This window comes from Salvelinus fontinalis, chromosome 9 (genome assembly GCF_029448725.1).
Source record: "Salvelinus fontinalis isolate EN_2023a chromosome 9, ASM2944872v1, whole genome shotgun sequence".
In the NCBI taxonomy this organism is placed as follows: domain Eukaryota; kingdom Metazoa; phylum Chordata; class Actinopteri; order Salmoniformes; family Salmonidae; genus Salvelinus; species Salvelinus fontinalis.
This window is the reverse complement of record NC_074673.1, coordinates 49,247,230-49,308,177: the sequence shown is the minus strand read 5'-3', so window position 1 is coordinate 49,308,177 and position 60,948 is coordinate 49,247,230. Positions and strand designations below refer to the sequence as shown.

Here is a 60,948-nt window from a genome sequence, read left to right as displayed (position 1 = left end):
CCCCAGAGTTTCCAGTTGTCTTGAAAGCTCCAAAAATCCAGAGAATGCCTGATTTTGATAACAAATTTTGATGACAAAATCTGCTCACGAAGGACCGCCGCGCCACTGTCCTGTTCAAGTGAGCACAGCACAAGGTATCATGACACAAGGCGAGACCCAGATGCAGACACAGGAGGCAGATGGTTGGAGTCTTACAATATTTATTAATCCAATAGGGGAAGGCAAGAGAATGGTCGTGGACAGGCAAAAGGGTCAAAACTAGTTCAGAGTCCAAAAGGTACTAAAGGGCAGGCAGCATCAAGGTCAGGCCAGGCAGGATGATCAGGCAGGTGGGAAAGAAGTCCAGAGTCAGGCAGGCGTCAAAACCAGGAGGTCTATCAAAAGAGAATAGACAAAGGAGTACGGGAAAAACACACTGGTTAACATAACTAACATACGAGACGAACTGGCACAGAGAGACAGGAAACACAGGGATAAATACACTGGGGAAAACAAGCGACACCTGGAGGGGGTGGAGACAATAATGAGGACAGGTGAAACAGATCAGGGTGTGACACAAGGTGAGTCCAAAAATGCATTGTATGCTGCTGCATAAATGATGTAATATGCCAGGGAGATGTGTATACTGTAGCTAAGAAAGTAATACTAATGTTGTGTAGTAAGCTGTTAGTAGCCCCTGTTCATCGTCCAAATAATTTGGTCCCTTTTCCCCTCATAACTTAGCCTACTGTTCTGACTTGGTGGTGCACATGTAGCCTATAGCCTGTTTAAGAGAAATGTCATCATCAAATATTGTAAGAGCTTTCATTGTCTGCTTCTATGCCCCCAATCATTTATCATACTGTTCTGACTTGGTCTACAGGGAGAATACTGTAAGAACGGCCCATGTTCTGAATTCTGTCACTGTACATTTCAAAAGTGCCGAACAAATAGTTATATTGACTACGTCCGTCCTAGCTCGCTCATTAATGTCTTAATCGAAATTACGGATTGCCTCTTATCCACTCGTCGTCCCCTTATGACACAGTTTGTACATCTCAATTATCAGTAGAAACCAAAATTTGTTTAAGCAAGTCAGCCATATCAGCGATGTTCTTTTAAAAGGCAGTAAATTAGGCTTAATGAACTGTTTCACTGCCAGACAACACTCTGTTGATAGCCAGGTGTAGCAGTGGTAAGGTGTTGGGACTGCTGTTTGGACTCTGCTGTTGAGACAGCTTTATGTAGGGCCTAACAGTTTGTGGGCACCGTTTGTCACCGTTATAGTGCAATTAATATATTGTTTAGTGTTGTGTTGTGGCTTTGCTGGCATGTATCAAAAAATGTACAGTTGAAGTCGGAAGTTTACATTCACCTTAGCCAAATACATTTAAACTCAGTTTTTCACAATTCCTGACATTTAATCCAAGTAAAAAATTCCCTGTCTTAGGTCAGTTAAGATCACCACTTTATTTTAAGAATGGGAAATGTCATAATAATAGTAGAGAGAATTATTTCTTTCAGCTTTTATTTATTTCATCACATTCCCTGTGGGTCAGAAGTTTACATACACTCATCTAGTATTTGGTAGCATTGCCTTTAAATTGTTTAACTTAGGTCAAATGATTTGGGTAGCCTTCCAAAAGCTTCCCACAATAAGTTGGGTGAATTTTGGCCCATTCCTCCTGACAGAATTGGTGTAACTGAGTCAGGTTTGTAGGCCTCCTTGCTCGCACAGGCTTTTTCAGTTCTGCCCACACAATTTCTATAAGATTGAGGTCAGGGCTTTGTGATGGCCACTCCAATACCTTGACTTTGTTGTCCTTAAGCCTTTTGACACAACTGTGGAAGTATGCTTGGGGTCATTGTTCATTTGGAAGACCCATTTGCGACCAAGCTTTAACTTCCTGACTGATGTCTTGAGATGTTGCTTCAATATATCCACCTAATTTTCAATTCCTCATGGTGCCATCTATTTTGTGAAGTGCACCAGTCCCTCCTGCAGCAAAGCACCCCCACAACATGATGCTGCCACTCCCGTGCTTCACAGTTGGGATGGTGTTCATCTGCTTGCAAGCTCCCCCTTTTTCCTCCAAACATAACGATGGTCATTATGCCCAAATAGTTATATTTTTGTTTCATCAGACCAGAGGATATTTCTCCAAAAAGTATGATCTTTGTCCCCATGTGCAGTTGCAAACCGTAGTCTGGCTTTTTTATGGTGGTTTTGGAGCAGTGGCTTCTTCCTTGCTGAGCGGCCTTTCAGGTTATGTCGATATAGGACTCGTTTTACTGTGGATATAGATACTTTTGTACCTGTTTCCTCCAGCATCTTCACAAGATCCTTTGCTGTTGTTCTGGGATTGATTTGCACTTTTGGCACCAAAGTACATTCATCTCTAGGAGACAGAACGCCTCTCCTTCCTAAGCGGTATGATGGCTGCGTAGTCCCATGGTGTTTATACTTGCGTACTATTGTGTGTACAGATGAACGTGGTACCTTCAGGCGTTTGGAAATTGCTCCCAAGTATGAACCAGACTTGTGGAGGTCTACAATTTTTTGTCTGAGGTCTTGGCTGATATCTTTTGAGTTTCCCATGATGTCAAGCAAAAAGGCACTGAGTTTGAAGGTAGGCCTTGAAATACATCCACAGGTACACCTCCAATTAACTAAAATTATGTCAACTAGCCTATCAGAAGCTTCTAAAGCCATGACATCTTTTTTTTAAATATTCCAAGCTTTAAAGGCACGGTCAACTTAGCGTATGTAAACTTCTGACCCACTGGAATTGTGATACAGTGAATTATAAGTGAAATAATCTGTCTGTAAACAATTGTTGGAAAAATTACTTGTGTCATGCACAAAGTAGATGTCCTAACCGACTTGCCAAAACTATAGTTTGTTAACAAGAAATTTGTGGAGTGGTTGAAAAACGAGTTTTAATGACTCCAACCTAAGTCTATGTAAAATTCCGACTTCAACTGTATATAGTTTGCACCACCAATATTTACATGCTAAAATCACCTTTGCTGTTACTCAAGTATGACAATTGGGTACCTTTTCCACCACTGGAAAGTGGTAAAATATGTCAGAATAAAGTATACCTGTTTTAGCCACATTACTCAAAGAATTTGTATAAAATATTATCAATAAGGGTGGCAGCTGAACTGGTCACTCTTGTGGGCTGGTAGATGAGGGCATATGCCTCAACTAACGGTGGGTCCCCCGCAGGACAGTTGAGCTAACGTAGGCTAATGCGATTAGCATGAGGTTGTAAGTAGAACATTTCCCAGGACATAGACATATCTAATATTGGCTTAAATTCTTGCTAACCTACCTGCACTGTCCAATTTACAGTAGCTATTACAATGAAAGAATACCATGCTATTGTTTGAGGAGAGTGCAGAGTTATGAACTTGAAAAGTTATTAATAAACCAATTAGGCACATTTGGGCAGTCTTTATACAACATTTTGAAGAGAAATGCAATGGTTCATTGGATCAGTCTTAAACATTGTATATACACTGCTGCCATCTAGTGGCCAAAATCTAAATTGCGCCAGGGCTGGAATAATATATTATGGCCTTTCTCTTGCATTTCAAAGATGATGGTACAAAAAAAATTGCAAAAAAACAAATGTTTTTTTTCTTTGTATTATCTTTTACCAGATATAATGTGTTATTTTCTCCTACATTCATTTCACATTTCTACAAACGTCAAAGTGTTTCCTTTCAAATGGTATCAATAATATGCATATCCTTGCTTCAGGTCCTGAGCTACAGGTAGTTAGAGTTGGGTGTGTGATTTTAGGTGAAAATTTTTTTAAAGGGGCGGATCCTTAAGAGGTTTTTAAATAGCTGGAGTAAAAAAAAGTTGTATTTTTTTTAAATTACTGCACTTTTGGAGCTAGGAACAGAGGCGTTTCGCTACACCAACATAGCAATACAATTTGATTTGATTTTGAATTGATAAAAAGTCAGAAGTCAGTGAGTGGTTCTCACTTTTAAATAAATGTATGTTGGAGTTACCCAGCTACACGAGTCCTTGTCCACTAAACGATGCCTAGTCCAGTTACTAATGTTTTGTTATAACGGCCATTACTCAAGCGAATGCATTTTAACAAGCCATCTGGCGTTCCATAGTAAAAGATTGTCTCCGCCTCTTTGCTTACATTCTTCAACGTGCCATAGCAACGAAAGACGAGCCCCCTGTTCCCGCGCAATGTTCCCATCCTTATAACGCCAGCAGAGTGCAAACCCGATGAAACGTCAGCCGTTTATGCAAATCAGGTTGATTGAAGAAAATCAGAAAATGGAGGCGTGGATGGAGCGCACGCGCACTGAGTCCACAACTACCAAGTCCCATACACAGCGAGCTAGACATCAACAAGAGAGAACGGTATCTGATCCTGTGGAATTGTGAGAGTAGTTAGGCTACATTGTAACGACGCGTGTTAAAGGTTATTACTTTGTATCAGCTACGTTCGACTTGCATTTAAGGTAAGAATTGTGTTGGCTATTGTTCAGGTCTAGGCTTCTCAAAATGTGCAACATTTTTGTGTCAGTTTGCTCGGCTATTGTAGGCTTCAAAACAAGCAAGCTCCGAGTTGTTTTGGCCACTTGAAGGCGAACAATTAACAGATTTTTCACAGTCCGAGAAACATTATTGGCCTATAAGCCTATTTATTAGTTTTTAACCTTTTATTTATATATATACCGAATTTAATAGGTTCGTTTAAATGGGAATTAAACGATTGCAGAAATATGCCTGTTTGTTGACTTCTGATGGTGAACTAAATAAACCCAGTCTACAACATATCAAAAATGAGTGAACAGCAGATTTAGGCCTACGCATTTTATCCTCTTTATTTCGAGTTATATGGTGTCTTCCCGATTAACACATTTTTAGTTGTGATTCTTAATAGGTTGATTCCTAGCCTCCGAGTACACTTAGTTTGCAATGTTGAAATGTGCATGTTCCGCTATTTATTTGACTGCTTACTGACGTAAGTAATACTCCATCATGCCTGCCTTCCTACCGGAGATGGTGCGCTTTCAACACGCGGGCGATTGCTCTTGTGTCAACACGGATGCGTCTATCACAAAACAAGTAGTAGCCTAACCAAATGATAGCGACGAACAAAAAATGATAGCAAGATTAAACCATAATTTTAAAATAATTGATGTAGACCTACGTTGTCACTGTTAAAAACCTAAGCTTTGAACTTCGTGCGCATTTGGTGTTTGGAGTTGCACTGGCCAGTGACGCGACGTCGCCTGAATAACGATGTGTAGCCTAAAGATCACATTACACGACTATTCCAAAACAAAATTGTCTCGTTTTAGAGAGGACTATGTTATTTTTATGTAAAAAGTTTGATAATGCGGTTGTGTCAATGACATAATCGAGTTTATTGACTCAGACGGTGGGTTGAAAGGTTCAGTTAAAATGGGTGCGCATGAGGCTGCTCTTGTACCATGCTTCCTCGTGTAAGTGGGCGGGGAACCTATCGATTTACAGTAGTCTTTCTTCGGTGCTAAGGTTATTTTTCATCATGACCGACTAATTTCGTTTTTAAACATAGGCCGTTTTTAATGAAACGATGTTAGTCGGTTTTTACAACTTTAAAATTCTAAATATTTAGCACATCAAAAGCTCCATTCCTCCCACACACACACCCCCTTTCCTCCTCCCACACACACACCTCCGGGCCTCCTCCTCCACACACACACCCCCTGTCCCCCGCCCTCACACACACCCCCTCTCCGCCTTTGAAGTCTGTTGCCATGTAGAGTTACGTCACGTACTGTATTATCCTGCTACTGTCTGGTTGTGCCACTGCACTGTCAAGAGACCCGAAGGACTGCTACTTATATGGCAAAACAAGTAGACTGTAGGGGGCGCGGCTCACGGTTTTGCCGCATGATTATTTTGAAGGCTTCCACGCATCGTGATAGGGTTTGCATGGCAACATAATATATACTTTTCCTTTAAATGCAAATGAGAAATAACTCGTTCTTCCAAATTTTCTTCACATTTATTGCACCACGAGGTATTCACACAAGCAGCAGGTCAGATAAACTTAGCTTAAGCCTTGGTTATTTCATTTACTGCGTCTGTCTTTTAGCATCAAATCAGAGTTTACAATTTTGTCCTAGCTAAGGATATGTAATATTTGGCCATATAGCTGCGGCAGCTATGCAATGCAAATCTCCGAAGACGATAAGAGCGCGGCCGTAGGGTGACATTATCTGTATGACACGCAGACAGACAGCTGACCTATATTCGCTCCTTTTGGGTCAGGGCATGGCAGATGCTCACTTTCATCTGCTGCGAGTTATTTAAAAAATATATATATATTTAACGCGCGAGACTTCTGAAAAGTATTGTATGTCTATCAACCATTATTACAATAGTTAGTCTATATGGATTGGGGGAAATATTGAAATTGTAACCTGTTGTTCCGCTGGTTGGTACATAGGTTGAATCTTTTGCAAATAAATCACTTTTGAACAAAATTGACCATAACCATATCTTATTATAGGCCATTCTCTTTCATAATGATTTGTACCATTTTTTAAAATATATATTAAACTGCAAATGCCTTTGCTGTTTTGTGTTTTTGAAAACAGATGTTTGGCTTTCACAAGCCAAAGATGTACCGGAGTTTAGACGGCTGTTGCATCTGCCGCGCCAAGTCCTCCAGCTCGCGCTTCACCGACAGCAAGCGGTACGAGAATGACTTCACGAGCTGTTTCGGGTAAGCAAGCATTTCTGACAGTTACCGCGCCCTTATAGCAGATTTCGACATCTATGCATTCTTGCAAAAGTAGAATGACTGCAGGCGTTGTAAAACATAAAACAATTAACTGAGCAGTCAATCAAATATCACACGTTGAGTGCTCTTTCCATAGCACTCAGTGCATAATTATACATGGGGCCTGTGCAGCAAATCGGTGGACTGCTGCCTCCCAAACACACTCGGAAAATTAACAAAATATTATTATCCCTAATGAGTGGACAGCTACATGTGAATTACTGTATAATGGTCAGAAATTGTGTTCCTCCTGGTAAGCTAAATGTAATGTCATTATGAACATCCATAATATTTACATTGTTCACATTATCCTGCTTAACCCATATTTTACATGTTTTCCCCACATGTAGATTATGTGGAACTCGGTCTGGAGAAATCTGCAATGCCTGTGTACTCCTGGTGAAACGATGTAAGAAACTCCCAGTGGGGTCTAAGAAAAACTGGAATCACGTAAGCTCCACATTTTTTGTCTATATCTGCTCCTCACTACTCACCTGCCTGTTGGAAATGGTTAAGAAGAAAACAATTTGATGGGAGCGCCTCTCCACTTCTCTCTTCACTTTGCCTCTCTTCAATTTTCTTTTCTTCTATCCTATCCTAGGTGGTTGATGCCCGAGGAGGCCCCAGCCTAAAGATTTCCTCCAGGCCAAAGAAACGGAAGTCCCTCTCCAAGAGAGCCATGCCAATCCAGATCAGCCGACTGCAGAAAGAGCTAAAGAGGAACAGTAAGTCCTGTTCACAGTGCCCCATAAACATATTAAGGTTTGACCACTTTTAGGTCCGTTTACCTAATTCAGTAATAGATCAATGCAACCGTAAGACCCAATCTCAGTGCTTTTCAGATGTTGAGGCACTGAGTCAGACAATATTTTTTTCATTTCACAAGTATCTTTATAACGTAGCCTAAATATCTACATAATCCGGAAGGGTGAGATTCAAACATTGTGCGACATGACCAATCTGAACATACTCCTTCTTCAGTCTACCCAATGATGTACACTACAGTATAGCCTTCTACATCTATGGTTCTACCCGTCCCCGTCCCCCCTCCAGACTCTGATGCCCACAGCACCACGTCCAGTGCCTCCCCGGCCCATTCTCCCAGCTACAGCAACCCTTCAGATGAGGGCTCCGACACAGAGCTCTCCCCAGGCTCCAGCCGCTCCCCTGTCTTCTCCTTCCTGGACCTCACCTACTGGAAGAGGTAAGGCCGCAGTCCCCTCCAATCAAAACACTGTCTGTAATATCCAGCCTGGAAGTGTCCTTGTTCATCTTCACCAGATGCTTTGGTACTCAGATAAGAGAGAAATGGAACAAAAGGAAACAGGAGCCATCTAAGACTTTATTTATTTTATATGCAAATATGCATTTGTCGCTGTAACAATAATTGACCATATCTTGTATGGTTGCATAAACTGTATTACATGAATAATCTCATGTTCCTTTGCTCCTCCTCCAGGCAGAAGGTGTGTTGTGGGATAATCTACAAGGGCCGCTTTGGGGAGGTGCTCATCGACCCTCACCTCTTCAAGCCCTGCTGCCGCAAGAAACGGCAACAGCAGCGGCAGGAGCTGGAGGAGGAGGAGGAAGAAGAGGAGGAGGTTGTGGAAGAGGTAGAAGTGGCGGAGGAGGTGGTGGTGAGGAAGGAAGATGAGGTGGAGAAAGAGGAGGTGAGGTCAAACAGCCAGGAGAGCTCAGAGAGTCCTCAGCTACAGGTCATCATGACAACATCTCAGACCAAAGGGGAGGTTGAGGAGGAAGACTGGGGATATTGCACCACAGTGTGAGCATCTTTGAGGAAGCCTACGGAGTGCTTCTGGTTTACAAGCTCTTACAAGAATAAGTTACCGCTGATTGCCTTTAGTCAGCGAGCAGCTGAATCCCGTCATTTTGTTTGTTTTGTAACTTATAGACTGACTGAGGCATATGGACTATTTTTTTCCCAATTCATCTGATCTTGTATTGTCCTGGGTTCGTCTTCATTAGGCTTGGGCATGCAACGGAAAATGTTTGAAAACGTTTTGCAACGGAAAATGAGCATTTTATTATTGGGCAAGTCCATGTAGTCCACTCCGTGTTGCAAATCCATTTTCTTCCGTTTGGTGCCTTATGAACACAACCCAGATGTTCGGACACCTCTTGGTGTTTTTCTCCTTGACATAAAATGCTGTAGTTTTGACTGATCGGCAGAATACCTTAATTAACAGGTAACAGCCGTACAGTAGCACCTGTATTATCGTGAAACAAATTCACATTCACACTATATTTATCTATTCTGTAAATATGGGCCTGTATGGATTTCTACATGGGCCACCGTCGAGAGCCTGTTCACAGCACCAACAGCCAATACACCAGCCTTAATTTAGTGAGGGAAGGCAGTGCTAGTGTTTTGTCAGTTTTGGTACTTAGGGATGATATTAAGGGAAAATGTTAAAATTGAAACTTCATATTCATCATCTCCAGCACCACACCAACATCCGTGTGTAAACAGCGTTTCTTTCTTTTGTGTACTCAAAAAGATGCACACCAGAAAATATCATATTATGGATGATGTCATCTGGATTTTAGCAGACGCTTTTATATGTATATTATTATTATGTGGTTAGCTTATACGTAAAATACCTATCCAGGTGTTGTAAGATCTGGCAGGTGTCAACAATGCCTGGGCAGAGGAACGCGACCAATTTCAAAAGTGTTTCCCGAATGATGTCCTCATCTTTTGTTACTACAAAATATAGAAATGGGCTGTTTTTATATATAGTATGTTGATGTTTGGGTGGTGGAGATGATGAATATGAAGTTGAAAATGGTGAAATGTCCCTTTTTTAAGGCAATAGTTAGTGCTAGATAGGTAGTTTGAGTTTTCTCCTGCTTATTATGTTAACGTTTGCAATGGAGGCCTAAGGTTATAAAAATGAAGTAAAGCAACACTAGTGTGCTTTGCATAAATGCCGAAGAAATAACCCATCTCATCCAAAAGATCTTTAGATCAGATGCATGAGTCAAATAAGCTATTTCATGGCCTTAAAAGCATATTACTCTTATTTTCAATCTTGCTCTTATTTTCCAGACCCAATGCCCCAAAGTATTTTTTATTTCTATATTATATATAAAAAATGTCTTCACCATATTATAAATCAGCAAATACAATAGTAACCTGTAGATTGTGAACTATTCCTCCTAGAGGCCGAGCTGGATACCTTTTTGTTTATTACTGTCAATAATGGGACATGATTATGTCATTACCACACACATAGTGGATCTACTGCAACAACTTCGACCTACAATGCAATGAAATAACCCACATCAGCACAACTCGATCTGTCCCTCCTGTTGTCAAAAACAGTGTTTTTTTTGTTATTCTGTGGAATTGTTATTTTCTTTTATTTTATATTCTATTTTTATTTTGTCTGCAGGACTTCCGTATAATTTAAACTTCATGATACATATGTCAATTCTATTGATCGTTATTTAGGCATTTTATACTTTTGAGGACTTACTATCATGTTCAAAACTTAGAATTCATCATTCCTTGGTTAGTTAAGCAACTACGATATACTAGCCTACATTATCAAACAAAAACCAAAGCACACTTAAATTCATTCAATTTCAAATGCAAAATAGGTTAAAAAGGACACTAAAATCAGTTTTTAATTATCCATACTATCGGGAAGATTGTATGTATATGGACATATTTCAATGGGGGTTGAGGGCTTTCTAATTAAATGTTTGTTATTTATTTCATATTGACTCGGTACTGGTACTTCCTGTGTACTGTTATAGCTATGTTATTTTCTACTTCCTATACAGCTATGTTTATTTTATTTGTTGTTCACTGTATTTATTCCTCGTCACTATTTAATTTTTTTCTTATATTTTATCTCTGCATTGTTGGAAAAGGACCCATAAATAAGCATTCCACTGTTCGTTTGCACATGTTGTATGTGACTAATAAACTTCGATTTGTATTTGCGCATTTTCCCCATGTGACTATTCTGAAGCTGGTTTCTCACTATGTAATAACTTAGATTTCACATTTAAAGTTGGTTAGTTCTGTGATATGGTTAGCATTTCATGTAGTTCTTAAAAAGCAATCAGTCTAGTCTGAAATTCACAATTAACAGTATTTGTGAATTTTTGGGAACAATACTCATTTTTATTTGATCAACATTAATGTGTAGTAATTTATTCTGTAATATACTGTTCAAGAATTTGATTGGACCTGTTTCTTTGTATCAGGTATCCAGCCTGTTGAACTATGAATTTCAGTGATTTGAGGTAGCCTTATATTCCAATTTTACTTTCCTCATCTTTGCCCTGTAATGTTGCATATGACCTGCAAGTCGAATCTTCGCTTTAGTGCTTCATGCATGTATTGTAGCTATGCAATTGCATTTATTTACCAAGTTAGATCTAGACAAAGCAATGTTTTGTGTTTTATACATGATGTACTTTTTTTGTACTAGTCTTTCAATAAAAGTAAATTGTGATTTTGAGTCAATCTTCTGTTTTGCTAACAACCTTGGACTTTTATCCTGTGCCACCCTATGGGACTCCTGGCCGGTTGTGACACAGCCTGGGATCAACCCCGGGTCTGTAGTTAGGCACTGCATCGACTCGGGAGGCTAAGTGAAGAGTCTTTGTATGGAGTTCAATAGCTCGATTTTCATGTGACTATTTTCAAATTTAGTTTTTTGCAGGTGATTTGTGTGTGACGTAGTGCACATAAATAACTTTTGCTGTAAAATTCCAATATAGGCTACCGAATTGTTTTTAAATACTAGTTAAAAGGGCTTCAATCTTTTCAATTCTACTGATGGTGTGGTCACAAATATATTGAGTTGTGTAGCAAATGTGCCCACTCCACCCAACAATTGAAGATATAGCCTACATGGGATTATGGACAAATAAAAATAAATGGCAGCCAAGAATCGATCATGTCACCAGAATATGATCCTCTATTTATTGGAAAGGTGCATCAAGCTCATCACAATGCACTTTCACCACCCTATGAAGTTCATAACTTATTTCATCAGTAGCCTAATAAACTTCATGCTTTCCCGAGTTGTAGCAAAATATACAGTTGAAGTCGAAAGTTTACATACACTTAGGTTGGAGTCATTAAAACTCCTTTTCAACCACTCCACAAATTTCTTGTTAACAAACTATAGTTTTGGCAAGTCGGTTAGGACATCTACTGTGTGCATGACACAAGTAATTTTTCCAACAATTGTTTACAGATTATTTCATTTATAATTCACTGTATCACAATTCCAGTGGGTCAGACGTTTCCAATCACTAAGTTGACTGTGCCTTTAAACAGCATGGAAAATTCCATAAAATTATGTCATGGCTTTAGAAGCTTCTGATAGGCTAACTGAGTCATTTGGAGGTGTACCTGTGAATGTATTTCAAGGCCTACCTTCAAACTCAGTGCCTCTTCCGATGCAGTGCCTCTTTGCTTGACATCATGAGAAAATCAAAAGAAATAAGCCAAGACCTCAGAAAAAAAATTTGGAGACCACAAGTCTGGTTCATCCTTGGGAGCAATTTCCAAACGCCTGAAGGTACCCCGTTCATCTATACAAGCAATAGTACGCAAGTATAAACACCATGGGACCACGCAGCCGTCATACCACGCAGGAATCCGCGTTCATAGCGCGTTCTGTCTCCTAGAGATGAATGAACAGCAAAGGACCTTGTGAAGATGCTGGAGGAAACAGGTACAGAAATATCTATATCCACAGTAAAACGAGTCCTATATCGACATAACCCGAAAGGCCGCCCAACAAGGAAGAAGCCACTGCTCCAAAACCGCCATAAAAAAACAGACTACGGTTTGCAACTGCACATGGGGACAAAGATCGTACTTTTTGGGGAAATTTCTTCTGGTCTGATGAAACAAAAATAGAACTGTTTGGCCATAATGACCATCGTTATGTTTGGAGGAAAAATGGGGAGGCTTGCAAGCCGATGAACACCATCCCAACCGTGAAGCACGGCGGTGGCAGCATCATGTTGTGGGGGTGCTTTGCTGCAAGAGGGACTGGTGCACTTCACAAAATGGATGGCATCATGAGGGAGGAAAATTATGTGGATATATTATAGCAACATCTCAGGACATCAGTCAGAAAGTTAAAGCTTGGTTGCAAATGAGTCTTACAAATGGACAATGACCCCAAGCATACTTCTACAGTTGTGTCAAAATGGCTTAAGGACAACAAAGTCAAGGTATGGGAGTGGCCATCACAAAGCCCTGACCTCAATCCTATCCTAAAAAGCGTTTCTAGGTTTCTTTCTAGTTTCTGGCCTTTCTAGGGAGTTTCCTAGCCACTGTGCGTCTATGACAGCATTGCTTGCTGTTTGGAGTTTTAGGCTGGGTTTCTGTACAGCACTTTGTGACATCAGCTGATGTAAGAAGGGCTTTATAAATACATTTGATTGATGTAAACTTTGAAAGAAATAAAAGCTGAAATAAATCATTCTCTCTACTATTATTGTGACATTTCACATTCTTAAAATAAAGTGGTTATCCTAACTGACCTAAGACAGGGAATTTTTACTTGGATTAAATGTCAGGAATTGTGAAAAACTGAGTTTATATGTATTTGGCTAAGGTGTATGTAAACTCCCGACTTTAACTGTAGATATGATGGGCACAACTTTCACTGGGGACAGGGTGGTCATGTCCCACACACATTGAGAGATTGCATTTTTGCCACCCCCAGTTATATTATTGGACTGTGATACAAAAAGCTGCATTGTGATACAAAAAGCGGCTTTTAGGACCACGCGGACGCCTCAGCTGTTGGCTATGCTGTTTGGAGTGCTCTGAGGCTGGATTTAAGACCATGTGGACACCACAGAGCGGGCTGACGGGCTGTGTGAAACAATGCTTCTGGAAGGCTGGCTGGACCAGCATGGGAGAGTTTAGCATAGTTCAGTGTGTATGTGTGTGCGCTCTTTCACCGAGTTGTAAAAGCAAGCAGAGTAGAAACTGGCTACTATTTAGTTGACTGATGTAGGTAACTGCTGTTTAATGTAACAGAAAAAAACATAACTATGTTTATTCGCAGTGCTGAGATAGTATTGTAACCGACATGTAACGTTAGCTAATGTTTTATCCCCTCTCGGCTGAGATGAATGAATACCACAGCCAGGTCAGCTCTAGCCTCTAGTTATCTGTCAGATAGTGATATTTGTAGCCTTTGTTTTGTTCCGGAAGTAAATGAACTTGGCTAGCTTTCGCCAGTAGATGTACAGTTAGAGAGAGACCTTGCCAAAAGTAATAAACAGCTCTATCATTTCAGGCTTCACATACACCATGACATTAAAGCCTGCAACGTTAGACCTGTTTATTACTGTGTCAGTGTGAAAAGTTGAGAATTAGCTAGGGAAACTGACAGATCAATAACATTTCATTGCCATACTGCCTAATAAAACTCACATTGCACTGAAAAACATCACAATATTAATATTAAATCGTTTGTTTGATGGTTTCAACGTTTGATTCTGGTTTAGTGTGATTGAGGCAAAAAGAAAAGCGAACATTAACAAACTTTTGGCCAGCTATCTGTCTAACTTTAGATCAACTGGCGAAACCTAGCCAAGTTAATTTACTTCTGAAACGAGACAAAACAAAGGCTACAAAACATTTCCATTCAAACAAAATCTGTTAGACAGTAATAATAGCCACCTCATATTTCTATCTGACAGATAACTAAAGGCTAGAATTGATCTCAATCAGGTTCATGGCAATATGTATTTAGATGTTCTTGAATTAGTGAATTTGAAAAGATTGTGTTAACAGACTTTTAGCCTTTTTTGTTATTTCTTTCAATCAAACCATATATTCTGCCTAGAGGGGTGCTCTGTTGAGTTTTGACGCATGAGAAAATACATGTGACTAGCCTATTCAGCTTCATCCACTAACCATCCTAAAATCTCATTAGAAATTAAGTGTTTTTGGTGTAGCAGTAATGTTATAGCCCTACTATTTTATGTTATTATATTTGGTTATGTAACATGCAAATTAATCATTTGCGAGACATTGATTCTTTGATCTAACTTTACTAAACGAGCACCATTGTTAGAATGGATAATCTATTTGTAATAATACTAATAATAAGTGATGAGTATGACTCTTAAAGGCTTAGGCAACAGATCTGGATGAAATTTCGTTGTAAGCGAAAGGACTGAAAGAATGTTTTTACCGAAAGGTGCTGAAAGGACAGAGCCAGGATTGCGCAATGACGTTAATGAAAGAAGTTTACCCAAATTGTGATGCTGAAGAATAGTTGAAGGATAGCTCTGCCAATCGGCCAGTTCAGGATCATACAACAATAATTTGCAGTAGGCCTATAGCCTAATAGGCTTACAACTAGGCTATATGGTATAGCAATTTGTAGGTAAATACAAATAACCATATAGCCTAATGTCATTGCACTGTTTGCAAGGAGAGCTTAATTGCAAGTAGGCATTTCCTTGTATTGTGTAGCTTACAAGCTGTATCATAAATTTGATTTGATTTGACTAGGTTGAACATGTGGGCACAATATACCTTATGTATAGCAGCCTAAGGTAGGTAAATGGTGGTAGGTAAAAAATCAATACAAAAACAAATCACTGTGTCTGCCTAAAACTCCATGGACCCCTCTTGTGCAGTGGAACCCAGAACGATACGTGGAACCCAGAACGATATGTGACCACTTGCTTAAAGATGACGCCGTTTTACAGAGGACACCTAAACCAGTGGCCACTTCTCTGTTTTATTTTATTCTGGAATATGGTATATTGTGCCCTATTATTATAAAAACCAAAGTCTATCAGAATTCCAGTCATTACAGTAAATGTTATTCCACTTGATCTTCAAGAATAGGACTTGGAAATATGGAAGTACAGATTAGCCAAATTGTTACACCTGAGCATGACCCCAAAACTAAGGACTTATTAGCTAGCCCTACTCTGTTGTTCATGATTTTGTTGTCATGGAGGACTGATTGGGCTCATTGATTCGAGTTGAAAAATAAATGCTGCACTCATGGAATGGCATGCTTTGAGCAGTACTGAAAAGTGCTATTTACATGTGAAAAATGAATGCCATATGCTGTTAACCTTTTTGTTGGTGACACTTTGAAATCTTAATAATACTCAGCTGTTTAAAGGGCAAATCCACAGATGAAACAATAACAAACCGACACCCCGCCTCTGTTTTAGGAAAAAACTGAGGGATGGGCCTGGAGAAATGTAACCACTCTCAGATTAATAGACAGAGCTATGGAGGCAAGGACTGACCATCCATGATATAAAAAATTATTGATAAATCCAAAAACGGATGTAGCAACTACTGATTGCCCCTTTAAGTCTATCAAAAGTGTGCAAGTGTGAGCATGTGTCCCTTAGGCTTATGTGTTTTTTTTATCAGCATGAATTAGATTGAGCAATAAAAGCCCCACTTTTATTCCATGGGTTTGGATCCGCACTATGCAGATGTAGCAAGAGCGCATTTTTCACTGGCTGTCCACTGGTTTCCAAAACAATGATTGATAGGCAGTTTAAACGTCTTGAATTCAACCATTATTGGGTTCAAATACACATTTAGATTTGTGAACAGCCATCCACAACAACCACAATCCGTAAGGCGCAAATAGCTAAATGAGAGAGCATCAGTGTGATTCACATCAATGCGCAATGTAGATATCAATAATAAGTGATATCTGTATCGCCGTAGACTACACAACTGCTGTCATCCTTACATCCAAGCGTTTATTCAAATTGGTAATCTTTGGATGACGACAGCAGTCCCACCATTGGAAGACATTTCTTGGACTGTAGCCTACCAAAGCCTATTCTTGCTCTTTTCCTGCGATCCATCAAACACATTTGGTGTGTCATCATGGTAGTCTCTGATTTGTGGTCAGACTCGCTCAGGTGGAACAAATTTAAACTTGCGCCTTTTTTCAATGCTGATTTGAATGTCATTGAGAAAACAGAAAATTGTCAAATATTTTTTTAACTTTTCTGAATTTAAAAGTAATCCTCGAAGTAATCTATTTTTTCAAAGTATCTGTAATCTGTTTAGAATATTTTTGCAAGTAATGTAAAGACTACAGTTACCGTTAACGTATTACATGTAAAAAAAATAATAATAATACAAAAAAAACGGTAATTACACGTAATCCGTTACCCCCCAACCCTGCCTAGAGTTCTAAAAAAGGTAAAAATAATTATAATAACTACTTTTGGTTTGCTGTGATTGGCATAAAGCCACCGGAAATGACAGTTTTCCTTTCCTTTGTCATCTGATCAACATTTCCACAACACGGAAGTGCGGTGCAGCGTTCAGTTTCTCCAGAAATAAATGTTTCTCTTTGCCACAGACTGCTAAATTACATCTAGCTCCAGTTATGAAAGTGAATGTCAGTAGCTTAATGTAAGAGTGTATATTGCCATTCAAGTGTTAAAGAAAATTCACGGATATAACGAGTTTGGGACATATCTAATCGTAAGTATGTTAGTCTAGCCTGCTTACCGTTACCAAATATTTGTATAACTAAACTTGTTCTCGGTGACGTTACGTGTACTGTCTATAGTCTAGTCCGTCATAGTTAGGTAACGTTAGTATGCTAGCCAGCTAGCTTTAGCACACTGAACAATAATATAAACGCAACGTTCGTGAGCTGAAATAAAAGATCCCACACATTTTCCATACGCACAAAAACGTCTCTCTCAAATTGTGAACAACTTTGTCACTCAAATGTGCAATTTTGTCACACAACACATGCCACAGCTGACTCACGTTTTGAGGGTGCGTGCAATTGGCATATGGTGGCGGTGGGGTTATGGTATGGGCAGGTATAAGCTATGGACAACAAACACCATTGCATTTTATCGATGGAAATTTGCACAGACATAGTGACGAGAATGCACTGCCCCATGTTGCAAGGATTTCTACACAATTCCTGGAAGATGAAAATGTCCCACTTCTTTAAAGGCCTACATACTCACCAGACATATCACCCATTGAGCATGTTTGGATGTTCTGGATCGATGTGTACGACAGTGTGTTCCAGTTCCCGCCAATATCCATCAACTTTGCACAGCCATTGAAGAGGAGTGGGACAACATTCCACTGTCCACAATCAACACCCTGATCAACTCTATGTGAAGGAGATGTGTCACACTGCATGAGACAAATGGTGGCCACACCAGATACTGACTGGTTTTCTGATCCACACCCATACCTTTTTTTAAGACATCTGTGACCAACCGATGTATATCTGTATTCCCACTCATGTGAAATCCATAGATTAGGGCATGATTCATTTTATTTTAATTGAGTGATTTCCTTATATGAACTGTAACTCAGTAAAATCTTTAATTGTTGCATTTATATTTTTGTTCAGTGTTGTTAAGCAAACTAACCGAACGCATAATAAGCCTTGTATCTTGCTAGTGCTAACAAGGTAACTGCTTCATAGCATTTCTTGACTATGATAGGCCTGCTCCCTAGCAGGCTCATATTTGTTAGCTATTTGTTGCACTTTGTAATGCAAACGCCTAGCTGTTTGACATTCATGTATTCACAGTGTTAATGGTGTATGTTTTCCAAATGCTTTCCATTAATCATCAGCACCATGGAACCCACAGCTTCTGGAATGTTCTGTAACAGAATGCTTAGCATGGTAAACTCTGAGGATGTCAACGCCATTATCCAAGCCCAGAGGCACATGTGAGTAACAGTACGGAATGCTGCACGGAGAACATCCTATATCTGCTGGGAGCATTGCTATTTCTCACACAGAGCAATGTTTCCCAACTTCAGCGCACATTTTTGTTATTGCTCCGAACAAACATACCTCATTCAACTCGTGTGCTTGTCCAGGGCTACAATAAAAAGTTGTACTGTTGGGGCTATTTGAGGACTGGAGTTGGGAAACACTAACATAGAGAGCAGACTAGCTGGCTGCATGGGGTCTTGATGGATGGCCTTGCACTCACTGTGATATGTTACAAATACAGCACAACATTGGTTCATTTTGGGTCAATCAGATCTGAGGTGATTTCTTTACACCAACAAAACAGTCTAGACCTACTCATTTCCTTGACACTCAATCCTGTTAGTCAGCTTGTGCAGACTGTGGCAAAACATGCACAGCTTTGCCAAAGACTAACACAAATGGGACACACTATTATTTTCATATTATCCATATAATAGAGCCTATTTTATCTTGCTCGTCACATTGGCTCCTCTCCCAGGCTGGACCGCTTTGAGAAGACCAATGAGATGCTGATCAACTTCAATGGACTTTCCAATGTACGGCTGCAGCAGATGAACGAACACTTCCTGCTTCACACGCGCACCCTGGTGGAGATGAAGAAGGACTTGGACAGCATCTTTAGGAGAATCAGGTGATGGACCCATCCTAATACTACCCCCATTGTCTTCTGACAGATGGCGTCATTCTGACATGACACGCCGTCACACTATCTGACGTAAGACAATGAGGCTACCCTTATACCCTACATACAAAAACATCCCCAAGCCTTACCCCGAAATCCTTTCTGTAGTTCTGACACGGGTTGGATAAGTGTAAGCAATATGGTAATGTCTCCACCCAGCCTATCAGGGGACAAGATGGGAACTACTTTCATACCTATCAAATTTTCAGATCTATGCAAAGTGTTTAGGGGAAGTGGCAAGGGGTTGTTTAATAACTATTTTCTTGGTGGATTGTATACTTCCTCCAAGTACATATTATACTAACTACAAATGGAAACTTTCATCTGACTGTGACGATCAGTCACATACTGTCTCTTGTCCAATTTTCACTCTAGCTCGTGCTTTCTTTCTGTCTTGTGAACATAATCCACATATTCATGGTTTTATCTGTCCACGCAGGACTTTAAAGGTTAAGATCGCCAAGCAGTACCCAGAGGCCTTCAGCAGTGAGTTTGACATTTTACAGTCATGACGGCAACATTGGCAGACAGACAAGTTGTTTACTGTAAATAGTTGCACATTCAGGCATTTTTCACAGTGCAGTAGTTTATTCGTCTTGTTAATTAGACCTACACATATCTGACATTTTCGAAAGTATTTGACGCAACGTAATTCAATGTTTTGATGCCATATTCAGTAAGTCTGTCTCCTCAGTGCCTCTGAGGGTCCATCTTAATATTATTAAGTCCTGTTCTTTCTTCCTCCGTCTGCACAATGGGGAAAGAAATTAGTGGTGACTTGCTTTCCCCTGTGATGTTTTTTTTCTCCAATTAATGTAGAATGGAGGCTACTTTAGACTATCGAGAGTCACCCTGAGTCTCTCCCTCACAGACGTCCATGAGTCGCCGGTCCTGGAGGACGACGAGTTTGATCCCATCCCGCCCAGTGTCGCCACGATGATCGCCGCCACCATGTCGGGGCAGAGCACCGAGTCATGTGACACGAGCCCCGACGTCATTTCCCCGAATGTAAGCCGGTTTTCCGAAGACCTCTCCCAGGAGCAGGCCGACACGCCCACCTCTGACCAAGGCCTGCCTAGCCCTGAAACGGACATGCTGAGGGACGAGGGCCCGGACTCAGTGCCTGCAGAGTAAGCCCAGGCTTAGGGCTCTACTCAGTACCGGAAGAGTAGAGCCTTCGTAACCCAGGCCTAGGGTTCTACTCAGTGCTGGCAGAGTAGAGCCTCCGTAACCCAGGCCTAGAGCTCTACTCAGTACCCGTAGAGTAGATAGAAGCAGCAGCAGGTCAATGTGATTGATTTGGCTTTTGACCAGTTATCTGGTTTGTCGGTTCTGAATCAGAAGCTGATTTGATGGTCAGGATTTAAACCAGCACACTGACTACTGTTCACCTGTAACCGCCAAGACTGTGTCCAAAGATCCCTTTTGTAGACACGCTTGTCCATCACTCGCCACTAACAATGAAGAAGATACTTGAATCTGTGTTCAAGTACTGAATCCTTAATTACTGACCACAGGAGGACTGCACCCAGCTAGTCATTTGTTTGTGTTTGTGTGCACAGGAGTCTCTCATTAATAATGGTTGAGCTTGGAAATATTCACTAATTTAAAGAGGTAGTGAGCTTTGTTGGTCATGGGTAAGCCTATTGCAAGCCAGCTAATCGCAATAGTACGGCCTACCAAAATATGGTTACATTTTTTAGTAACACACCTCAGTGTTATTTACCCTATTAAAACTAGAGCCTGACCGATATGGTTATTTGGGTCTGATTTTTGAGGGACAAAACCTACCGATGCGGATATATCTGCTGATATACTGTTTTACAGCAGGGAAATGAAAGTGTCATTTTCCACGTTGAATTCTCCTAAATTGCCATTCAGAAGAGCAGTTTTCCAAGAAATATGCTGCTAATGTTGATTTCTTACATTGTGACATGATGAGAATGTCCGCAAACATTCAGATCAGCTTGAGATACCCTTTTTCCCCCATCCTATTTATTGAATATTAGTTATCGTGGAATTATCGGCTGATACCAATAAAGCGTTAAAATGACAATATCAGCAGATCATTTCGGCGACGCAATATATCGGTCAGCTTCTAATTGAAACCTCACCACCACAGACTTTTTTTGTTTAACATGCAAAATGTGTTAGTTGCTGCATGGAAGAGTTCAGTATTATTGTTTTCCGTTGTTTCTCAGATATGCATTTTATTTTGTTGGGATGACTTGAGCTCGAGTACTAGGCTACATTGTAAATGACCTCTCGGTGAAGTGGCTAACTTAAGCTTTCTAAGTCTTTATCTGTATCATGATTACGGTAAATGTTACGTAACAACTTGATTGCTAAATTATATTAATTGGTTTGTTTAACAATTAAAATACTTGAAACATGACCCCCCCCCAACAAATAAAACCCTCCAGCTTTTAATGTAACTTTTAGAAGAGGCGGAGCATCAGACGGGTTGCCTCCCACAGTGGACCAATGTTCCAGCCATAGGTATGGGATTTTCGAGACTAGCTGAGCGTCGTTCCGTAGCACATGCACAGAAGGTACAGGGTTTTAGCTATTGGGAAGAGGTGTCCAGAGAGAGGTCACGCAGCCACTCTGCCAAAACAGAATAAAACGTGCTCCCTTGCCACATTGAAAAGGGTTAGATTAGTAGTCCCAGGTGATCATTCTGAGCAGACAATTATCTCTGGTTGTAATGAAAAGAAACGACCCTAATCGACCTTCATCGGGATTTATTTTCTGGTTGTGAATCAATGTTGATTTCTTACATTGTGACAAGAATGACATGAGAATGGCCACAAGCATTCAAATCAGCTATTTATTGAATCAGTTATTGGTGGAATTATCGACTGATATAGCGTTAAAATGCCAATATCGGCCGATAATGTCGGTGATGCGATGTATTGGTCGGGTTCTAATGGAAACTCAACTTCTGACAGACCTCATATCATGGGGATTAAGAGACTTTGTATTTGAGCTGAACACTGCACCTTGCCATCAATAACCCGCAATACTAATTGGCACTATACTGCGTTTGCACTACACTGTATATGTACTGTATATATTTATTAAGTCCACATCCCTTCCTCTGCATATCCCCTCTGTAAATTGTATATCCTCACTGTAAATCATCTACTCCAGAATGTTATGTTTACTGTAAGTATATTGACTGTGTCTGTATTCTGTTAGTACATTGTCTATTGCTGGCAGCGCCTACTCACCAAGTCAATGTACTGTACTTGACGAATAGGGATTCTGATGCCCTCTGCAGGCCAGACACTGATCTTATGGATCACTCACAGATCCAGGCCTAAAGCCAAGTTTCGAATTCAGTGGAAGCCACACCTACTGCTCAGAACAAACCGTTAAACCGGTTACAAACGTATCTCTGACTCTGCTGCTCAGTCTGATAGTGTGTTTCACCATGGCAGAAGCTGTTTTTGATAAGGATTTGATTACCTGTTCAATCTGTCTGGATCCACTGAAGGATCCAGTGACTACTGCCTGTGGACACAGTTACTGTATGGGCTGCATTAAAGAAAGCTGGGATCAGGATGATCGGAAAAGTGTCTACAGCTGTCCCCAGTGCAGGCAGACCTTCACCCCAAGACCTGTTCTGGGGAAAAATACTCTACTGAACGAATTGGTGGAGAAACTGAAGAAGACCGGACTCCAAGCTGCTCCTCCTGCTTACTGTTATGCTGGACCTTTAGATGTGGGGTGTGACATCTGTGCTGGGAGAAACCTCAAAGCTGTCAAGTCCTGTCTGCTGTGTCTTGCCTCTTACTGTGAGACTCACCTAAAACTTCACAATGACCTCAACCAAGGAAAAAACCACAAGTTGATTGATGCCACTTGTCTACAGGAGAAGATTTGCACTCGCCATGACAAACTGCTGGAGGTTTACTGTCTTACCGATCAGCAGTGTATCTGTCTGCTGTGTGTGATGGATGATCATAAAGGCCATGATATAGTCGCCGCTGCAGAAGAAAGGAGTGAAAAACAGGTAAAGATGAGAACAGTCAAATCACACAATACATTTGTTCATCTCTTTTAGCCTGGCATCCTGGCCAGCGAGTGAGAATAGGAGTAAGAAGCAGGGTAGAGACACGTAGTTTAACTAGCAAAAATGTTTTTTACATAATCTGTTTTAACATGTTTCATCTGATAGGTTGATGTCTCTGGTTCCTCATACAAAACAGAATGATGAGGTTCAATTTGAAAAGGGGTCATCCAATCAGTGCGAAAACCAACTCATTTGAGCTGACAATAGTTTTCAGACCATTAAGCTAGTGGTTGCACGCTTGATGAGTCAGATGTTTGAGCGGGAGATGCAGCTGATATTTCAAAGGGGCGAGAGAGCCAGAGGCGTGGACACGAAGGGGGCTTGGCTTGAAGTGCTGAACATCATGGCGTGAATAGACATGTGATTTTGCCATTACTAGCATCATACATTTCACTGAATTACAGAATTATGTACTAGACATTAGAAACAAAAAATAACATTATGCTGCTCTTAAGATGTGAAAATAACAGTTCCACTTCCGGAACGCTAGAGATTACTTTGGCCCGGTTCTGTTTCGATTCCTTGAAAAATTACTTATTTTCCAGTTTCAGGTTCCGTTCCTTGAACCGGTTCATTCAGAACTAAAAGTGTAGATAGCTTCAACGTCAGACAAAAACGCCTTTTCAAAATGTTGTTTTCTGGGTATCTTGTCAGATGCACAGTGGCCTACCTGATAGTAAGCTATTTGTTTTATGCATATGATAATATTCTCTGCAGAAGCAGGTGGGGGAAAATAATCTGAAATCCCAGCAGAGAATCCAGGAGAGAGAGAAGGAGATGCAGGAGCTGAGACTGGCTGTGGACTCTCTGAAGGTGAGCGTTGGGAACATTTTTAATTACGTTCAGGCGGTCTGGGGTCCTGATGAGAGCTAAGTGAATAGGGTGGTTGAAATAGATCCCCACTGTGTCCTAACAGCGCTCTGCACAAGCGGAATTGTTTGACAGTGAGAGGACCTTGACTGAGCTCATCCACTCCGTTGAGAAAAGGCGCTCTGAGGTGAAGGAGCTGATCAGCGCCCAAGAGAAGGCTCAAGTGAGTCGAGCTAAAAGGCATCTGAAGCAACTGGAGCAGGAGGTCGCTGGACTGAGGTGGAGAGATGCTGAGCTAAAGCACCTGTCACACACAGAAGATCACATCCATTTCCTCCAGGTGACATCTCTAACTTAAATGTCACTCACGACTGACTTTTCAATGACTAGGTCTAGAACTCTTAAACAAGTGAAATGTGCTGAAATAAAATAACCGTAGCCTTTCTCAATGTCGTAGCATTTCCAGTCACTCTGTGTCCCTCTTGGATCTGAGGGTACACCCAGCATCATTGTCACGTTTAAGCATGTGAAGAAATTTCTCGGTGAACTGAAAGAGCGACTACAAGACATCTGCAAGGAGGAAATGGACAGAATATACGGGAAAGGTTGGTAGAAGCCATATTTCAAGCTCATAATTACTCTTGTATGTTTGCTATTGTGCCTTCTGTAGAGATTCATGCAGTATGATTTGCGGTGTTTGTACCGTTGATGGCTAGGTTAGCATCGCTGAGTGACGTTGCCCTCCTGAAACTTGTTGCATAGCCTCCTAATGACGGGTGTGCCTGTGTCCTATAGTGGCTAAAATTCCAAACGTTCGCCCTTCTAAGCCCGAGACCAGAGAGGAGTTCTTAGAATGTAAGTAAAGCACACGCACACAATGCATGTTCACTCACTTTGTAAAAAAAGAACAGCTAGCTTAAACCATTCTGAGTGGTCAGCTTCTGAGACCTCACTTGCTATACTGTATACTCATACAGCACTGACTGCTATAGAACACTGACTGCTATAGAACACTGATTGTTAGGGGTCTGACCCACCACAAGTGGTCCAATAAGAACCAAACAGATGCTTAAAATGTTTCTCTCCAACCAGACCTGGGCAGAAAATAGTTTTTCTGTAGTTTATTTGAATATACCAACTTTACAAATACTTGAGGTAGTCGAATATGGTTTATATAGAGCATGCTGGGAAATATGATAATGTGGATTTGGTTCAATTTGATGTGGATTGTATGAGTTTCAGGCCCTTGTATTAGGGTAAAACTAAGCACATACATACATACATACATACATACATACATACATACATACATACATACATACATACATACATACATATGAATGAATGAATGAATGACAATGACCCAACACACCTCCAGGCTGTGTATGGGCTATTTGACTAAGGAGAGTGATGGAGTGCTGCATCAGATGACCTGGCCTACACAATCACCTGACCTCAACCCAATTGAGATGGTTTGGGATGAGTTGGACTGCAGAGTGAAGGAAAAGCAGCCAACAAGTGCTCAGCATATGTGGGAACTCCTTCAAGACTGTTGGGAAAGCATTCCTCATGAAGCTGGTTTGGAGAATGCCAAGAGTGTGCAAAGCTGTCATCTAGGCAAAGGGTGGCTATTTGATTTGTTTAACAAATTTTTGGTTACTACTTGATTCCATATGTGTTATTTCATAATTATGTCTTCACTATTCTACAATGTAGAAAATAGTACAGATAAAGAAACCCTTGAATGAGTAGGTGTGTCAACTTTTGACTGGTACTGTGTATTTGTACACTGAACAAAAATATAAACGCAACATGTAAAGTGTTGGTCCCATGTTTCATGAGCTCAAATAAAATATCCCAGAAATGTTCCATGTGCACAAAAAGCTTATTTCTAAAATGTGCACAAATGTGTTTACATCCCTCCTGGTAAGATGTCCCAAATTGAGGCAGTGCAATTGGCATGCTGAATGCAGGAATGTCCACCAGCTCTGTTACAAGACAATTTATGTTAATTTATTTGACATAAGCCTGCCTCCAAAATCGCTTTAAAGAATTTTCCAGTATATCCAAACGTCTTCACAACTGCAGACCACATGGGTGAGCTGATTGCCCCGTGGTGACGGTGGGGTTATGGTATGGGCAGGCATAAGCTACGGAAAACGAACACAATTGCATTTTAACGACTGCAATTTTAATGCACAGAGATACCATGACGAGATCCTGAGGCCCATTGTCCTGCAATTCATCTACTGTCATCACCTCATGTTTCAGCATGATAATGCACGGCCCCATGTTGCAAGAAACTGTACTCAATTCCTAGGAGCTGAAAATGTCCCAGTTCTTCCATGGCCTGCATACTCACCAGACATGTCACCCATTGAGCACGTTTTGGGATGCCCCGGATTGACGTGTATGACAGCGTGTTCCATTTTGCGCCAATATCCAGCAACTTCGCACAGCCATTTGGAGTGGGACAACATTCCACAGGCCACAATCAACAGCATGATCAACTCTATGCGAAGGAGATGTCACACTGCATGAGGCAAATGGTGGTCACACCAGATACTGACTGGTTTTCTGATCCACGCTCCTACCTTTTTTTTGTAAAGGTACCAACAGTGACCAACAGATGCATGTCTTGGAATAGTATATTAGATTGTGTGTGCTCTACTCATTCTATTTCCATCTTCAACATGCAGTTCCAGATACAGCCCTGTCATTAGTTGAAGGCAGCCAATCCAATAGGTTCAGAAAAGTAGTCACTTCCTGAGATCTGTATTCAAATATTTTGAAAAAGTAGTTGCTTTCTCAGATCTTTATTCAAATACAGTTTGAAGTTTCTGAACTATAGTTCAGAAAGAAAAACATATTTCTACATTGTTAACATTTTATTAAGCAATGAATAGAAGGCGAAAACCAAACAGTAGCATGAATATGTTAGCATAGCAAACATTATTCAAACACTAAGCCTACACAGTTTAGTGGATGCACTTATCAACTTGACTAGGTCATCTCTTCTCCTGTATGCCCATTTCCCGCTCTTTTAGAGAAAATAAAACTCCCCTAACACCCAAGGGAAGAGCGCCAAGAAGGTGATTGGCCAACATATGGGAGCAGATATTGGTTGACTGGCTTGTCAATAAAATAACCTTAAATTCACAGGGTCTTATATATATATATATATATATATATATATAATAATAATTTGACACTATTTCTCCTCTTCCTAGACTGCTGCCCGCTGACATTGGATCCCAACACAGCACATCAACTCCTGTGTCTGTCTGAGGGGAACAGAAAGGTGACCAGGAATCATAAGATCCAGGCCTATCCCAACCATGAACATAGATTTAGCCACTGGAAACAGGTGTTGTGTAGAGAGGGTGTCTGGAGTGTGTCTGAACCCTGCTACTGGGAGGTAGAGTGGACCGGGGTGGAGGTTGATGTAGCTGTCTCGTATAAAGGGATCAGCAGGAGAGGAAGTGGTTGTGAGTGTTGGTTTGGTGCTAATGACCAGTCCTGGAGGTTGTACTGCTCTGCATCTAGATGCTGTTTCTACCATAATGGTAAAGAGACTTCTATCCCTGCCATCCGCTCAGACTCCAGAGTCGGAGTGTACTTGGACCACGGGGCAGGAACTCTCTCCTTTTACAGCGTGACCGTCTCAGACACCATGACCCTCCTTCACGGAGTCAAGACCACATTCACTCAGCCCCTCTACCCTGGGTTTGGGGTTGGTTCATCTGTGAGGATAGTGACACCGTTTTTGAGTAGTAACTAACTTAATATGTACTGTGTAAAATGTGAACCTAGGTTACAATACTTCCCTATGGAACTACTGTGCAAATGGAAAAGTTTTAGGAACACATTGTAAAGTGGGATGGTTATTTTTGTACTTTTTGAAAACTTTGAAAAAGCCCTTTTGATTGGCATCTCCCTGTGTGTACAGTGAACAATAAGTTCAGCTGCTGTTCAACATATTCAATGCAAACCGTAAGACAATGTGTTTAGACTTTGTGATGTAAGTAGGGTAGTATACTGGTCACTTTGTACTAACCATAACTAGCCATAACTTTGACTTATCATATTATAATAATGTATGTATACTATGCTCTACTCTACTATATTAGTTCATTAAAAGTGAGAATGATTTGTTGGGAGTTGTCTGTCTCTGTCCAGTGACATCACTTCTGCCCTCTTCTGGCCAGGCCTGGTATCTTATACCTCGGCACAAACAGTAAAAAGTGAAGGAAACTTCTCTTTTACTATCCAACTAGTTCATAGAACCAAGGCTTTGTTTTTACACAGATAATTTGTTTTCCAATATGATTATTCATTATTACACTGAAGCTTTATAGAATGCTCCTCATACGAGTGCCCATAAATCATACTCCTAACTGATACAGAAATCGCACTAATAGTGGAAGACACCATCAATAGAACTCTGGGAAATATGTTAATGAGCCCCTGTTACTAAAGTTGTTTTTTACAGGTCTAAATTGCCCCTGAGCCCTATACCAAAGATGGGTTTGGCTTATATCAGTAAATGTTTATTCTTCTCTCAGTGTTGTCTCCATTACTGGCAGAGTGAAATTAGACACAGCAATCACTATTTATCCATAATATGAATGTAATGATCTTTCACTTTTATGGTCACAAAAATCACTGAAAATCTTGAATGCTAAGATTGAAAGAACTCGTCATCTCCTTTGCAATGACTAGATTGATTCCCATTCAAATGAGATGGGGTAAACGGGGTTAAAGCAATTCTCAAATTTGACTATTAGACTGCTGAAGAGAGGTTCTCACATTGTACCTGTAAGATATCCACCAGAACACCAGAGTATTTGTGGCCATTAATGTGAAGAGGAAGAAACGCTCCAGATTCCCTTCATGCAGTGTGTTTGGGTAGAAGTTACCTGGAATTCAGACATTGGTGGGACTGAATGTGAAATATCAAAAATACTTGTCAACGTTTTTAAACCATATATGGCCCTTTTATATGTTCTGTTATTATATTGATAGAATAATAATGTTTGAAAACAACTAATTTGCATATACATATGGGCATAATTTAATAAATTAGCATGAAATAACTCTCTATCCAACCAGCTCTTTTTAAGGTACCCCCCACAAGCTAGAGGAAAAATGAATTTACACCTATTTAGGTGAGGTGCTGGCTACCGGAGTGGAAAACTTGAAAATAAATGAGAGCCGCACACTCTAAGAGCTCAGATGCAAAAATGTAATGTCCAACATTTCGACAGGCAAGCTGTCTTCATCAGGGTATAATCACAAACACTGCAGGGTGACTCGTTTATATAGTGTCAAAAGACACACACACACACACACACACACACACACACACACACACACACACACACAGACACAGGTGTCTGTAATCATGGCCAAGTGTGGCCTAACCAATGATATTAGGCCATACTTGGCCATGATTACAGACACCTGTGTGTGTGTGTGTGTGTGTGTCTTTTGACACTATATAAACTAGTCACCCTGCAGTGTTTGTGATTATACCCTGATGAAGACAGCTTGCCTGTCGAAACGTTGGACATTACATTTTTGCATCTGAGCTCTTAGAGTGTGCGGCTCTCATTTATTTTAAAACCCCCCACAATCTCCCATCAACTTTCACCATGGGCTCATTTGAGTGGTAAGGCAAAAGCAACCGAGTGTAGACGAAAGTCGAGGAGTGAAATCAGAGGCGGTGATTCTGAGAAAGCCGAAAGTTTGACACTGATGTGGTTTTCCAACAGCAAGGCTCAGTGCAACATGACAGTGTTGCTATTGTTTATAAAAGTTTCTTTGTAATGTCAAAATAAACATGTCTCCAACCCCCATATCACATACTCACAAATGGTAAATATACAGTGTCTTCGGAAAGTATTCACATGCCTTGGCTTTTTCCACATTTTGTTGTGTAACAGACTGAATTTTAAAAAGATTACATTTATATTTTGTGTCTCTGATCTACACAATTCCCCATAATGTCCAAGTGGAATTATATTTAAGAAATGTAAAAAAATAAATAAATGAAAAGCCATGAGTCAATGAGTATTCAACACTTTTGTTATGAGAAATGTGGTGGCATTTTTCTGCTTTACCAAATGAGGAGAGTAACAAACTACACACCAGTCAGAGTTATATTTAAATGACATCTTTAATAATAATAAGAGCTTTGCAATAGCCTTTTTTGACTTTCAATGATGCGCTATCCCTAATGAACCATTGAAAAGTGACTACAGAAAATTATAAAGTTATTTTATAGCCAAGATACACCCCTCTCAACCTACATGACGAACCACAGATCTTAGGAACTCTTCGCAAAGGAACTTTTACTTGAGAAAGGAGTATCCCTTAGCCAGATAGCATTCGCTATAAATTATCGCTCAGTTTGGTCTCTAAAACGAGGTTCTAATCTCGTTCCTGGTACTTCATAGCACAGAACCTCATGTTATCTGGAATGCTCTTTAGGTTTTATCACCCAAAGACATCGTAAATCTCCTCTGTCAGTGCTTTCTCATAGAGGCCCATCCTCAGTGGAACACACAATACTCTATTCTGTCGACACACGTCTAAATAAGTTCAGGAATAAAAATGTGCATAACAAGTCACATAAGTTGCATGGGCTTATTCTGTATGCAATAATAATGTTTAACTGCCCAGTCTACCCCACACATACAATTTTCTGCAAGGTCCCTCAGTCGAGCAATGAATTTCAAGCACAGATTCAACCACAAAGACTAGGGAGGTTTTCCAATGGTTCGCAAAGAAGGGCACCTATTGGTAGATTTTTTTTTTTTTTTAATATCCCTTCGAGCATGGTGAAGTTATTAACTACACTTTGAATTACTCCCAGTCACTAAGATATACAGGTGTCCATCCTAACTCAGTTGCCGGAGAGGAAGGAAACCACTCAAGAATTTCACCAGTTTAATGGCCATGACAGGAGATAACTAAGGATGGATCAAAAATATTGTAGTTACTGAAGGGGTTAAACCAAGGCCTCATTGTCACGGCTGTCGACAAAAGAGGACCAAGGTGCAGCGTGGTGAGCGTACATTTTCTCTTTATTTGAAAACACGCCGAACAAAACAATTAACACTACAAAAACAAACCGTGAAGCTACAGGCTATGTGCCCTAAACAAAGTCAACTTCCCACAAAGACAGGTGGAAAAATGGCTACCTAAGCATGGTTCTCAATCAGAGACAACGATAGACAACTGCCTCTGATTGAGAACCACACCCGGCCAAACACAAAGAAATACAAATCATAGAACATAGAATAAACACCCCAACTCACGCCCTGACCAAACCAAAATAAAGACATAAAAAGGATCTCTAAGGTCAGGGCGTGACACTCATACCTTTTAAAGGCTTAATAAATTGTGTTATGATGAACTGTAAGGTCGCCTCTCAGGAGACCTCTGTGTGTGTGTTAAAACCTGATTTGAGTGATATGCCCTGCAGACACTATCAGAAGGTGGAAACTGCCTACGCTCATACTCCTCCTGTCTGGGTCCCACCGTGACTGTCTGAGGTTCTGAGAATACGACTGGTTTTCTGACAACACAAGGCCACTGCAGGTCTTACGGAAACCGCCACCTGGCAGAAGATGCTTAGACTTATCTGTTGCGAAATGTCACCTTGTTATGAACCTATATATATATATAAGCTGCAGGATGTCTTAGACACCTAGCAGAACCTGGGGAAAGCTATCAACTTCTGCCATACAATTGTACTACTAAAGTAGAATCCTAATACTTAAACAAAGAGTTTGTGTTTCCTTTCTACTACCAATATATAAGTCTGATAATTATATAGACCTGATCGTCTTTTGAAGAAATTTACCAACATTACTCCACAATACTAGCATAAATGACAGAGTGAAAAGGAGGAAGCCTGTACAGAATAAAAATATTCCAAAGCATGCATCATGTTTGTAATAAGGCACTAAAGTAAAACTGCAAAAAATGTGTCAAAGAAAATTACTTTGTCCTGAATACAAAGCGTATGGGCGGCAGGTAGCCTAGTGGTTTATAGCATTGGGCCAGTAACTGAAAGGTTGCTGAATCTAATTCCCGAGCAGGCAAGGTGACAAAATATCCCATTTTGCCCATAAGCAAGGTAGTTAACCCCCAACAACAACTATTCCCCGGGTGCCATGGACGTTGATTAAGGCAGCCCCCCGCACCTCTCTGATTTAGAGGGGTTGGTTCAAATGCAGAACACACATTTCGGTTGAATGCATTCAGTTGTGCAACTGACTAGTTATCCTAATGTTTGGGGCAAATCAAACACATCACTGAGTACCATTCTTCATATTTTCAAGCATGTTGGTGCCTACATCATGTTATGAATATGCTAATCATCAGCAAGGACTAGGGAGTTTTTTGGGGGGATAAAAATAAACACAGGCAGCCACAGGCAGAATCCTAGAGGAAAACACGGTTCAGTCGGCTTTCCAACAGACACTGGGAGACAAAATCACAATTCAGAATTACCTAAAACACAAGGACAAATATACATAGGCTATAGACTAAAATCTGGGTTTATGATTCTAATTCAACTTTGCTTAATTAGAATCTTAGCTAGATGCAGGTAGCCTATAGCCCCTGATAGGCCTACATCTAATTTCAGATAGCCCACAGTAGCCTAGGCAAGATGTAAACTGAACGATTTAGCAGTTTGCTTAGTTTAAATTGAGATACTCATTTATTAACATGAATAGTGAGGACGTAAAAAGTGATTGTGTTCCAATCATTTCTCCACCATGAATTTTTCCCACAGGGGATTTTAGAAACACTTAAAATAAGGGCTGTGTTTTGTGTAGGCTTAACCCTGGCGTGAGATTTTGATAACAGTGTAAATCTCTCTCGGACATTGTTGGAAATCAGGCCTACTACTGTTGTGTCATCTGCAAACTTGATGATTGAGTTGGAGGCGTGCGTGGCCACACAGTCATGGGTGAACAGGGAGTACAGGAGGGGGCTGAGCATGCACCCTTGTGAGGCCCCTATGTTGAGGATCAGCGAAGTGGAAGTGTTGTTTCCTTCCTTCACCACCTGGGGGTGGCCCGTCAGAAAGTCCAGGACCCAGTTGCACATGGCAGCATTCTTACATAGGTTTTCCTCTTGTCCAGATGGGATAGGGCAGTGTGATGGTGATTGCATCGTCTGTGGATCTGTTGGGGCGGTAAGCAAATTGAAGAGGGTCTAGGGCAGGGGTGGGGAATTCCAGTCCTCGAGAGCCTGATTGGTCTCAGTTTTGCCCCAGCTAACACAACCAACTAGCAGTGGTCCAATGTTTTACCAGCGCGAGTACTACAGTCAATGTGTTGGTAGAACTTCGGTAGTGTTTTCCTCAAATTGACATTGTCACAATCCCCAGCTACAATAAATGCAGCCTCAGGATATGTGGTTTCCAGTTTGCATAAAGTCCAGTGTAGTTCTTTGAGGGCCGTCGTGGTATCGGCTTGAGGGGGAAAATACACGGCTGTGACTATAACCGAAGAGAATTCTCTTGGGAGGTAATACGGTCGGCATTTGTTTGTGAGGTCTTCTCGGTCGGTGAAGAAAATGACTTGAGTTTCTGTATGTTATCACAAACACACCATGAGTAATTAATCATGAAACATACACCCCTGGCTTTCTTCTTCCCGGAGAGTTCTTTATTCCTGTCTGTTTGATGTACTGAGACCACAGATGGCTGTATGGACGGGGACAGTATATCCCAAGAGAGCCATGTTTCCGTAAAACAGAGCATGTTGCAATCCCCGATGTCTCTTTGGAAGGAGATTCTCGCCCTGAGCTCGTCTACTTTATTATCCAGAGACTGAAGATTAGCAAGTAATATACTCCAAAGTGGTGGATGGTGTGCACGCCTCCTGAGTAGGATTAGGAGTCCACTCCGAATACCTCTTCTCCGCCAGCAGTGTTTTGGAGCAGCCTCTGGAATAAGTTAAATTGCTCTGGGTGGTACGAACAAAGGATCCAACTCGGGAAAGTCGTATTCCTGGATGTAATGCTGGTGAGTCACCGCCGCTCTGATATCCAAAAGTTATTTCCGGCTGTATGTAATAACACAACATTTTTGTGAGGCTAATAATGTAAGAAAAAACACACAAAAACACAAAATACTGCGAATTTGCAGCATATCTGTCGGCACCATCTTACACGGACATGGCTTGTGTATTCAAGTAGAGCTGATGCATCTTTTTTTGTTTTTGTTGCCGCATTTTTGGAAAAAGAGACTCTCATTTGAGCAGTGATGTTGTTAGTTTCTGGAAGAATATCAGGACCAATTTGAAAGCACATGAGCATTGTACTGAGCATTTACCAAACACGGAGAGTTTGAGCCACCTTGCGGAAAGATTGAAAACAGGCACAACCATTGACGCAATCAACCGAACTGGCAGCGAGCCTGATCGCATCCTGACAAAGCCCCTGGGAAGAAGTGGTTGCTCTGCGTGTTTTCTACTTCACAGGTACTAGAAGGCTGGGGTTCAAGTCCTTCTTTTATTTCCTGAAGTTGTTTTCACCCTTCACCTGTCGGCTCGTGTGTGTGTGTGTATGTGTGTGTGTGTGTGTGTTAGTGTGTGTGTGTGTGCGTGTGTGTTGTCTGTGTGTCAGAGTGAGTGAGAAAACTGAGTAATCTATCCACAAAGTGGAGGGATGGAGGACTTACAGCTAGATAGGGACGCGCTTACCCGCATTGCCATGATGACCCAGGACCATTGGCCATTACCTCCAGGATGCACAGTAAGTACACAGTTAATTTCTTCTCACTGTCTGGTATAAAACGTTTTAAATACTTCTTATTGTTCATAATCATATGTTCCAATTGATCTGATCTCTCCCCTTCTCCATTTTGTCCCTTCCTCTTTCTCCCTCCTTCCCTTCCTCTCTCTGGACCTCTCCATGACCCTGCAGCCTGTGAAGGTGGCCCTCACACTGCCTTCCTAGAGTTCAGCTACTCCACTGACCTGCTGCCTCTGCTCACTGACCAGGGTGAGTACTCATTCATCCCACCTCATCCTGTCTTTGAATGGATGTCTCCCTCCTCCACCTTTAGGACAATACATCTTCAAACTTTTGGAGTAAAGTTCAAAAAAGTTAATGTTGATTATCTGATCCGTCTTCTACGACAGGTGTGCATTTATCTCTCTCTTTGTATTTTACAAGGACTCTCCCCGTCCCTCTTCATCTATCTCCCTCCCTCTCTCTCAACCTTCCCCTTTCTCCCTCTCTCTCTTCTCTCTCGCTCTCTTTCCCTCCTCCCATCTTTCTCTCACTCACACACACGCTGCACTGACCCAGTATCTTCTACGACCTCTTTCACAGACTCCTGCTATCCTAGCATGGATGTGGATCCCAACACAGCATGTCTCTCTATCCAACATTTAAATATTGAAAAGGTGTGGGCTACGGAGAAAAATAGAACAGTGCAATTTGAAGTCACATATGGCATGTGTGGTTGCGGTGGGAACATGTGGGTGGGTCGGAGAAGGTGTGATGTCATTTTGTTGAAATTTGTGTGTCTGTTTATTGTTTTTTGTTTATGTTTGGTTGTTATTGTTTGAGTAATAAATCAAATAAAATCATATAAAAAACAAAAACAAGGAGATAGCATGGAGTGACAAGGTCCAGGCCTATTCGGACCATCCAGACAGGTTCACCTACTATCACCAGGATCTGTGCAAAGTGGCTCTGTCTGAAACCTGCTACTGGGAGGTAGAGCGGAATGGGGGCATCGTTGATGTGGCTGTCTCGTATCAAAATCACTACCCCACGCTTGCAGGTTAGTGTTTTCTGTCATGAATCTTGTTCTGGAGGTAGCTCTGCAGAGTTAAAGAATGATTTTTAAGCCTTGATACAATTGAGACATGGATTGTGTATGTGTGCTATTCAGACGTTCATATCAGAAAAGCTGGATCTCTTTTAGCCATGACGGTGACGACCCTCTTCTCTGTGATGTCGCCATGGATACCGCTCAGCGTCTACTAGGAGCGTCGCGTTCGGCGTTGGTGATTGGTGAGATATTGTGTGGTGTATCATGGGAAAATAAAGTTGTTTGCAATCACAACCAAGTAAACAGAAGGGAAGAGGTGCGTGGAGACCTAGGTAAAAAGATTAATATAAGCCAAATGTTTATAGGATAGTCTAGCTTGATGCTATTGCATTGCTAATGATAAGCAAAGCAGATAATTGTATGGATTCTAACGTTAGCTAGCATGCAAACAAGCTAGTAACTAGCTAATTTGCTAACTGTCAGTAAGTAAGTAGCTACTTCATACAGTGCTACGTAACCCGTTAGCTAGAGGATTAGCTAGCTGTCTGGGCCTTTTAACATAATTGATCTGAGCTGCAATAACAGTCTGCTAGGGCTGCTCGGCCCTGCAAATAGCTACGATAACGTTAAACCAGTATCTAACGCCCAGATCGCTCCGATTCAAATTCCCATTCACCAGCTCTGCAAGCGTTATAATGTCAAAATACGTTCGTTAATCACGAAATATCGCTTCGCTTAGCAACTATCGTAATTTATTCCCGTTACGGCTGGTATGTACTTCCCAAAAAAGGTCTAAATACAACATTTACAAGTAACTGAAAAAAAAAATTATTCGGCACCTCCAACAATCCCAATGGAAATCAATAATTACTGCCACGCACAGGGAAGAAGTCTACAACTGCTCAATACAGTACATTGGAGGTGCCGAAGAGGAATTTTCCGGTTACTTGTACATTTTTATTTATACCTTTATTGGAAGTACATACTGGGCGATACGAGAGTAAATGAAAATGGTTGCTTAGCTCAACTCCATATATGGTGATCAACGAACGTATTTTGACGTTAAAACGCTGGCAGAACTGGTGAATGGGGGTTCGAATCGGAGCTTCATGGGCGTTAGAGAGGTATCTAATGCACAGATACTGGTTCACGATAAATTTAGTAATATGTGGGCAAGCTGGTGGGTCTTCGCAGCTCTGCTCTGGCTGACTGGAGTCAGACGCCATGCGTGTTTATCATAATGATCTCTCGTCATAATGCTCGCTACATAGCTGCTCCTGTTTAACTCTGTCACCATTCCTTATTTGTGACTGCACAATATATTAGAGTAAGTATCCACACAAAAAAATGTAATGGTTTGTGCTCCTTTAAAAACAATGTTTTTCACATGTTTGTATGATAACAGGGGGAAAGATGTCAAGCTTTCCTGCCTCCGCCTCCAAGAGTTTCAGCTCGACTCCTCTGAAGACTTACCAGGACAGCGGCAGGGAACTGCACCGATCCAAGAGTGTGGACTATGACTCAACAGGCGACTCCACCTACTCTCTGCTCTCCCCCATCTACCATGACAGCTATGAGAGTGATGAGGACCTGGCTGCAGCTCACCACGTACATCAGATAGACACCTCAGCCACACAGAGTGATGACGCCAGACCCCTCTCACCCATCAGGTATGGTTGGTGTACACGAGCAGTGTTACCCAACTGGATTCAGCAGACAGTGAGCAACATTTTTGTTAGCGCCACTTGCTCTTTAGTGAGGGTCCCCTCATCAACAAGCAATAAAAAAGGGTTGATGAAGCTAAACAATCTGATTAGACTGTTTCAATGGAAGTGCCACAGACAAAAATAAAATATATGAATGAAGGGTACACAGAATTAGCTATAGTAGGCTTAACTGTAGGGTTTGTGCTCAAAGTTATGCTCAGAGTTGAGCATGTGTGTTTCAGATATGATCCACAACAGAAGCCCCCAGAGAGGAGAGCAGTAACTGAGGCGGAGGATCCAGAGGCATCCCTCTCTGCCTGGGAGAGGTGGCTGGTCTGCAAAGCCAAAGAGGAGAGACTCAGAATAGAAAAGAAAGCAGAAGAGGTGCGCTGCCGTATCTTTTTAGTTTCTTCTTCTGTTTGCCAACTCCTGTTAGCATTTGAGTCAGAACGTGATCATTTATGTTTTTCTAACATTTGATATTTTCCTTTCGGTAAATTAGGGTTGCAAATGTCTATACGTGAAGCAATTGAGTATGACTGTGGGACTGACAAGTGTTATTTGTTAGGAGCGCCTACTGAGGGAGAGGAAGGAGGAACAGGAGAGAGAGCAGCAGAAGAAAAAGATGGTGGTGGAGGAGAAGATCCAGGAGTGGCTGCAGATGAAGAAAGAACAGGTTAAGAACTCCCCTTCTTTTGACTCGGTTATTACAAAAGTCCCAGAGAGGAACCATGCAGTTTGTATGCTTTCTCATGCATACGTTATATCTGCACCTAAAGGGGTAAGTCATGTTTTTGTGATTGTTTGTCATCTCCAGGAGAAGCAGGAGAAACTTCTGAAGGAGAGCAAGGAGCAGGAGGAGATGCAGAGGCAGCGGCAGAAGCAGAGGGAGATTGAACAGAAAGCAGAGGAGAAGTACAGAGAGTGGCTACGGAGGAAGAACCTGGAGAAAATGGAGAGGGAGAGGAGAGCGAAGGTAGGTTCTTTCACAGTGGCCTTGTGGAATTATTCAGAGATGTATTCAGGACAGTAAACCAATTCAAATCTCTGAAATGTTTTGTTGCTTTGCTCTCTACATTAGTAGAGAGTTGTTGGAATAGATCGACATATTAGCCATTTTCTAAATATTCCTGTGCTCTCTCTCTTCTGTCATTGCTAACTAATCAGCAGCAACACAGAACTAAACCATGTAATTGAATTATACAGTAGTTTGTTACTCTGAATACAAGTTCTTGTGGCAAATTCCTGGAAATGTCCATTTCAACATGCGTTTCAATGTTTCTGACCACAACTGCTTTGGTTTCCCTGGAAATTAGTTGTGAGGTGCTCAGCTGCTGAGATTGGGGCAATTGTGTTGTAACAGGAGGAGGCAGCCTGCAGAGAGGCTCAGGAGAGGGAGCGCAGACAGAGAGCAGACGAAAACTTTAAGGAATGGCTTCGTGCCCAGGACAAGAGCCGACCCAGTCCCAATGCACCCGGCTGCCCGCGAGGTAACATAACGGTCTACACCTGGTTTAGGGTTGTTCAATCTCATATTCACCCCTGGAAAATGTCAATAAAACATTTAACAATAAGATGTTTTATTGTCACACACATGTCGTTATACAGTCGTGCATGTATATTCAAAGCAAGTTTCGATTTTGTAAAGTAATTGTATTTTGTTTCTTCTCCCAGGTGGCTATGACAATGTAACGTACCCATCTCCCAGCTTCTACAACCCAATCCCATGGAAGCCCATCCACGTCCCGCCACCAGAGAAACCACCAGGGATGAAGACTTCCCGCAGGAAACAGCCAAGTCAGCCCAAGTACCAGAACAGCCCCAGGATCCCATTCAGACTCAGAGACACTGTAAGCTCGGCAGCTCGCCTGCAGAGGAGATGACAGCTCCAGTAGAGGTTCACCTTGGACACAGATCTAGAGTACTATCCTCAGATCTAACCTCCGGGGAAACCACAAAACTGACCTTAGATCAGTGTTTTGGAGCTTTATGGTACTGTGAGAGGACACAGGGGAGGTGACCATGCTAATGTACATACCAGGGATCATCAACTTTCTTGAGTGGATGATCAGGGGGCCGGAATATAATTTGTAGACCGCAAACTGACCGCAAGAAACCCAAACCGATATAACATTTGACTAAAAATATGATAATTTCAAACCTTGCTTACATTTGAATTAGATCACATACAGTATTTTTCTCTTTTATGCATGTGAATATTTTGAAACAGATTGCCAAAATTTAAATCACTTGGAGCTGATTTGCTGATTGTTTTCAGTCTTATGTCCAACAATAATAAAATCACCTGTGGGCTGCTAGTTGGTGAACCATGGTATAGTTATTTCTGTTTTTTATTTTTAATACATTTGCAAAAAATTCTTAACCTGGTTTCGCTTTTTCATTGTGTGTAGATTGATGAGGAAAAACTGTATTTAATCCAGTTTAAAATAAGGCTGTAACAAAATGTGGAAAAAGTCAAGGGGTCTGAATACTTTCCGACTGCACTGTGTAGACTCAGCTGCACCATTGACTGTATGTTTTTATGTATTTCTTATCGAAATGACATGTTGTGGTAGCGTATTTTTTTTATGCCAGATTTTTTTCGATTCTTAATTCTCAAAGAATATTTTATGATTCATGTGAAGCAAACAATTTTTTAAAATTCTGTTACTTTCACTGACAACAATTTTTTAATGACATGTACATTTTTGCATAGTTCAGGATGTCAATAAAACCTGTTTATTGTACTGTTTAGTTGTGGCTATTTATATTATGGCTATGGGCTGGATATTTTAATTCATTTTAGATTCATCAACCTAAATGGATAGCAGACAAAGAGGGAGACTGATAAGTGTTATTTCTTATGCTTTAACTATTTCTCAGACACAGTAAAAAAAATGCTAACGTAACATGAGTAGATCAGTAGACAGCTGTAGATAAGTCAATAATAGGAGATATGGTGTCAGTGGGTGAAAGATAAACGTTCCTCAGGCTGCAGGGCTTAATGTGGAACCATCATGTGACCACACAGCCACACACTCAGAGGAAGAACATGGTGGCTGGGGCCAGAGATAGGCCAGCCCTGGTGCACAGCGCCCCTCACACTCGCACGCATTGTTCTGTGTCCAGCTGTGCCTTGTGCCTCTGTGGGCTGAGATGACGACAAACCAGTGTGTGGGTGGAGAGAGAGAAATGAAAAAAAGAGGGGGTCTCTGACTTCCAGAACAGTACTCTTCATCACTTCACTTTATCTCCTTGCGAGGTCAATGTATGGCGCCTGAGGTAAAATGGATTCATCACACAGTAAATTAAATTAACCCTCATTAACAAGATGTTTACTGAGAAATGCTTAAGCGTTGTCTTGTGTTTTTGCCTGCTCTATATTTAGCTGTTGAATGCACTGGAATGTGTTAGTTGACGGCAGTCAGGAGGTGACGAATAGTGAGAGAGGGGAAGCCATCTGTGTGTTTCTGAGTATTTGTATGCAGCTCTCTGGGGTCCAAAGGCCACTTGTCAAGACAAAATTCTTGTGTTTACATTTTGCCACGAGCAGCTTAACTATAGGAGTGGCTCCCTCTATTGACTTAAGGATGTGTACCCAGTGAGCCTTGCAAGAACCTAGAGACAAGTCTTAAATGTGACCGCTGCGACTGATCCCTCCTTCCTGTCCTCACAGACCCTGGACCTTGCCTGGAAAACAACAATTCCCAAGATGCAGTGGTGCAGGTGGGCAGGCAACTGGAAATCACACCTGCCAGGAAAGGTAAGGGGTGTACCTTAGCTGTCTGGGAACGAATGAGAGCTGGGAGAACAACAGAGTAGCGAGAGTAATATGGTATAAAGGGCATAAGGACACCAACTGTGCAGGGAAACAGTTGGAGGTCTGAGCACAAAGAATGGGAATGATTTGATGTATACAACCTATCAAAAAGGGTATAGACATGAAACGTGGACTTTTTGGAAGCTTTCCAGAACACCTTTAATTGTGTTATTGTTTTGAATGTGACGTTTTTTTGTGTGTGGATCGAGCTCACTTTGGGAGATGGACACCTGAGGAAATACCCGAAGAGGGGCTGAGTAGAGAACACCTGTAGCGGTAGAGGATATAGCCTATTGAAGCCTTATCTTCAATACAACTTCTAACAAGGAAAAATAATGAAGAAGAAACAGGCTATGGTTATAAACAGGGGACTAACAAGCCGTGATATTCTTGTTTTGGCCAGCAATTCTTTTTCTGCGTAGCAACCTGTTTTTTTTAAATATAGTTCCTGAGTTTTCCCAAGACAATCTGCATAGAAGGGACAATGTTTTAGTAGGAAATGTTCATGTACTTTTTAGCTCCTCTTGAGGAAGGGTTCTCTTCGTGTTTCTGACTAGGATGTGACCATCTCTGTCAACAGTTTCAACTGTTATTGACGCAGCTAACAACTTACACTGTAGGGAACCAGTTCTATCGCTGCTGCAGGGCATCTCGGCCTGGCCCTATTTTAGTTTTGTCTCTCAGACTCTCCCTGTGTCGACCCCTAACCATGCAGTCCTCTGGGCCGGAGCAGGACGACTCCTTCGACTTCCTCTTTAAGATCATCCTGGTGGGAGACTCAGACGTGGGGAAGACCTGCGTGGTCCAGAGCTTTAAGTCTGGTGTCTTCATGGAGAAACAACAAAACACTATCGGGGTGGACTTCACCGTACGAACCATGGACATTGATGGCAGGAAGGTCAAGGTAAGGAAATAGGTGTAGATTTCTGGGACGATTGTTTATCACATTTTTTTATGTTAAGTACAGGACATATTGTCTTTGTTCTGTCCGGTATTTCGTTATTGTCAATAGGCCTAGCTATCTTAATTGTGTCTTTACACAGTGTAAATGGTTCTGCCTCTGCTGTCCTCAAAAGCAAAGAAGTCTTCAAGCACTTTTTGTTTGTTTTAAGGAACAGGAGTGGTCAAACTGTAACTTTGGATCACCCCACTGTGAGTGTGTGTGTTTTCTGGGTGTGTATCAAGTGACTGTATAATTGTATGGACAATATAAGTGTGTTTTCCTAGGTACATGTTTGTCTGTGTATTTGGAGGACGGGTTGGATGTTCTCGGACCACCCTTAAAAACGTCTCATCCATAAATTAAATCAACGAAAACCTCCCTGTACCGGTCTCTACTCCACAGGGATGCATAGACGTCCAACCCACAGTCCCTTCCCCTTTAGTGTTTGCCGAAGCGACTGGATAGGTGTAAGCATGTGGTGCTGTCTCCAGTTAACCTTTCAATGTGCTTAGGGGAACGCTCTCCATGTTTACACCTATCTTGTTCTATCAAAGGGTTGCGGAAAAGGCTATGGGTGGGTTTCAACTGAACCTTTGTTCCTTAGCCTGGCCTGGGAGTTGTGTGTTTAGGAAATTGGTGTAGTGTGTGTTCTCCAGCTAAAGTGGGTGTTGTTTCTTGTCTCCTCAGCTGCAGGTGTGGGACACGGCTGGACAGGAGCGTTTCCGCACGATCACCCAGAGTTATTACCGCAGCGCCCACGGCGCTATAGTGGCCTATGACATCACACGGCGTCCAACTTTTGAATCTGTGACACACTGGATCCAGGAAGTGGAGCAGTACGGGGCTGCTAGCGTTGTTCTCATCCTCATTGGTGGGTGGGAGAGACAAAGGCAACACGTGGCTTTTGTCAAACTCTGTTATAAAGCCCACTGAACAGTTGTAGTAATGACATGGCAGATGTGGTGCTCATCGCTACTGGTGGGTGAGAGAAAATTGTCTGACACTTACCTTGAGCTTGGAAATAGATTCTTCCAAGCAACCAACATTAATCTATTTCTCAAAAGAAACTCAAATAGAAAGAACAATTTCCATTCTCTGCTCTTTTCTCCTAGGGAACAAGTCGGATCTGCAGTCGGAGAGACAAGTGCTGTTTGAGGATGCCTGTACTCTGGCTGAGGGGAAGGGTGCGCTGGCCGCCTTGGAAACCTCGGCCAAGGAGGCCCAGAATGTGGAAGCAGCCTTCGTGCTAATGGCCCGGGAGCTGATGGTTAGGAACGGCCTGACCATCACAGATGAACACTCACAGGCCTCCCCACCCTTCCCAAACTCCCATCCTATCCATGGCTCCGATTCCACGGACAGGAAATCATGTTGTTGAGAGAAATGATGGGCAAGGTGGACAAGAGGTTGTTGTGCTGATGGAACTGATAACTATATAATTAACCTATAGATAAAGTATAATTGTCTGGAATCAATGTTGCCACAAAGCCTGCTAGTTTTAGACTGCCACATCTAAAGGTGCTGTCAAGAAGCGTGTTAGGATAGAGGCTAGGGGTTGGGGATGTGTGTGTCTACTATATTGTGCGTTGGTGGGGATGGAATAGATACAAGTAATGTAGTGATGATTGAGACTATCACTGCCACTGAAAAGTCCCACTCCAGCTGTATTTTTTAAAACTTTTCCCATTGAAAAACAATATTTCAAGTATAAATACAGTACACACATTCAGGGGTAAAAAAAATATGTTTTGAGCAAAATAGTTTTCTTTTTTTAAATTTACACAATTGCGAAAATCAAGAGTTTGCCAAATCAAGGAGTTGGTCTGATGGTGCACTCTGAGGTCATCGGATTTTCCCTTTGCTTGCAGGAACAATAGAGGAGCAATGGACCACCTATTTTGTTAAGTAAATCAGGTGATAAATTAGGTTCTAGGGAGGCTGGAGTGGGTCTTTAACTATAGTTTTAAACTTGGCTGCCAGTAGTCACCTGTCCTTATCGTACTTAACCTACTACTATTGTCTAAACGTAACCAGTATTTAATAACCAAACGTGGTAAAAGTATCCAATTTGTAAGTCGCTCTGGATAAGAGCGTCTGCTAAATGACTTAAATGTAAATGTAAATGTATCCTCTGGCCACCTGTGGTCTATTGTATGTGGCAAAATGACTGGTTTCAATGAACACTCCTACTGTTTGATCTTTTACCTTCTTTTTTAAAAATTGTCTTCAGCTTGTCAAATATAGTGTTGCATTGACAATTCCACAGTCTCACACTTCTTTCCCTTAAAACCATTGGCCAAATTGTACAAATGCTGACATCCCCGCATAAAACATTCAATAACAAATTCCATAAAAATAATAATCATAATTCAGAAAACATTATAAAATACTTACACCCCCCCAATAGCATGTCTTCAGATACTATTGGCTCTGTTAAGATGCTCCAACCCTTAATTGAACACAACCGGATATGTAGGATTTGTTGAGTTAACGGTAAATTGAACAACTAGCCTTGCATCAGTTGTGGAGACCATCGATGAACATTCCTTGACTTAAATTAGTCACTTGCATAAAGAAATGACTCTGATACTGTAATAAGCCTGGAAGTCACTGGCCTATCAAACCACCCCTAAGGCTGTTTCAAGTAAACTAAGAAGAATTTTAGTTGCCAAAAACATAGTCATGATGACCATAACAGACACAATTACACTCTTTAGAACAGGGCACGCAACAGAAATGTAAAAGTTACGGAAATCTCAATGGCAGAACAGTATGGTAAATGTGCACGGACATTCTAGACTTGTATAAGACAATACAAGAGTGAGGGGGTTAAGAAGGAAGTCTCCTTCATCTGTCAACTTGTATTTTAGACATCTGTTGGTCACAGAGAGGTCTATGCGGACTCTCAAACTCTGTCCTAACCAAAGAGTAGCTGTTAGGCTATGTTTACACAGGCATCACAATTCTGATCTTTTACCCAATTGTTGGCAAAACTTCTGATCTGACTGGTCAAAAGAGCAATTATTGGGCAAAAGATCAGAATTGGGCTGCCTGTGTAAAGGCAGCCTTTGAGACCCAGACCATGAGGGGATGTTAACTGACTAGGCAGGCAGTGAAGTGAACAGGGTACAGGCCAGGACAAGATTTGACAGGACAGTATTGTCCTCGCCCCTAGTACACCCCTGACACCCATCCCATTTCGGCATGGATCATTTTGGGGTTGTCCTCCAGGCTCTGGGGCTTCCCTCCACCGATCCCCTTGAGCTGCATCTGAACCCTGCAGTGGCATCAGGTCTGTAGGTAGTGGTTGTAGAGGTTGGCACCATAAATATCTGACATGGGGTTGTCACTGTGATAGAGAGACGGGAGGGAAGGCAGAGAGTTAAGCGGGCTTGAGTTAAAATGTGATAGCCTGGCTGTCGCGACCCACGTGACTACACAGCAAAGAGCTGTGACCCACTTGGTCTGGACAAGAGGCCGTGTAAAATTCAATATTTGCTCAGAATTTGAACTAACATTTTGATTGATTCTCAAATGCACGCTATTTCCTCGTCAATTTGCTACTCCCCACTAGCGAGATAAACAAGCCAAGCTGTGGGGAGAAAAACTCAGGGGTGGAGCATTCTGAAAAGTAACGGCCAATTTAGGGACTGAATTAAGATAGGCGCAACTATATTGATGGTCTTGCCAATTGCATTTGGGGAAAAGCCTAATTTAACCAGCTAGCTAGTTCTAGTCTTCAAGAAGCTAGGAAAACAGCTTCCAATTCTGACAGTCGTGTCCACGTTAAAGGCTGTGGTGGACGGACTACCAACTCCACGAGGCAACAGCCCTGGCTCTCAGATCGGTGGTTGTGAAGGAATACAAGAACGTTATATTGGAGGGTGCATGTGACCTTGTCTTCGGGAAGTCCGGAGAGCTGGTTGGAGAAAACCAGGAAAGATGTTTTGGCCTCAGTCCTATACAGATCCAAAATCGTCAGAGTCATTGCGGATGAAGTCCACATGGTCTACAAATGGTTTGTACAAATGGTTTGTACAATGACCTAGAACTGTACTTCGATGGTATAGAATGCCACTGGTGGCAATAGCGATGGATGAAACGGCCGAAATGGAAATGATAGTGATGACACATCATTGAACATTGATTGAAATTTGTGTATTTGTACAAACGTAATTAGTAAGAAGTGTTTGTTTGCATAACATTTTTGCATGATAGGCCTATAAGATATTGAGTAGGCTAAATAATGTGATAGAACTGCATCATAAATGATTGGCTGACAGGCAGCATAAGGGCTGAAAGAGGCACTAAAGAAAGTACTCGTACTGGATTAAACTATAGGAACCCCACACATTGCTTATGCAAGAACTACTAGAATAGTAATCACAAATGCTTTACTATCTTTATATTGTTACCAATGTTACATTTATTCTGAATGAGGAATCTCTAGTTTACTTTTCTAATGACATTATCATCGTTCTGTAAGGGTCAAAGTTCCTGGACATTTCTGGGGGCAATGGCCCAAGCCCTCACCCTCCGATCCAACAGGTCCCAGACGTGCTCAATGGGATTGGGATCCGGGCTCTTTGCTGGCCATGACAGAACACTGACATTCCTGTCTTGCAGGAAATCACGCACATAATGAGCAGTATGGCTGGTGGCATTGTCATGCTGGAGGGTCATGTCAGGATGAGCCTGGAGGAAGGGTACCAGATGAGGGAGGAGGATGTCTTCCCTGTAACGCACAGAGTTGAGATTGCCTGCAATGACAACAAGCTCAGTCTGAGGATGCTGTGACACACCGCCCAAGGACCATGACGTACCCTCCACCTCCAAATCGATCCCGCTCCAGAGTACATGCCTCGGTGTAACGCTCATTCCTTTGACGATAAACGCAAATCTGACCATCACCCCTGGTAAGACAAAACCGCAACTCGTCAGTGAAGAGCACTTTTTGCCAGTCCTGTCTGGTCCAGCAACGGTGGATTTGTGCCCATAGGTGACGTTGTTGCCGGTAATGTCTGGTGAGGACCTGCCTACCTCTCAGTCCAGCCTCTCTCAGCCTATTGCGGACAGTCTGAGCACTGATGGAGGGATTGTGCGTTTCTGGTGTAACTCGGGCAGTTGTTGTTGCCATCCTGTACCTGTCCCGCAGGTGTGATGTTCAGATGTACCGATCCTGTGCAGGTGTTGTTACACATGGTCTGCTACGGCGAGGACTGTCTCCCTGTAGCGCTCATAGTACGGACATTGCAATTTATTGCCCTGGCCACATCTGCAGTCCTCATACCTCCGTGCAGCATGCCCAAGGCACATTCACGCAGCGTTTAAACAGTGTTTAAACCCTTTACAATGAAGATCTGTGAAGTTATTTGGATTTTTACGAATTATCTTTGAAAGACAGGGTCCTGAAAAAGGGACGTTTCTTTTTTTGCTGAGTTTATGAGCACAGGATGTTCAAAAGTGGTATCATGCAACAGTATTTGAGTGACGGAGAGAGTTAAACATGAGGAGGCATGTTGAGAAGGCATCACCTACACAATAGATTATAGCCCATGTCGACTGTCTACTTTACTAGTGACCATCGCCACTCATAGACAGTCTTCAAAGTGAAACACAATGTAAAAAAAAAGCTCTAGGTTTGTTAATGAGGTATTCATTTTGTGTCATTTCCCAATGCCAACATTTGATACTGTTGGGAAAGGATGTCTTCTTAGTGCCAGGGACAGAGAGAGGAACAGAGAGAGAGACAACACTATCTAGTCTGGTTTGGGAAGGGAATGTCTTTGGAATGGTTTATGGAAGTACTGCAAGAAGTAGTGTATGTTGGATGCAGAGAAGATGAAAAAAGTATTTAGTCAGCCACCAATTGTGCAAGTTCTCCCACTTAAAAAGACGAGAGAGGCCTGTAATTTTCATTATAGGTACACTTCAACTATGACAGACAAAATTATATATTTTTTCTCCAGAAAATCACATTGTAGGATTTTTTATGAATTTATTTGCAAATTATGGTGGAAAATAAGTATTTGGTCACCTACAAACAAGCAAGATTTCTGGCTCTCACAGACCTGTAACTTCTTCTTTAAGAGGCTCCTCTGTCCTCCACTCGTTACCTGTATTAATGGCACCTGTTTGAACTTGTTATCAGTATAAAAGACACATGTCCACAACCTCAAACAGTCACACTCCAAACTCCACTATGGCCAAGACCAAAGAGCTTTCAAAGGACACCAGAAACAAAATTGTAGACCTGCACCAGGCTGGGAAGACTGAATCTGCAATAGGTAAGCAGTTTGGTTTGAAGAAATCAACTGTGGGAGCAATTATTAGGAAATGGAAGACATACAAGACCACTGATAATCTCCCTCGATCTGGGGCTCCACGCAAGATCTCACCCCGTGGGGTCAAAATGATCACAAGAACGGTGAGCAAAAATCCCAGAACCACACGGGGGGACCTAGTGAATGACCTGCAGAGAGCTGGGACCAAAGTAACAAAGCCTACCATCAGTAACACACTACGCCGCCAGGGACTCAAATCCTGCAGTGCCAGACGTGTCCCCCTGCTTAAGCCAGTACATGTCCAGGCCCGTCTGAAGTTTGCTAGAGAGCATTTGGATGATCCAGAAGAAGATTGGGAGTATGTCATATGGTCAGATGAAACCAAAATAGAACTTTTTGGTAAAAACTCAACTCGTCGTGTTTGGAGGACAAAGAATGCTGAGTTGCATCCAAAGAACACCATACCTACCGTGAAGCATGGGGGTGGAAACATCATGCTTTGGGGCTGTTTTTCTGCAAAGGGACCAGGACGACTGATCCGTGTAAAGGAAAGAATGAATGGGGCCATGTATCGTGAGATTTTGAGTGAAAACCTCCTTCCATCAGCAAGGGCATTGAAGATGAAACGTGGCTGGGTCTTTCAGCATGACAATGATCCCAAACACACTGCCTGGGCAACGACGGAGTGGCTTCGTAAGAAGCATTTCAAGGTCCTGGAGTGGCCTAGCCAGTCTCCAGATCTCAACCCCATAGAAAATCTTTGGAGGGAGTTGAAAGTCCGTGTTGCCCAGCAACAGCCCCAAAACATCACTGCTCTAGAGGAGATCTGCATGGAGGAATGGGCCAAAATACCAGCAACAGTGTGTGAAAACCTTGTGAAGACTTACAGAAAACGTTTGACCTCTGTCATTGCCAACAAAGGGTATATAACAAAGTATTGAGATAAACTTGTGTTATTGACCAAATACTTATTTTCCACCATAATTTGCAAATAAATTAATAAAAAATCCTACAATGTGATTTTCTGGATTTTTTTTCTCATTCTGTCTGTCATAGTTGAAGTGTACCTATGATGAAAATTACAGGCCTCTCTCATATTTTTAAGTGGGAGAACTTGCACAATTGGTGGCTGACTAAATACTTTTTTGCCCCACTATATTATTTAGTGTACATATTTTTTTATTTTATTTAACCAGGCAAGTCAGTTGAGAACAAATTCTTATGTACAATGACGGCCTACCCCGGCCAAACCCGGGCGACGCTGAGATGCAGTGCCTTAGACTGCTGCACCACTCGGGAGCAAAGTAAAGATGAGATTCAATTAAGAATAGTGTGATGGGTGACAATATTAGCCTTTCACTTGTGAATGGTGTATTATCACTTGTGAATGATGCCTAACGTGTGCAGTAAGGCAAGAAACAGTGCGTGCCTTTTTTTGCGACTTTTTCCAATCATAGTCCCACACCTCATGTAGCCCAGCCCATTGGCTTATATGTTGATAAGGTTTGTGTCACAACTAAAGTGGTAAAATAACTTCTTAAAATTAAGCACATTTATCTGCTTTACAACCTGTGTAACTGGCATACATAGGCGGCGTGTGAGTTTCAAGTTTGGGGAAGATCCTTTTCACCATAAAGCATTACATGCATAATCGCATTTGTGGTCACTTTAGAGAATGGTGTTTTCCCGCTATTGATTGCATTTTGGAACATTCACACTTATAGCCTACTGTCGTGTGCGCATTGCTGCGCTTACAATGTGAAGAAATAGCCAAATTGTTTATTAACATTTTAAGCAAACGATCTGATCTGTTGCATCAGCCTCATTGCCTTTTAAAAGTTTTTTTTGACGCGAGAGGTTGTATTAATTTGGGATGTATTACATCCCACAACTGTCCCAGAGTATGTTTGGCATATTTATTTCTCACACAGGGACAAGTTTACCAGTAAAATAGGTCAACTTTTGTACTATGGGGAATAGTAGATTGACAAAGGCTAGTGCTTTCGCTGTTCGTTAGGCCTACTCGACATAGGCTCGTGCTTTTGCTGTTCGTTAGGCCTACTTGACATAGGCTCTTGTTTTTGCTGTTCAGTATGCCTGCTCATCTAGTTGGCTGATGAAAAGTAAATGTGGATAGTTCTTCTAACATCTTCAATATGCACCTCGGACTTCGACAAGAAGGACGCGCGCAGTTGCGTCCCAGATGTGTCTGTCTTCACTTCTCTTCACGCCTACTTCAGAGCTGAGATGCCTGTGAGAAGGACCCGATCACATGAAGGGCATTGGCTAAAAATAATTGAGGTATCTGAGAGCCATGTGAGTGTGAGGTGCTTCAGAGCATGGCAATTGGCAGCCTGGAGAAGGGAATTATAATTATTATATTCAGCCCAAGGACACAATGGCCACTTTGGCCGCAAAAGGCATGACTTTTTTTAGGGGACATTATGGCCACACAAGGAGGATGCCGCCGGGACATTAGAGGCCTAGTGAGAATATTATCAAGTGCTTGTCAAATTGTGAATGAGAGACTGATGAAGTGTGTGCAGCCTGACAAGAAACAAAGCAGAGCTCATGACTTTCATGCAACTTTTTTCACATCACAATTAGAGTCACATCATTCAGGCTTAGAGTGTTAAAAAAATGTTAAAAATCAAAACATTTATTGTGAAGGTGTAGGCTATATTAAGTGGATTTATTAGACTTTTTAAAATGTAGACGTTCCTAAGGTCTGCATCAGTGGCTTGTAGTCTATGCGTGGAAGCCAAGAGATGCTAAAAAAAAATATGTTAATTAACGGTCAATTACTGTGAGAGCAGTAGATATTTGCTTAACAATCACCGGCTGACAAAATGATATGACTGCCACAGCCCTAATCTCAAATTGGAAAAACTCATAGCTCACTGAGTGATTTCAGAACCAAAGTCATGCTACTCTGAGGCTGAAAAATAATTGTTCCACTGCACCTGGGAACAGAGAGGGTTGAAAGACACCTTCACTCTACATCTTCACCGAGTCTAACCCTTCACATTTCACAAAGTCATTCCACATTTGCTTCATGCCTTATATCATCCTGTAAAATAAAGTGCATTTTGTATATGCTCTCTGTTTTCTTTATATTTACATTAGTAAATGTTGCATTAGATATAATTTTTGTTGTTGACTTGATGAAAGAGGATAAATATCTATTTAGGTTTTGTTGGTCATACTTGCTGTAGTCTGATTTTTGTGGGCCAGACTATGATCTATTAATGTTTAGGTTACGACATGCATTGCCATAATGAGGGGGCAGGGAGGACACATGCTAGTAGATCGTACAATGTGAATCACTCATGTATTCTATGTAAACAGAGGACATCCAAGAAGGAAAATCCAAGAAGGAAAATGAATACATTCAGTGGGGTAAGGAAATGTTCAGCCTATAATTAGCTAACTAGTAAGCTAACTAGTAAATGTATAACCAGAGACAGAACAGTATAACGATAGGCAGAAACCGCTTCTCTAATAGAAATTCCCGATCACACTTGTAGGCAATGTCATGGTGACTTTGGCTAGCTAAACTCATGCGAAAAAAAGTGATCAGGTCTAACGGTCGACTAACGCCTAACTGCGCATATGCAGGCCTTCAAATCAAAGTCACTTCTTCGCTATGAAGTGGTTATTAACTCTAATGAAAAGGTGTCAGTTTCGCCTGCAGGCTGACTTCGGTCGCCAGTTGAATGGTGTTTCCTCCAACACAATGGTGTTTGGGCATGTTTTGTCATGCGTCCTCCAAAATGACTTGACCTTCGACTCTCCCGAGCCCGTTGGGGAGTTGCAGCGATGAAACAAGATCATAATCACGAAATTGGGGAGAAAAAATAGGTAAAAAATAATAAAAAATTAAACCTGTCAGTTTGTCCGTTTTCAAGAGGTTGGAGTAATAACTTAAGACATTGGCTCGATTGTAGTTTGTTCCTTTAGATTTAGAGAAAATAAATAACTAAGGAAGAAGTTTTCACTTCACTAATTGACTTCTCAAACCCAGGCCTGGCCTGCTTGATCTGTTTCACAAGCGTTCCCGGAAGTCTCAATATGTTGCGCCTCTGGGCTTATATACTCTGTGGTATGACTAAAACATACAGTTGAAGTCGGAAGTTTAAATATACCTTAGCCAAATACACGTGAATTTTGGCCCATTGCTCCTGACAGAGCTGGTGTAACTGAGTCAGGTTTGTAGGCCTCCTTGCTCGCATACGCTTTTCAGTTCTGCCCACACATTTTCTATAGGATTGAGGTCAGGGCTTTGTGATGGCCACTCCAATACCTTGACTTTGTTGTCCTTAAGTCATTTTGCCACAACTTTGGAAGTATGCTTGGGGTCATTGTCCATTTGGAAGACCCATTTGCGACCAAGCTTTAACATCCTGACTGATGTCTTGAGATGTTGCTTCAATATATCCACATAATTTTCCATCTTCATGATGCCATCTATTTTGTGAAGTGCACCAGTCCCTCCTGCAGCAAAGCACCCCCACAACATGATGCTGCCACCCCCGTGCTTCACGGTTGGGATGGTGTTCTTTGGCTTGCAAGCTTCCGAATTCAACTGTACATTTGATTAGCTAGTTGATTTCAAGTTGATAGCAAGCTGAAGTTATAGCTGGTTGACTTTGGGCTAAACATTGCTAGCTAGCTAGCTATGCTAGCTGACGTTAGTTTCTACTCGTTGCAACAAGATTGCAACATGTTACAGATTGCATTTGTCTAATATGTCACTACTTTTTGTGTAAAACGGTTGTTTTAACATTCAGAAAATATGTATATCTGTAGGCCTTATATATGTAGGCCTTCATGCCAGACCACCCTTCTTTTCTTTATGGTGGGCCGTTAAAGCTGGTGAAGTTACTTTAAACAACAAACACTGTTTCCGTTAATGTCGATTCCATCAAAAAAATAATCTGACCCCTTGCGTCAAGAGGTTAACCTTAATTTTTTAAAATAACGTTCCCAAGGTAAACGGACTATATTACTAACACTCCAAAGTTTCCAAAACTGTCAAAATATTGTCTGTGAGTATAACAAAACTGATTCTGCAGGCAAAAACCTGAGGAAATCTAACCCGGAAGTGATTTTTTATTTTTTTATCTGTGTTTCCTTGCCCATCTTTCTTCCATTTAAAGGGGTATCAGCCAGATTCCTTTTCCAATGGCTTCCTCCGGCTGTGACCAGGCTTTAGACATAGTTTCACGCTTTTATTTAGAAAAATGAGCGAGATTTTTCAAAAGTAGTCAGGTGTCCTTTGATTAGTTCCTGCGCGCGAGAGGGGTAGCTCTCCGTTTTCTTTCTCTCTTTTATTGAATAGGTTACGGTCCGGTTGAAATATTATCGATTATGTTTGTTAAAAACAACCTGAGGATTGATTATAAAAAAAATTGACATGTTTCTACGAACATTACGGATACTTTTTGGAATTTTTGTCGAACGGAACGAGGCTTTGGTTTTCTGAACACAACGCACAACCCAAATGGCGTGTTTTTGTTATAAAAGTAATAGTTATCGAACAAAAATAACATTTATTGTGTAACTGGGAGTCTCGTGAGTGCAAACATCTGAAGATTATCAAAGGTAAGCGATTAATTTTATTGCTTTTCTGACTTTCGTGACCATGCTAATTTGGGGCTAGCTTTTCTAGCATTGATTGATACACTCACAAAAGCTTGGATTGCTTTCGCTGCAAAGCATATTTTCAAAATCTGACACGATAGGTGGATTAACAACACGCTAAGCTGTGTTGTGGTATATTTCACTTGTGATTGCATGATTTTAAATATTTTTAGTAATATTTTGCGCCCTGCAATTCAGCGGTTGTTTAGGAAAATGATCCCGCTAAAGGGATCCGTAGCGCAGAGAAGTTAAGGTGTGTTAGGTAGTGGGATGAGTCTGCATTGATAGTGACCTGACCAGTCACACAACTCAAACAGTCATGCCTTAAACTGGTCCCATTCTGTGTGAGTAGAGGGGCTTGTCCAAGCCAAGGTACAGACAGACAGTGCATATGGTATCATGGTCTACTACATGCACTATGTTCTGTCCCTGTCAATCATTATCAAACTACACCCAACCAGCTCTTTCAAGTTTCAGCCAGTGGGCATTGGTAATTTTAGTGCACAGCCTTGGAAGGGACTGTGGCTAAGTAATGATAGGCGTAAATGATAAGTGTAAAGGTGACATCAAGGTTATTATAGTTTTGTGATTGAATGTGAGTTTTTATTTCTGTTTGTTTTTAGATATTAAATAATAATAATCAGTTTAGTTTCAGTTTTAGACTTGATTTTTCTAGTTTTATTTAGTTTCAGTTTGATAAAAACGTTTATACTTAGTTTTTATATTATTTCGTTTCAGTTTCAGGGACAGAAAGTAGCCTATGCGTGGAAAGCCATTAACAGTGCCTTCAGAAAGTATTCGTACCCCTTGACCTATTGCACATTTTGTTGTGTTACAGCCTGAATTCAAAATGGATTCAATATTTGTTTTTTCTCACCTATCTACACACAATACCCCATAATGACAAAGTGAAAACATGTTTTTAGACATTTTAGCAAATTTATTGAAAATGAAATACAGAAATATCTCATTTACATAAGTATTCACACCCCTGAGTCAATACATGTTAGAATCCCCTTTGGCAGCGACTAAATCTGTGATTCTTTCTGGATAAGTGTCTAAGCTTTGCACACCTGGATTGTACAATATTTGTACATTGTTCTTAAAAAAAATATTCAAGCTCTGTCAAGTTGTTTGTTGATCATTGATAGACAGGCATTTTCAAGTCTTGCCATAGATTTGAAGCCAATTTAAGTCAAAACTGTAACTAGGCCACTAAAGAACATTACATGTCTTCTTGGTAAGGAACTCCAGTGTAAATTTGGCCTTGTCTTTTAGGTTATAGTCCTGCTGATAGGTGAATTTGCCTCCCAGTGTCTGTTGGAAAGAAGACTGAAGTAGGTTTTCCTCTAGGATTTTGCCTGTGATTAGCTCTATTCCGTTAATTTAAAAAAAAACTGCCTACTCCTTGCCGATGACAAGCATCATGTCACCATTACTCAACATGAGGTAGCCACCAACAATGTATGAAGAGTGGAACTCAGTGATGTATTGTGTTTGCGCCAAACATAACACTTTGTATTCAGGACATAAAATGTGTTTCTTTGCCAGTGACACAACATTTCCATTTAATCTATTTTATTCAGGCTGTAAGACAACAAAATGTGGAAAAAGTCAAGGGGTGTAAATACTTTCTGAAGGCCCTGTATGTGTTGTAGACCTAGTTTATTTTGGGATGTCACTTCTTTCCACTGGGGGGCAGTAATACACAAGGTGATAGACCAGGACCGTAGACTTGGATAGACAAAACATCTCTGTATCTGTGTAATAATGAACGATCTCTTAAGCTAAGAGCATTGTATTTGGTACAAATCATTCCCTAAGTTCTAGACCTCAGCTGAGTCTGGTAATGAATGGTGTGGCTGTTAAACAAATTGAGACTAAATTGCTTGGTGTTACCTTAGATTGTAAACTCATGGTTAAAACATACAGATTCAATGGTTGTAAATATTGGGAGAGGTCTGTCCGTAATAAAGAGATGCTCTGCTTTTTTGACACCACACTCCCCAAAGCAAGTCCTGCAGGCTCTAGTTTTATCTTATCTTGATTATTGTCCAGTCATATGGTCAAGTGCTGCAAAGAAAGACCTAGTTAAGCTGCAGCTGGTCCAGAAGTGGCACATCTTGCTCGTCATTGTAATCAGAGGGCTAATATTAATACTATGCATGCCAGTCTCTCTTGGCTAAGCGTTGAGGAAAGACTGACTGCATCACTTCTTGTTTTTATAAGAAACATGTTGGAAATTCCAAATTGTTTGCATAGTCAACTTACGCACAGCACTGACACACACACTTACTCCACCAGACATGCCACCAGGGGTCTAAAAAAGCAACACTTCACGGCACAATGCCTCTCCCGCATGTGACCTACTTCTGTGTATGTACTGACATGTATGCACACGTTTTTAAATGGATGTAAATTGTAAAGTCTTTTGTCTGTAATGTCTTTTTCGTTATGTGTCGGACCCCAGTAAGACTAGCTGTCACCATTGGCGTCGGCTAATGGGGATCCTCATCAAATCAAAGATGGTGTCTGAGCATGGGCTGCACCATTGAGGACATCGCCATCTCCAAATAGTCAATTTTACTTCAGTAAAATTCATTGGCTGATCCCTCCTGATGACCTGGCTGTCGAGACGCCAAACTGCTAATCAGGTCATGCCAACCGGGTCGTCAGGAGAGATCAGCCAATGAAGTTGGAAGCCCCACCTAGTTGACTAAAACATGGGCAATGCCATTGAGGACTTGTATAATTTTGTTTTAGTCAACTGGGTGGGGCTTCCAAGTCCTCAATGGCATCGCCCATGCTTAGTCTTTTGGCCACTAGAGGACTCTATACAACTCCATAGCCAGGTCATAGGTTTTGGTTAGGTTTCAATTATAACTGAATCTTAATGTCACTTGGATTTAAAGGGTAAGCACCTAGACTGGTGCAAAAATCTGGAAGGAAACTCTTGCCTGTTTAAACAAATCCAATGTTTAAAAAAAAACTTTAGTAGATGTAAGACGAATCAATTACCTGACAGAGAGTAATGCAGGCATTTTACATGTTTATTTACATTAGACATTTAGCAGACTCTTTTCCAGAGCAACTGGATGCATACTTTTTCGTACTGTTCAAATTAAATCACTGACTAACCCCTTCAAATAAGGTTAATAAAAACAGCAAAAACTTAAGCAATGCAACACTTCACAAATCTATCAGTCCACAGCCAGCGTGCATTCGACCAAACAAGGTTTTCTTGTTCATCTTCAAGAAGACCGCATTCCAGAGAGGTGGTTGTTCGGTTTCTCAAGCCTGATGACCAGACAGAACATTCTCTCCATGAACACTTGGGATGCAGAAACCAGAGCCACAGAGCACAGCTTTGGATAAAACCATCCTTGTCTGCCAGAACTGGAGGGGAGACTCTAAACATGACCCACCTTCACCTCTTCCAGGTATTTACGTAACTCACACGTGGCACTTAATTCCCCAGCCAAGTTGACCCTCCGGGTGGACAGGGACCTTAAACACAATCTTCGATGCGAGGAAGTTATATTTCTTAAGCACTGTGGTCGAGACTTGCTGGATTCATCGTGCTGGCATCTTCCTGGGGTCCAGCTGCTCTGTGGCTGAAGTACAAAAAACAGAATACCTACTTTATGGACGGGATGATGTCTACATCAATTTGAGTCAATGGGCTCGTTCTAAACAATATTTTAGATTTACAGAGATTTTGATTGGGGTCCGTTTCTGTTCAGAGGAAACAAACATTTATATAACTAGCCCACGCAATTGTGCATTTCATATCTAGTTATTACAACGACCAGTTAATTAATGATAAATCTTTATTGATAAAAATGAAACAACCACTAGTTTTTTTCCACAGCAACACAGACAAATCAGTAGTAGAAAACAAGTGTCTAAGATGCATGTGCATGACTTATGCACATTGTTCAAGTTGTTCTGTTTGATTAGAGTATCAATGTAAAATGACATTGACAGACAAGTTGTGTATGACAATGACCATACACACCCAGGTCTTCTTGTCCTAAAACCTGATACACTGATTCGTGAGACATTCTAGATATGCAAATGTGTCTCTCATATATCAGGTGTCAGAAATTCAAACAGAGCATGTCAAAGGGGAATACAGGGTTGCGATCAGTAGACATTAAATAGGTTGCAATTCCAATAACAATGATCCATTTTTATATTTCCAAGTTTGGCATCTACTGAATGGTAGCCAGGTCTCCAGTGGGCCAGTCTGGGCTGCATCTCAGCTCTAGCGGAGATCGTTCTCCAGCCCGTAGATCTTGACCTTCAGCTCCCCCTGGACCTTCCTGATCCGAATGTTGGTCTGACGCACCTCGTGTAGGATGGTCAGGACCCACGTTCAGATTCACCTTTAACACACACACGTAAAAACATACAACAGGTAACACAGGCGTACAACATTTGTCCCATGCTCACCTTGAAGAGCTGTTTCTCCACGTCTTTGAGTTTCCGTTTGAGATGTTTGTTGTCAGTCTTGAAGCCCTCCACCTCCATGGCCGCCCGCTTCTTCAGGGCCTCGTACCGCTGGGTCATCATCTGAAGACGCTTTGCCATCTTGTCAGACCGGTCCTACACACAAAGGTAAGCAAAACACAGTGGCGTAAACTTGCACACAAATACAACACACACAAGGTATACCAACACACTTCTTATACACTGCTCAAAAAAATAAAGGGAACACTTAATAAACACAATGTAACTCCAAGTCAATCACACTTCTGTGAAATCAAACTGTCCACTTAGGAAGCAACACTGATTGACAATAAATTTCACATGCTGTTGTGCAAATGGAATAGACAAAAGGTGGAAATTATAGGCAATTAGCAAGACACCCCCCAAAACAGGAGTGATTCTGCAGGTGGTGACCACAGACCACTTCTCAGTTCCTATGCTTCCTGGCTGATGTTTTGGTCACTTTTGAATGCTGGCGGTGCTCTCACTCTAGTGGTAGCATGAGACGGAGTCTACAACCCACACAAGTGGCTCAGGTAGTGCAGTTCATCCAGGATGGCACATCAATGCGAACTGTGGCAAAAAGGTTTGCTGTGTCTGTCAGCGTAGTGTCCAGAGCATGCAGGCGCTACCAGGAGACAGGCCAGTACATCAGGAGACGTGGAGGAGGCCGTAGGAGGGCAACAACCCAGCAGCAGGACCGCTACCTCCGACTTTGTGCAAGGAGGTGCACTGCCAGCGCCCTGCAAAATGACCTCCAGCAGGCCACAAATGTGCATGTGTCAGCATATGGTCTCACAAGGGGTCTGAGGATCTCATCTCGGTACCTAATGACAGTCAGGCTACCTCTGGCGAGCACATGGAGGGCTGTGCGGCCCCACAAAGAATTGCCACCCCACACCATGACTGACCCGTCGCCAAACCGGTCATGCTTGAGGATGTTGCAGGCAGCAGAACGTTCTCCACGGCGTCTCCAGACTCTGTCACGTCTGTCACATGTGCTCAGTGTGAACCTGCTTTCATCTGTGAAGAGCACAGGGCGCCAGTGGCGAATTTGCCAATCTTGGTGTTCTCTGGCAAATGCCAAATGTCCTGCACGGTGTTGGGCTGTAAGCACAACCCCCACCTGTGGACGTCGGGCCCTCATACCACCCTCATGGAGTCTGTTTCTGACCGTTTGAGCAGACACATGCACATTTGTGGCCTGCTGGAGGTCATTTTGCAGGGCGCTGGCAGTGCACCTCCTTGCACAAAGTCGGAGGTAGCGGTCCTGCTGCTGGGTTGTTGCCCTCCTACGGCCTCCTCCACGTCTCCTGATGTACTGGCCTGTCTCCTGGTAGCGCCTGCATGCTCTGGACACTACGCTGATAGACACAGCAAACCTTTTTGCCACAGTTCGCATTGATGTGCCATCCTGGATGAACTGCACTACCTGAGCCACTTGTGTGGGTTGTAGACTCCGTCTCATGCTACCACTAGAGTGAGAGCACCGCCAGCATTCAAAAGTGACCAAAACATCAGCCAGGAAGCATAGGAACTGAGAAGTGGTCTGTGGTCACCACCTGCAGAATCACTCCTGTTTTGGGGGGTGTCTTGCTAATTGCCTATAATTTCCACCTTTTGTCTATTCCATTTGCACAACAGCATGTGAAATTTATTGTCAATCAGTGTTGCTTCCTAAGTGGACAGTTTGATTTCACAGAAGTGTGATTGACTTGGAGTTACATTGTGTTGTTTAAGTGTTCCCTTTATTTTTTTGAGCAGTGTATGTAAGTGCCTTAATGTGTTTGGACCCCAGGAAGAGTAGCTGCTGCCTTGGCTAATGGTGATCCCTAATAAATACACAAAATAATGTTTATTTAGCCAAATATACACAAAAGTCAGAATTATCCCTCCCCAGATAAGGATGTGGCTACGCTCCTTGAATATCTCCATGCCCACATCCCCCTCTCTGATCTGAGCCAGGTCTGTCTCCAGGGTAACACACTGGTCCCTGTACATCTCAACAAGGCGGTAGGCCCCCTGCTATGACTAAGGCGCAGGAAATAACAGGGCACAACAACGCTCTCAACACCACTTATTCAACAACAAAAAACTTCAAAGAA

At 41.7% G+C, this 60,948-nt stretch overlaps 5 protein-coding genes and 1 pseudogene across 7 annotated transcripts; 5 read left to right on the top strand and 1 right to left on the bottom strand.

Moving 5' to 3' along the window:
* Positions 1 to 4,264: 4,264 nt before the first annotated feature.
* Positions 4,265 to 11,293, top strand: LOC129862769 (SIN3-HDAC complex-associated factor-like). Of its 2 annotated transcripts, none has more exons than XM_055934727.1 (6): positions 4,265 to 4,479; positions 6,613 to 6,740; positions 7,148 to 7,247; positions 7,399 to 7,522; positions 7,851 to 8,001; positions 8,257 to 11,293. In XM_055934727.1, the coding sequence occupies exons 2-6, from the start codon at positions 6,613 to 6,615 to the stop codon at positions 8,582 to 8,584; spliced, it is 831 nt and encodes a 276-aa protein (XP_055790702.1). In that variant the 5' UTR covers positions 4,265 to 4,479; the 3' UTR covers positions 8,585 to 11,293. The 2 variants fall into 2 exon arrangements, with proteins under 2 accessions (XP_055790702.1, XP_055790703.1); XM_055934728.1 differs by lacking the exon at positions 4,265 to 4,479 and adding an exon at positions 5,825 to 6,051.
* Positions 11,294 to 17,104: 5,811 nt separating this feature from the next.
* LOC129862774 (kxDL motif-containing protein 1-like) lies at positions 17,105 to 21,654 on the top strand. Its single transcript, XM_055934733.1, has 5 exons — positions 17,105 to 17,301; positions 18,430 to 18,528; positions 19,056 to 19,208; positions 19,699 to 19,745; positions 20,131 to 21,654. The coding sequence occupies exons 2-5, from the start codon at positions 18,434 to 18,436 to the stop codon at positions 20,391 to 20,393; spliced, it is 558 nt and encodes a 185-aa protein (XP_055790708.1). The 5' UTR covers positions 17,105 to 17,301; positions 18,430 to 18,433; the 3' UTR covers positions 20,394 to 21,654.
* An 865-nt stretch (positions 21,655 to 22,519) lies between these two features.
* On the top strand, positions 22,520 to 28,303 carry LOC129862763 (tripartite motif-containing protein 16-like). Its single transcript, XM_055934719.1, has 6 exons — positions 22,520 to 23,277; positions 24,055 to 24,150; positions 24,254 to 24,487; positions 24,605 to 24,752; positions 24,943 to 25,002; positions 27,378 to 28,303. Exons 1-6 carry the CDS (start codon positions 22,696 to 22,698, stop codon positions 27,926 to 27,928), a joined length of 1,671 nt encoding a protein of 556 aa, XP_055790694.1. The 5' UTR covers positions 22,520 to 22,695; the 3' UTR covers positions 27,929 to 28,303.
* Positions 28,304 to 36,076: 7,773 nt separating this feature from the next.
* Positions 36,077 to 40,409, top strand: LOC129862749 (coiled-coil domain-containing protein 34-like). Of its 2 annotated transcripts, none has more exons than XM_055934676.1 (7): positions 36,077 to 36,198; positions 37,362 to 37,626; positions 37,905 to 38,046; positions 38,231 to 38,338; positions 38,480 to 38,638; positions 39,026 to 39,152; positions 39,337 to 40,409. In XM_055934676.1, exons 1-7 carry the CDS (start codon positions 36,147 to 36,149, stop codon positions 39,543 to 39,545), a joined length of 1,062 nt encoding a protein of 353 aa, XP_055790651.1. In that variant the 5' UTR covers positions 36,077 to 36,146; the 3' UTR covers positions 39,546 to 40,409. The 2 variants fall into 2 exon arrangements, with proteins under 2 accessions (XP_055790651.1, XP_055790652.1); XM_055934677.1 differs by lacking the exon at positions 36,077 to 36,198 and adding an exon at positions 36,217 to 36,288.
* A 418-nt stretch (positions 40,410 to 40,827) lies between these two features.
* Positions 40,828 to 44,686, top strand: LOC129862750 (ras-related protein Rab-19-like). Its single transcript, XM_055934678.1, has 5 exons — positions 40,828 to 40,944; positions 41,339 to 41,425; positions 42,198 to 42,386; positions 43,113 to 43,296; positions 43,538 to 44,686. The coding sequence occupies exons 1-5, from the start codon at positions 40,933 to 40,935 to the stop codon at positions 43,801 to 43,803; spliced, it is 738 nt and encodes a 245-aa protein (XP_055790653.1). The 5' UTR covers positions 40,828 to 40,932; the 3' UTR covers positions 43,804 to 44,686.
* A 13,298-nt stretch (positions 44,687 to 57,984) lies between these two features.
* The window catches only part of LOC129862748 (coiled-coil domain-containing protein 77-like), a 12,802-nt pseudogene continuing 9,838 nt past the window's right edge, over positions 57,985 to 60,948 (bottom strand).

What these genes read in the sequence shown, in the direction of transcription:
- LOC129862769 (XM_055934727.1), top strand. Translation starts at nt 6,613, where the DNA reads ATGTTTGGCTTTCACAAGCCAAAGATGTACCGGAGTTTAGACGGCTGT. An exon ending in GACTTCACGAGCTGTTTCGG is followed by an intron (nt 6,741 to 7,147) that starts GTAAGCAAGCAT and finishes CCCCACATGTAG; the next exon opens with ATTATGTGGAACTCGGTCTG. An exon ending in CTAAGAAAAACTGGAATCAC is followed by an intron (nt 7,248 to 7,398) that starts GTAAGCTCCACA and finishes ATCCTATCCTAG; the next exon opens with GTGGTTGATGCCCGAGGAGG.
- LOC129862774 (XM_055934733.1), top strand. Translation starts at nt 18,434, where the DNA reads ATGGAACCCACAGCTTCTGGAATGTTCTGTAACAGAATGCTTAGCATG. An exon ending in ATCCAAGCCCAGAGGCACAT is followed by an intron (nt 18,529 to 19,055) that starts GTGAGTAACAGT and finishes CTCCTCTCCCAG; the next exon opens with GCTGGACCGCTTTGAGAAGA. An exon ending in GTACCCAGAGGCCTTCAGCA is followed by an intron (nt 19,746 to 20,130) that starts GTGAGTTTGACA and finishes TCTCCCTCACAG; the next exon opens with ACGTCCATGAGTCGCCGGTC.
- LOC129862763 (XM_055934719.1), top strand. Translation starts at nt 22,696, where the DNA reads ATGGCAGAAGCTGTTTTTGATAAGGATTTGATTACCTGTTCAATCTGT. An exon ending in AAGAAAGGAGTGAAAAACAG is followed by an intron (nt 23,278 to 24,054) that starts GTAAAGATGAGA and finishes TATTCTCTGCAG; the next exon opens with AAGCAGGTGGGGGAAAATAA. An exon ending in TGGCTGTGGACTCTCTGAAG is followed by an intron (nt 24,151 to 24,253) that starts GTGAGCGTTGGG and finishes GTGTCCTAACAG; the next exon opens with CGCTCTGCACAAGCGGAATT.
- LOC129862749 (XM_055934676.1), top strand. Translation starts at nt 36,147, where the DNA reads ATGGATACCGCTCAGCGTCTACTAGGAGCGTCGCGTTCGGCGTTGGTG. An exon ending in AGACCCCTCTCACCCATCAG is followed by an intron (nt 37,627 to 37,904) that starts GTATGGTTGGTG and finishes TGTGTGTTTCAG; the next exon opens with ATATGATCCACAACAGAAGC. An exon ending in TAGAAAAGAAAGCAGAAGAG is followed by an intron (nt 38,047 to 38,230) that starts GTGCGCTGCCGT and finishes GTTATTTGTTAG; the next exon opens with GAGCGCCTACTGAGGGAGAG.
- LOC129862750 (XM_055934678.1), top strand. An exon ending in TTGATGGCAGGAAGGTCAAG is followed by an intron (nt 42,387 to 43,112) that starts GTAAGGAAATAG and finishes TTGTCTCCTCAG; the next exon opens with CTGCAGGTGTGGGACACGGC. An exon ending in CGTTGTTCTCATCCTCATTG is followed by an intron (nt 43,297 to 43,537) that starts GTGGGTGGGAGA and finishes CTTTTCTCCTAG; the next exon opens with GGAACAAGTCGGATCTGCAG.